Source organism: Tachypleus tridentatus, chromosome 12 (assembly GCF_004210375.1).
Source record: "Tachypleus tridentatus isolate NWPU-2018 chromosome 12, ASM421037v1, whole genome shotgun sequence".
In the NCBI taxonomy this organism is placed as follows: Eukaryota; Metazoa; Arthropoda; class Merostomata; order Xiphosura; family Limulidae; genus Tachypleus; species Tachypleus tridentatus.
Genome location: NC_134836.1, coordinates 130624577 through 130689229, shown reverse-complemented (window position 1 = coordinate 130689229; position 64653 = coordinate 130624577). Strand labels below are relative to the sequence as shown.

Below are 64653 nucleotides of genomic sequence, written 5' to 3'. Positions count from 1 at the left end.
GATTGTGATCAGAGAGCATCCGCTCTACAGATCGGCCCTCCCATCAATAATAGCACTTCCCAGAGGGATGATGTCCATTAAAATCCCTAGGATTAGAAATGGAAACAGCAATTGTTCAATGAGAGCATCAAGATCTGATTGATCATATGTCTCTCCATGGGACAGGTACAGAGAACAAACAGTGATGGTATGACCCAAGGAAACACGGATGGCTACAGCCTCCAAGGGTGTGTTGAGTGACAAAGACAGGGTGGGCACGTGTTGATCAACCAACAGTGCCACCCTCCATGTACTCGACCATCACACAACCTGTCATTTCTGTACAGAGAATACTGCCGAATGGAGACAGTATCAGCAGTTTTGAGAAATGTTTCTTGTAAAGAAAGACAAACATGATGGTAGGAAGCAATCAGCGTTTTGATATCATCCAGATTAGAACGTAAACCTCGACAGTTCCATTGTATCAAGGTGGCCATTTTTAAGAACGGGTAGGTGAAGTGGCTGGAGAACCCTTCGGTTTACGACCACGTCTTTTTTCTTTACTGTATTTAGTTGGAGGAGGTCTATCAAGATCCATGGATCCTGCTCTGGGTCGGGTGGGCAGGTTTTTGTTATTGGAAGGGGAATCCAGTGACTGAGGACGCGAACGAATAATTGTTTTGTCTCTTGTGGTGGGAGAAAAAGATGTATCAGAAGAAATGCCTGTATTTGAAACTGAAGGACGTGGATCTTGAGGTTTGTTGGAAGGTATGGGAGGAACAGAGATAGGTGTGGAAGTCGATTCATCAACCTTTTTAACCACAGAGGTCAAAAGGCTTTTCATTTGTTTTGAAAACGATTCTCTTGGAGGCACAGAGAGATCTGTCTGCACACCCACTGTAGTTGTGGAATGAAGTGCAGCAGCATATGTCCGAGATGGAGTTGTGGACAGCAATTTCCGAGCCTCAGGATAACTAATGTTATTTGTCGTTTTCAAACGCTGCACCTCTTTTTCCTCCAACCATTTTGGGCAAGAATGAAAGTAAGAGGGGTGAGAACCATTGCAGTTTACGCAATGTGGGTTCATGTCACAGTCATAGGCATCGTGGTCCTTGCCTCCACAACGAGCACATGTCAGGGGAACCACGACAGGATGTCTTTGAGTGGCCGAATATCTGACATTGGAAGCATCGAAGAGGGTTTGGTATGTATGGCCGAACCCTGCAATGATGAATAACCTGCCTTGATGGTGGCAGGTGCACGTGGTGAAGTAAATGTTAAAACGAGGGTATTTGTTGGCAGTGTAACTCCATCTTTGCGATTGGAGATGCGCCTCACTGCAGAAACTCTTTGAGTGGAGAGACCAGCGAGAATCTCTGACTCGGGAACGTTCTTCAAATCCCTTTCAACAATATCTCCTCGTGAAGAATTCAAGGTACCATGGCGTGTAACCTCAATAGGTATATCCCCAATTGCCTTTAAATTCAAGAGGAGTTCACTGTGTTGGGATGTGGATGTTTCAACCAATATGTCACCAGATCGAAGTTTCTTTACTGATTTTGGAGAGCCAGCAAGTCCCTCTAGTCCCTTTTGAATAAAAAAAAGGGGACATTTGCCCTAGAGGTTTTCCGAAAGAGAATGTAATATAAGAAAATGAGGTACGTGTGTTACTGATGTTGAAGATTGCTGTTCTGAGTAATCAAGACGTGGTCGCTTACCCATTGACCGTTTTTTTACAATTTTATTTAAATTTTTTAGAGGATCCATAGGAAAAGGAAAAATTTCGGTACCCACTGACCCCACCCACCATGGAGCCCTACAAGGGACGCACTACAAAGTCACGCAAGGACAATGCAGCAACGCCAGGGTTTCGTGAGCACTATACCCAAACACCAGCATCAGGCACAATGTCCACAACACCCGTTGAGAACTTCCAACACTGGTACTTGGTTGACTCTAGCCCAAGTGGACCAGCCGATTGACCCAAGGGAGGCCACCCAAAGGCCGCCCGTCTACAGGAATTCGAGGCCAAAGTGGTGTGTTAGGGTTGGACCCCTCAACCACCAGGATCCTCCTCCTCCCCACGGGTCGCCACGCACGGCAAACACGTGGGTGGATGTTTAGATCCCAGAGAAGGTAACCAGATAGAACAGAACCTTCCCTGGGAGGTCCCCTCACCACGTACAGGAATCCACACCGAGGGGGTGTTAATTGTTAACAGCTCTGTTGAAAGTTAGGGTTAACAAAACAAAACGTTCTCCTAATTATTGTTAACAGTTCTTTTGAAATTTAGGGTTAACAAAACAAAACGTTTTGTAAATTGTTGTTAAAAGTCTTGGTGAAATTTAGGGTTAAAAACAACAAGATTTCGCCTATTGTTAAATCTGGCTTCATGAGAGTTCACTACCCAACAAATGTCTACATTAAAATGTTACAAACAATAACACAACCCCCCTTAGTTCAGCCGTAAGTCTAACGACTTTTGTAAATTTGGTTGCGATACCTGTGACAGGCAGAGCAAAAACAGTCCATTGTGCAACCTTGTGCTTAACAACAAAACATGCTTAATTATATATATATATACTGAAAATTTGTAAAACGTTTCGTGATGATCCAAAGAAAATCGATATGAACAGAAACTTGCTTATAGCTCCGACAGAAACAAGGTACCTTCTAACAGGTCACGAGTTTTTTAACATATTAATTTATCGCTGTCAGACAGAATCTATGTATCTTCTAACAGGTCATGAGTTGTTTAACTTAGTAATTTATCTCTGTCAGACAGAATCTAAGTGTCTTCTAACAGGTCACGAGTTGTTTAACATATTAATTTATCGCTGTCAGACAGAATCTATGTATCTTCTAACAGGTCATGAGTTGTTTAACATAGTAATTTATCGCTGTCAGACAGAATCTAAGTGTCTTCTAACAGGTCACGAGTTGTTTAACATATTAATTTATCGCTGTCAGACAGAATCTATTTATCTTCTAACAGGTCATGAGTTGTTTAACTTAGTAATTTATCGCTGTCAGACAGAATCTAAGTGTCTTCTAACAGGTCACGAGTTGTTTAACATAGTAATTTATCGCTGTCAGACAGAACCTATGTATCTTCTAACAGGTCAAAAGTTGTTTAACATTGTAATTTATCTCTGTCAGACAGAATCTAAGTGTCTTCTAACAGGTCACGAGTTGTTTAACATAGTAATTTATCGCTGTCAGACAGAATCTAAGTGTCTTCTAACAGGTCAAAAGTTGTTTAACATAGTAATTTATCGCTGTCAGACAGAACCTATGTATTTTCTAACAGGTCACGAGTTGTTTAACATAGTAATTTATCGCTGTCAGACAGAATCTAAGTATCTTCTAACAGGTCACGAGTTGTTTAACATAATAATTTATCGCTGTCAGACAGAATCTAAGTGTCTTCTAACAGGTCACGAGTTGTTTAACATAGTAATTTATCTCTGTCAGACAGAATCTAAGTGTCTTCTAACAGGTCACGAGTTGTTTAACATAGTAATTTATCGCTGTCAGACAGAATCTAAGTGTCTTCTAACAGGTCAAAAGTTGTTTAACATAGTAATTTATCGCTGTCAGACAGAACCTATGTATTTTCTAACAGGTCACGAGTTGTTTAACATAGTAATTTATCGCTGTCAGACAGAATCTAAGTGTCTTCTAACAGGTCACGAGTTGTTTAACATAGTAATTTATCGCTGTCAGACAGAACCTATGTATTTTCTAACAGGTCATGAGTTGTTTAACATAGTAACTTATCTCTTTCAGACAGAATCTAAGTGTCTTCTAACAGGTCACGAGTTGTTTAACATAGTAATTTATCTCTGTCAGACAGAATCTAAGTGCCTTCTAACAGGTCACGAGTTGTTTAACATAGTGATTTATCGCTGTTTACCTTCTCCAAGTTTTAAGAAAAACCTTATAAGTTTATTTTATATTCGTGATATTAAGTTTAAATAACTTCAGTTTTGTATTTCTATAGTCCTTCATGAGTAGGAAGATATTTTTAATATTTATTAATACGTTAGTAACTGTTCTAGCTAGGTGTATTACACACACACCTCCCTCTGGTAACAGTCAGTAATTGTTGTAACTCGGTGTATTACACACACACCTCCCTCTGGTAACAGTCAGTAATTGTTCTAACTCGGTGTATTACACACACACCTCCCTCTGGTAACAGTTAGTAATTGTTGTAACTCGGTGCATTACACACACACCTCCCTCTGGTAATAGTCAGTAATTGTTGTAACTCGGTGTATTACACACACACCTCCCTCTGGTAACAGTTAGTAATTGTTCTAACTCGGTGTATTACACACACACACACCTCCCTCTGGTAACAGTTAGTAATTGTTCTAACTCGGTGTATTACACACACACACCTCCCTCTGGTAACAGTTAGTAATTGTTCTAACTCGGTGTATTACACACACACACCTCCCTCTGGTAACAGTTAGTAATTGTTGTAACTCGGTGTATTACACACACACACCTCCCTCTGGTAACAGTTAGTAATTGTTGTAACTCGGTGTATTACACACACACACCTCCCTCTGGTAACAGTTAGTAATTGTTCTAACTCGGTGTATTACACACACACACCTCCCTCTGGTAACAGTTAGTAATTGTTGTAACTCGGTGTATTACACACACACACCTCCCTCTGGTAACAGTTAGTAATTGTTGTAACTCGGTGTATTACACACACACACCTCCATCTGTTAGCAGGTAGTAATTGTTCTAACTCGGTGTATTACACACACACACACCTCCCTCTGGTAACAGTTAGTAATTGTTCTAACTCGGTGTATTACACACACACACCTCCCTCTGGTAACAGTTAGTAATTGTTCTAACTCGGTGTATTACACACACACACCTCCTCTGGTAACAGTTAGTAATTGTTCTAACTCGGTGTATTACACACACACACCTCCATCTGGTAACAGTCAGTAATTGTTGTAACTCGGTGTATTACACACAAACCTCCCTCTGGTAACAGTCAGTAATTGTTGTAACTCGGTGTATTACACACACACCTCCCTCTGGTAACAGTTAGTAATTGTTCTAACTCGGTGTATTACACACACACCTCCCTCTGGTAACAGTTAGTAATTGTTCTAACTCGGTGTATTACACACACACCTCCCTCTGGTAACAGTCAGTAATTGTTGTAACTCGGTGTATTACACACACACCTCCCTCTGGTAACAGTTAGTAATTGTTGTAACTCGGTGTATTACACACACTTACCTCCCTCTGGTAACAGTTAGTAATTGTTCTAACTCGGTGTATTACACACAAACCTCCCTCTGGTAACAGTCAGTAATTGTTGTAACTCGGTGTATTACACACACACACCTCCATCTGGTAACAGACAGTAATTGTTGTAACTCGGTGTATTACACACAAACCTCCCTCTGGTAACAGTTAGTAATTGTTCTAACTCGGTGTATTACACACACACCACCTCCATCTGGTAACAGTCAGTAATTGTTGTAACTCGGTGTATTACACACAAACCTCCCTCTGGTAACAGTTAGTAATTGTTCTAACTCGGTGTATTACACACACACACCTCCCTCTGGTAACAGAGTAATTGTTCTAACTCGGTGTATTACACACACACACCTCCCTCTGGTAACAGTTAGTAATTGTTCTAACTCGGTGTATTACACATACACCTCCCTCTGGTAACAGTTAGTAATTGTTCTAACTCGGTGTACTACACACACACCTCCCTCTGGTAACAGTTAGTAATTGTTCTAACTCGGTGTATTACACACACACACCTCCCTCTGGTAACAGTTAGTAATTGTTCTAACTCGGTGTATTACACACACACCCTCCCTCTGGTAACAGTTAGTAATTGTTCTAACTCGGTGTATTACACACACACCTCCCTCTGGTAACAGTTAGTAATTGTTCTAACTCGGTGTATTACACACACACCTCCCTCTGGTAACAGTCAGTAATTGTTGTAACTCGGTGTATTACACACACACCTCCCTCTGGTAACAGTTAGTAATTGTTGTAACTCGGTGTATTACACACACTCACCTCCCTCTGGTAACAGTTAGTAATTGTTCTAACTCGGTGTATTACACACAAACCTCCCTCTGGTAACAGTCAGTAATTGTTGTAACTCGGTGTATTACACACACACACCTCCATCTGGTAACAGACAGTAATTGTTGTAACTCGGTGTATTACACACAAACCTCCCTCTGGTAACAGTTAGTAATTGTTCTAACTCGGTGTATTACACACACACACCTCCATCTGGTAACAGTCAGTAATTGTTGTAACTCGGTGTATTACACACAAACCTCCCTCTGGTAACAGTTAGTAATTGTTCTAACTCGGTGTATTACACACACACACCTCCCTCTGGTAACAGAGAGTAATTGTTCTAACTCGGTGTATTACACACACACCTCCCTCTGGTAACAGTTAGTAATTGTTCTAACTCGGTGTATTACACACACACCTCCCTCTGGTAACAGTTAGTAATTGTTCTAACTCGGTGTATTACACACACACCTCCCTCTGGTAACAGTTAGTAATTGTTCTAACTCGGTGTATTACACACACACACCTCCCTCTGGTAACAGTTAGTAATTGTTCTAACTCGGTGTATTACACACACACACCTCCCTCTGGTAACAGTTAGTAATTGTTCTAACTCGGTGTATTACACACACACACCTCCCTCTGGTAACAGTTAGTAATTGTTCTAACTCGGTGTATTACACACACACACCTTCCTCTGGTAACAGTTAGTAATTGTTCTAACTCGGTGTATTACACACACACCTCCATCTGGTAACAGTCAGTAATTGTTGTAACTCGGTGTATTACACACAAACCTCCCTCTGGTAACAGTCAGTAATTGTTGTAACTCGGTGTATTACACACACACCTCCCTCTGGTAACAGTTAGTAATTGTTGTAACTCGGTGTATTACACACAAACCTCCCTCTGGTAACAGTCAGTAATTGTTGTAACTCGGTGTATTACACACACACACCTCCATCTGGTAACAGACAGTAATTGTTGTAACTCGGTGTATTACACACAAACCTCCCTCTGGTAACAGTTAGTAATTGTTCTAACTCGGTGTATTACACACACACCTCCATCTGGTAACAGTCAGTAATTGTTGTAACTCGGTGTATTACACACAAACCTCCCTCTGGTAACAGTTAGTAATTGTTCTAACTCGGTGTATTACACACACACACCTCCCTCTGGTAACAGAGAGTAATTGTTCTAACTCGGTGTATTACACACACACACCTCCCTCTGGTAACAGTTAGTAATTGTTCTAACTCGGTGTATTACACACACACCTCCCTCTGGTAACAGTTAGTAATTGTTCTAACTCGGTGTATTACACACACACACCTCCCTCTGGTAACAGTTAGTAATTGTTCTAACTCGGTGTATTACACACACACACCTCCCTCTGGTAACAGTTAGTAATTGTTCTAACTCGGTGTATTACACACACACACCTCCCTCTGGTAACAGTTAGTAATTGTTCTAACTCGGTGTATTACACACACACACCTTCCTCTGGTAACAGTTAGTAATTGTTCTAACTCGGTGTATTACACACACACACCTCCATCTGGTAACAGTCAGTAATTGTTGTAACTCGGTGTATTACACACAAACCTCCCTCTGGTAACAGTCAGTAATTGTTGTAACTCGGTGTATTACACACACACCTCCCTCTGGTAACAGTTAGTAATTGTTGTAACTCGGTGTATTACACACACACCTCCCTCTGGTAACAGTTAGTAATTGTTCTAACTCGGTGTATTACACACACACACACCTCCCTATGGTAACAGTCAGTAATTGTTGTAACTCGGTGTATTACACACAAACCTCCCTCTGGTAACAGTCAGTAATTGTTGTAACTCGGTGTATTACACACACACCTCCCTCTGGTAACAGTCAGTAATTGTTGTAACTCGGTGTATTACACACACACCTCCCTCTGGTAACAGTTAGTAATTGGTCTAACTCGGTGTATTACACACACACACACCTCCCTATGGTAACAGTTAGTAATTGTTGTAACTCGGTGTATTACACACACTCACCTCCCTCTGGTAACAGTTAGTAATTGTTGTAACTCGGTGTATTACACACACACACCTCCCTCTGTTAGCAGGTAGTAATTGTTCTAACTCGGTGTATTATACACACACACCTCCCTCTGGTAACAGAGAGTAATTGTCCTAACTCGGTGTATTACACACACACACCTCCCTCTGGTAACAGTCAGTAATTGTTGTAACTCGGTGTATTACACACACACCTCCCTCTGGTAACAGTCAGTAATTGTTGTAACTCGGTGTATTACACACACACCTCCCTCTGGTAACAGTTAGTAATTGTTCTAACTCGGTGTATTACACACACACACACCTCCCTCTGGTAACAGTTAGTAATTGTTCTAACTCGGTGTATTACACACACACACCTCCCTCTGGTAACAGTTAGTAATTGTTCTAACTCGGTGTATTACACACACACACCTCCCTCTGGTAACAGTCAGTAATTGTTGTAACTCGGTGTATTACACACACACCTCCCTCTGGTAACAGTCAGTAATTGTTGTAACTCGGTGTATTACACACACACCTCCCTCTGGTAACAGTTAGTAATTGTTCTAACTCGGTGTATTACACACACACACCTCCCTCTGTTAGCAGGTAGTAATTGTTCTAACTCGGTGTATTACACACACACACCTCCCTCTGGTAACAGAGAGTAATTGTTGTAACTCGGTGTATTACACACACACACCTCCCTCTGGTAACAGTTAGTAATTGTTGTAACTCGGTGTATTACACACACACATCTCCCTCTGGTAACAGTTAGTAATTGTTCTAGCTAGGTGTATTACACACACACCTCCCTATGGTAACAGTTAGTAATTGTTTTATTTAGGTGTATTACACACACACACACACACACCTCCCTCTGGTAACAGTTATTAATTGTTCTAACTCGGTGTATTACACACACACCTCCCTCTGGTAACAGTTATTAATTGTTCTAACTCGGTGTATTACACACACACCTCCCTATGGTAACAGTTAGTAATTGTTTTATTTAGGTGTATTACACACACACACACACACACACACCTCCCTCTGGTAACAGTTATTAATTGTTCTAACTCGGTGTATTACACACACACCTCCCTCTGGTAGCAGTTAGTAATTGTTGTAACTCGGTGTATTACACACACACATCTCCCTCTGGTAACAGTTAGTAATTGTTCTAGCTAGGTGTATTACACACACACCTCCCTATGGTAACAGTTAGTAATTGTTTTACTTAGGTGTATTACACACACACACCTCCCTCTGGTAACAGTTATTATTTGTTCTAACTCGGTGTATTACACACACACCTCCCTCTGGTGACAGTTAGTAATTGTTCTAACTCGGTGTATTACACACACACCTCCCTCTGGTAACAGTTAGTAATTGTTGTAACTCGGTGTAGTACACACACACCTCCCTCTGGTAACAGCATAAATAACTCTATATCCCATATTTAGTGACTGTATATGTTAGGACGGCCAAGCTATTCAAATAAGTCATATTACAAATATACACACAAAACATTCAACAATAACATATAATTTTACTTTAAAAAATAATTACCACTCATTTTCACTTGTTTCTCTACATAACAAACCCAAAACAATAATGATATCATTGTTAAGATACTAGACTATCAAATTGTTATCTTTCTTATTGTTGTTTTAATTAAAATAACTATCCAATAACTTCATCACTTACGTCAGTTTAAACCTAAATCCACTCTATTTTTTTCTAGGCAGAGCACTAGGTTATCGCTTAGCTGTAAGAGGAAATAATAATAAAAAATGATAATACTTCTAGTATAAACGAAGTTATAATTACTCCTTGAAGTTACCTTTTCACAGAAACATGGTGTTTCTTTAAAAAGTTTAAATACAAGGTGAAACAGGCATTACTAACCAATAACAGATCCACATTGGAGTACTGTAACGTATAGATACACAATGCTTTGTATACTGTACAATCGACGTCTCTAGGGAGCAAACCCCTATGTTCTGTATGAAGTGAAGGAGTATAAAAATCAGTACTCGTGATATTTAATTTTATTACACACATTCATAGAATATATTAACTTTCAGTCAGGGTGAAAAACGTCGCAAAACATCTTATAAAATATTTTATAAATGTAAAGTGATGTCGAGATTGCAGTACCAAAATAACGTAAACAATAATATAGGGATGATACAACTATACATAGATCATCCCTACGACTGTCAATATTATAATTTAATGTTATACTGTAAAATGCATACTTGACTTTAATATTATTGTAGTTGGAAGTTATATATTCTGTCTGTTGGTATGTAGTTTGTTCATTATAACATCCTGGTCACTTCAGGGAAGGCATTAATGTTTTGCAACTAAGATTCTAGGACTAAAGTACAAGAAAAATCAATTTGAGTCAAAACATGTCTTGATTATTATATATCCTCGCTACGAGGTGGGTCGAAGTGACCGACCTTATAGCTATTTTGTATTCGTGAATTTTTCAGTAACCTTAAATTATAATATTGAAGGCCATGTATGGATGATCTAGGTATAACTGTATCATCCCTAGCCTTGTTTACATTCTATTTGACACTGCCATCCTCTATATACCATTGTACACTTACAAAATGTTTTAATACTTGTTAAGATATTGTGTTAAAAGAAACGTGTCAATTAATATTTTAAGAAAGATGATGGTACAGAGACACTCGTGCACGAGGTACCTGAACTACCTTTACGATACATACAGAAATCAATTGGTGAAAATTGGCGCGGCGAAAGTTCTTGGAACATTGCCATATAAAAGACTACTCTAGCCAGAACATTAAAAGTTTCGTTAAGGCACAAAAAATGACAAAGAAAGGAAGTTTTACAGTAAAGACCGTCACATGAAGTCACAAAACCTTTACCTGAACAATGTCACACAAATACCAGTTGCTTGTAATGGACACTTTGGAATTTTTATACCTGATAAAACGAGCCGACAATTAAAATAACCACCTGGCGGTATTCGCTACTCTAGATCAGACAATGATATTCTGACAAAACTAAACACGCTCATGGATGGATAGCGTTTTGTTCAACCACATAATAGACGTTGTACAATTTGATATGAACAGCAAGTTATATTTTAGTTTGATTTTCATATAATATGAAATACAAAATTCAAATATAATTACCATATCTCGCATATTATTCATTTTACCAAATCCAACTCCTCACATGAGACAGTGTGTTTTTCTTATAGCAAAGCCATATCGGGCTATCTCCTCAGCCCACCGAGGGGAATCGAACCCCTGATTTTAGCGTTGTAAATCCGGAGACATACCGCTGTACTAGCGGAGGGCCACATGAGAGAGAACATGGCAGAAAGAATATTTGCGAGTGTTTACTATCTTATGAATCAGGCATGTTTTATAATGAACGAATTTATTCAAAGTTATTTCGGGCAGTAGCTTTGTGAAGTGTTTACTAAATAACATATTTTATTACGATAAACATTTAAATTTACAGAACTTATACAAACGACCTACAATGTTAATGTCTTTTCTCGCTTTTCAATGCGAGAATGCCAAGTTTTATGTACTGTGTTTGTTTGTTGTTAAGCCAAATGCTACACAATGGGCTATTTATTTTCATCGCAGGTACTGAAACCTAGTTTTTAGCGTTAAAAGCCCCCAGATTTACCGCTGAGGCAAAAGGAGAGCGTTACAGTTTGCTGTTAAATCACACAGGCGATCTTTCAGAAAATATATACTTACAGTTTTGGTAATATCTAAGGATTAGCACTGTGCTAATTATTTATCTTCATTAAATACAGAATGTAAGCGGAAACAAAAGACGCACAGCTAGAATTTTCAGCACAGATGATCCATGAGTTACGTTAGAGAGAGGATCCATGAGTTACTTTAGACAGATGATCGATGAGTTACGTTAGACAGATGATCCATGAGTTACTTTAGACAGATGATCCATGAGTTACGTTAGAGAAAGGATCCATGAGTTACCTTAGACAGATGATCCATGAGTTACGTTAGAGAAAGGATCCATGAGTTACTTTAGAGAAAGGATCCATGAGTTACTTTAGACAGATGATCCATGAGTTACCTTAGACAGATGATCCATGAGTTACTTTAGACAGATGATCATCCATGAGTTACCTTAGACAGATGATCATCCATGAGTTACTTTAGACAGATGATCCATGAGTTACCTTAGACAGATGATCGATGAGTTACGTTAGAGAAAGGATCCATGAGTTACTTTAGACAGATGATCCATGAGTTACTTTAGACAGATGATCCATGAGTTACCTTAGACAGATGATCCATGAGTTAGTTTAGACAGATGATCCATGAGTTACTTTAGACAGATGATCCATGAGTTTCCTTAGACAGATCCAAAAATTAAGTCTTGCTCCAGCTTAAAGATTCACACTAGAAACACGATGACATTTGGACACAAGAATGAAAGAGCAGAGAGACAACATGTAACTAATAAAACAAAACTATGACACTGCAGAACAGTTTCTTTACGTGATACACTATCGAGTAAGTCACAGGTTTATATACAGAAAACCAAGAATGATATGTGACACATTATCGAGTCAGACAGACTCATCAACAGAGAAACCAAGGACGATGTGTGACACATTATCGAGTCAGACAGACTCATCAACAGAGAAACCAAGGACGATGTGTGACACATTATCGAGTCTGTTTGTGTTTTGAATTTCGCGCAAAGCTACTCCAGGGCTATCTGCTCTAGCCGTCCCTAATTTAGCAGTGTAAGACTAGAGGAATGGCAGCTAGTCATCACTACCCACCACCAACTTTGGACTACTTTTTTACCAAAGAATAGTGGGATTGACCTTCACATTATAACGCCCCCACGCCTGCAATGGTGAGTATATTTGGTGCGACGGGGATTCGAACCTGCGACCCTCGGATTATGAGTCGAATGCCTTAACCCACTTAGCCATGCCGGGCCCATTATCGAGTCAGACACAGACTTATAAACAAAGAAACCAAGGGCTGGAATTGTTACACTTCAGGCAAGCCTTACTGAAACAGGATGTATACATGAGGCAGTCCTCTGTGGTGCTGATATACTTCAGGCAAGCCTTACTGAAACAGGATGTATACACAAGGCAGTCCTCTGTCGTGCCGATATACTTCAGGCAAGCCTTACTGAAACAGAATGTATACATAAGGCAGTCCTCTGTCGTGCCGATATACTTCAGGCAAGCCTTACTGAAACAGAATGTATACATGAGGCACTCCTCTGTCGTGCTGATATACTTCAGGCAAGCCTTACTGAAACAGCATGTATACATGAGGCAGTCCTCTGTCGTGCTGATATACTTCAGGCAAGCCTTACTGAAACAGGATGTATACATGAGGCAGTCCTCTGTCGTGCTGATATACTTCAGGCAAGCCTTACTGAAACAGGATGTATACATAAGGCAGTCCTCTGTCGTGCCGATATACTTCAGGCAAGCCTTACTGAAACAGGATGTATACATGAGGCAGTCCTCTGTCGTGCCGATATACTTCAGGCAAGCCTTACTGAAACAGAATGTATACATAAGGCAGTCCTCTGTCGTGCTGATATACTTCAGGCAAGCCTTACTGAAACAGAATGTATACATAAGGCAGTCCTCTGTCGTGCTGATATACTTCAGGCAAGCCTTACTGAAACAGAATGAATACATAAGGCACTCCTCTGTCGTGCCGATATACTTCAGGCAAGCCTTACTGAAACAGAATGAATACATAAGGCAGTCCTCTGTCGCGCTGATATACTTCAGACAAGCCTTACTGAAACAGGATGAATACACAAGGCAGTCCTCTGTCGTGCCGATATACTTCAGGCAAGCCTTACTGAAACAGGATGAATACACAAGGCAGTCCTCTGTCGCGCTGATATACTTCAGGCAAGCCTTACTGAAACAGAATGAATACATAAGGCAGTCCTCTGTCGTGCCGATATACTTCAGGCAAGCCTTACTGAAACAGAATGAATACATAAGGCAGTCCTCTGTCGTGCCGATATACTTCAGGCAAGCCTTACTGAAACAGAATGAATACATAAGGCACTCCTCTGTCGTGCCGATATACTTCAGGCAAGCCTTACTGAAACAGAATGTATACATAAGGCAGTCCTCTGTCGTGTTGATATACTTCAGGCAAGCCTTACTGAAACAAAATGTATACATAAGGCAGTCCTCTGTCGCGCTGATATACTTCAGGCAAGCCTTACTGAAACAGAATGTATACATAAGGCAGTCCTCTGTCGTGCTGATATACTTCAGGCAAGCCTTACTGAAACAGAATGTATACATAGGCAGTCCTCTGTCGTGCCGATATACTTCAGGCAAGCCTTACTGAAACAAAATGTATACATAAGGCAGTCCTCTGTCGTGCTGATATACTTCAGGCAAGCCTTACTGAAACAAAATGTATACATAGGCAGTCCTCTGTCGTGCTGATATACTTTAGGCAAGCCTTACTGAAACAGAATGTATACATAGGCAGTCCTCTGTCGTGCTGATATACTTCAGGCAAGCCTTACTGAAACAAAATGTATACATAGGCAGTCCTCTGTCGTGCTGATATACTTTAGGCAAGCCTTACTGAAACAGAATGTATACATAGGCAGTCCTCTGTCGTGCTGATATACTTTAGGCAAGCCTTACTGAAACAGAATGTATACATAAGGCAGTCCTCTGTCGTGCTGATATACTTCAGGCAAGCCTTACTGAAACAGAATGTATACATAGGCAGTCCTCTGTCGTGCTGATATACTTTAGGCAAGCCTTACTGAAACAGAATGTATACATAGGCAGTCCTCTGTCGTGCTGATATACTTTAGGCAAGCCTTACTGAAACAGAATGTATACATAGGCAGTCCTCTGTCGTGCTGATATACTTTAGGCAAGCCTTACTGAAACAGAATGTATACATAAGGCAGTCCTCTGTCGTGCCGATATACTTCAGGCAAGCCTTACTGAAACAGAATGTATACATAAGGCAGTCCTCTGTCGTGCCGATATACTTCAGGCAAGCCTTACTGAAACAGAATGTATACACAAGGCAGTCCTCTGTCGTGCTAATATACTTCAGGCAAGCCTTACTGAAACAGAATGTATACATAGGCAGTCCTCTGTCGTGCTGATATACTTCAGGCAAGCCTTACTGAAACAGAATGTATACATAGGCAGTCCTCTGTCGTGCTGATATACTTCAGGCAGTCCTCTATCATGCCGATATACTTCAGGCAAGCCTTGCTGAAACAAAATGTATACGTTACCACTTCCATAAATTAAATAACCTGTCTTCTGGAAGACATGGCGATATCGGAGTTACCACTTCCATAAGTTAAAGAACCTGTCTTCTGGAAGACGTGGCGATATCGGAGTTACCACTTCCATAAGTTAAAGAACCTGTCTTCTAGAAGACATGGCGATATCGGAGTTACCACTTCCATAAGTTAAAGAACCTGTCTTCTGGAAGACATGGCGATATCGGAGTTACCACTTCCATAAATTAAATAACCTGTCTTCTGGAAGACATGGCGATATCGGAGTTACCACTTCCATAAGTTAAAGAACCTGTCTTCTGGAAGACATGGCGATATCGGAGTTACTACTTCCATAAGTTAAAGAACCTGTCTTCTGGAAGACATGGCGATATCGGAGTTACCACTTCCATAAGTTAAAGAACCTGTGTTCTAGAAGACATGGCGATATCGGAGTTACTACTTCCATAAGTTAAAGAACCTGTCTTCTAGAAGACATGGCGATATCGGAGTTACCACTTCCATAAGTTAAAGAACCTGTCTTCTAGAAGACATGGCGATATCGGAGTTACCACTTCCATAAGTTAAAGAACCTGTCTTCTGGAAGACATGGCGATATCGGAGTTACCCCTTCCATAAGTTAAAGAACCTGTCTTCTAGAAGACATGGCGAATCGGAGTTACCACTTTTATAAAGTAGTCTTTTGGAATGTGCAGGAAGAAGTCTTGGAATGATGGAGGTCATATTTTCAGATTTTTGTACACTACTTTATTAGATGTTAATTTACTAATCAGGATACACTTTAATTCTAAGTTATTGACGGCAACAAAAATTCATCGTGATTTGTTTTTCTACGACATACGTTAATTCTAATAATTTATTTCAATAGGTTTCAAGATTGATACTTTGTCATTTCCTAACAGCCGTCTCCTCTCCAGTTTACTGGATATAGGATAGAACAGCCGTCTTCTCTCCAGTTTACTGGATATAGGATAGAATAGCCGTCTCCTCTCCAGTTTACTGGATATAGAATGGAACAGCCATTTCCTCTCCAGTTTACTGGATGTAGGATAGAACAGCCGTCTTCTCTCCAGTTTACTGGATATAGGATAGAACAGCCGTCTTCTCTCCAGTTTACTGGATCAAGATCAAGGACGACTAACGCACACAAGAGTTGTAATTTTACGGAAATAAGAACGACATTGTATTTATATACATTATTATTACTTGGTTATATTTAGACTGGTGAGAGATCCCGTGACAGGTAAACAGACTTTACCTACTTGTAGGCTCACTCAACAAGTGACAAGTAGTGTGTTTAACGCAACAGTTATTATTTAATGATTATTCAGTTTTTATAACAAAATTGTTAAAATTGCATGTCTTATAAAAGACAGGTATGACAAATTTCGTTACGTTGTTTATGCAGTTTAATTTTTACACTGTGCTTTTGTTATGTTATTTATGCAGTTTAATTTTTACACTGGGCTTTTTTATGTTATTTATGCAGTTTAATTTTTACACTGTGCTTTTGTTATGTTATTTATGCAGTTTAATTTTTACACTGGGCTTTTTTATGTTATTTATGCAGTTTAATTTTTACACTGGGCTTTTCTTATATTATTTATGCAGTTTAATTTTTAAACTTGGCTTTTCTTATGTTATTTATGCAGTTTAATTTTTACACTGGGCTTTTCTTATGTCATTTATGCAGTTTAATTTTTACACTGGGCTTTTCTTATGTTATTTATGCAGTTTAATTTTTACACTGGGCTTTTGTTATGTTATTTATGCAGTTTAATTTTTACACTGGGCTTTTCTTATGTTATTTATACAGTTTAATTTTTACACTGGGCTTTTCTTATGTTATTTATGCAGTTTAATTTTTACACTGGGTTTTTTTATGTTATTTATGCAGTTTAATTTTTACACTGGGCTTTTGTTATATTATTTATACAGTTTAACTTTTACACTGGGCTTTTGTTATGTTATTTATGCAGTTTAATTTTTACACTGGGCTTTTTTATGTTATTTATGCAGTTTAATTTTTACACTGGGCTTTTGTTATGTTATTTATGCAGTTTAATTTTTACACTGGGCTTTTCTTATGTTATTTATGCAGTTTAATTTTTACACTGGGCTTTTGTTATGTTATTTATGCAGTTTAATTTTTACACTGGGCTTTTCTTATGTTATTTATGCAGTTTAATTTTACACTGGGTTTTATGTTATTTATGCAGTTTAATTTTACACTGGGCTTTTGTTATATTATTTATACAGTTTAACTTTTACACTGGCTTTTGTTATGTTATTTATGCAGTTTAATTTTACACTGGGCTTTTTTATGTTATTTATGCAGTTTAATTTTACACTGGGCTTTTGTTATGTTATTTATGCAGTTTAATTTTTACACTCGGCTTTTGTCATATTATTTATGCAGTTTAATTTTTATACTGGGCTTTTGTTATGTTATTTATGCAGTTTAATTTTTACACTGGGCTTTTGTTATATTATTGACGTTACATTATTCATATCTTTAGCATATTTCTCGTTGCTTTAAGTTGGTATTGTTATAGCATAGTATTTAGCAGTGTGAGGAACGTTCTAGGTCTCTGTTTGACAATGTATATATATAAAATTTATGTTATTTAAAATGAGGTTTGACTGCGTGATTGTTAGTTTAGCCAAATGGGTAATATTTAAAATAATAACATGTCTTGTCAAAGGATTTTTTAAAGGTAACTGAACCCATCTGCGTGGACTCCGACAAAAAGGAGACGATAATTTAAAGTTCTAGATACAACTGTGACTCATAGGGTAAAGTAAGTGAACTTATCGCAGATTGTGTAGTAAGAGAGAGTAGACAAAAATAATTCGTTATTGTCAAATGGATTCTAAAGTAATTGCAACACTCTCTGTGGGCTTTTGAGAACAAAATTATTTATAGGTTTAGATACAACATGTGTAACAGATTTACTGTTATATATTTCTTTTAGTACAGTTTTCATTTTTGTCTGTGACATATCTTCTTGATTGTGTATTGCGGAAATTCCGTCTGTTATCGAAATGTGTGGAAGACACTTGACAGTAAGAATGACGAATATTTGTTTTCCGATAAGGAACTATAACATTGTTGAAATTTTTACAAACTCGCGTCATTCTTACAAAAACCGAGAGACAGGAGAAGTAATTATTGGCCAGCTAGAGTAAGTGTGCTATAGGCCTAGGACCGTATAATTGTGAGTAACATATATTAATCGGAAAACTACAGAATTTACCAAGAACAGTCATAGATTTGAACACAAACCCTTTCAACTTCAGTGAATCACTTCGGACGTTAGAATTCCTATGAGAACATCACATATCTTCAACGACAAGAGATGGACATGTAAGCGGTGTGAGCCCAATCAATAAAGGACAGCTCGCTAGGCTTGAGCGAGGCGTGACAGTGTTAACTCACAATTAACTTGCTCGTCGCGGACCTGGTTCTTCGATAAAATAACCAGTTCTAGACCGGATATATTACTCAGTATTGTCTGTAAGACTTGCATATAAATCATTTTTTGTAATAACTATCAATAATTATTATAAATTATATTATTTTATTGATATATTAAAATGTGTGTTATAAACAGAAAATTGTTGGCAAGTATCATAATTATTATCATATAATTAAATATCGAAATTCAAATTTTTGGTTATTTGGAACAGTAATACGTAACGTGTGAACATCGGAGACTCGTTCGAAATAAAGTATAATATGTAACGCCTAAAGAATAAAGCATTTTATATATACATTTTTAAATAATAATTCGAAACAAGTGGACTGAGCGCTGTTCGTTTATTGTTAGAATTTATCGCCAACAAGTTACAAACACCTACTCTAAAAGAATCCAACTCCACATTTATAATACCCTGACAGAGTGTGTATTATACACGCCCAGTTAAATGTTCATTCCCAAAGTGATAAGCAGCGAAAGTGATACACGTCTAATTAATGGATCATTCACCAAGTTACGAGCAGTGCGTGTTGTGAATCGAGTCAAAGTTATGATGAATTTATGAATTATTTAAATCTATGTAAAACAGATGCTTATGATCTTTGTACATTAAATACTACACCGTCTTTACCTTGCTTCTTCGTCTTGTTATCAATGTAAAAACTTCTTATGTAATTCTTGTATCTAAATTTCATTACATCGTGTATTGTACGAGTTTAGCAAATTAATTGTGAAGGTAAACATTCATGATGTGTTAATAGCTCAACAAATAGAACAGATAAGATTCTTTAGTCAATACTAAACAAAACCAAGAGGGCACCACAATCTGGAGTTAATGTTAGGAGTTGCACCGATGTGTAAAGTGTTTTAATTAGCTATATAATGATCTTTGGCTTCTCCGTTTACCATGAGAAAACAAGCCACCGATTATAGCGTTGTTAGTCAATACGCTAATCGCTGACCCGCTAAAGAACATCAGTATTATGGCTAAACTTTTAGTCATACTTATGACACAATTTTCACAGTTCCTGTCTAGAGAAAGGAGTTTTATCTTTGTTATCATAAATATTTGAAGACAGGGGGTGGTCTTGTTTGATTCTCCTCCTGATAAAAAAATTAGCACAAGTCTTGAATCTGTTTGTTATCTTAACTATTTGAGGACAGGGATCGGAGGTGAGATTGTTTCATTCTCATCCCGATAACAAATTAGCACAAGTCTTGAATTTGTTTGTTATCTTAAATATTTGAGGACAGGGATCGGAGGTGAGATTGTTTCATTCTCATCCCGATAACAAATTAGCACAAGTCTTGAATTTGTTTGTTATCTTAAATATTTGAAGGCACTGTTCGGAGGTGGGCTTGTCTGAATCTCATCCCGATAACAAATTAGCACAAGTCTTGAATCTGTTTGTTTTTTCACACTGGTTTTCATGAAGCTAAACTTTGCAAGAACGATTTCGTCTACCTCAGTTAAGTTGAACCGGAAGTTAATGTTATATTTGTTGAAGAGATGGGAGTCAGAACTATAATTTGGTGAGAAGTTTTAAACAAATTAGTTTAATCAAAACAGCTTCACACACTGGACTTGACTAACCCGTCAAACCACCGACAACAACTACTCACACTGGACTTGACTAACCCGTCAAACTACCAACAACAACTACACACACGGGACTTGACTAACCCGTCAAACCACCAACAACAACTACACACACTGGACTTGACTAACCCGTCAAACCACCGACAACAACTACTCACACTGGACTTGACTAACCCGTCAAACTACCAACAACAACTACACACACTGGACTTGACTAACCCGTCAAACCACCGACAACAACTACCCACACGGGACTTGATTAACCCGTCAAACCAACAACAACAACTACACACACTGGACTTGACTAACCCGTCAAACCACCGACAACAACTACCCACACGGGACTTGATTAACCCGTCAAACCAACAACAACAACTACACACGCGGGACTTGACTAACCCGTCAAACCACCAACAACAACTACACACACGGGACTTGACTAACCCGTCAAACCACCGACAACAACTACCCACACGGGACTTGACTAACCTGTCAAACCACCGACAACAACTACCCACACGGGACTTGACTAACCCGTCAAACCACCGACAACAACACATGGAGTTTAACCATTCAAACCACTGACAACTCTGTAGAAAGAATCGCCCTAAAAATGTTAATAAATCACGTACTTTCTCGATATTTTTATAGCCTCCAGCTGTAAGTGTTAAGATTATTTGAAATACACTTTTCTATAAATTTTTTCGTGTGAATTATGTTATTGGGAGCGCTAGAATCAACGAGGTTATAGACTAACGAATAACTGTCGTAAAGTATGTATAAATGCTCGTCTTGAACGATCGAGTTACATCAAGATGGGTCAATTAATGACTGGGTAAAAGTGTTTCAAGTTCAACACTGACAATCAAATTCACTAAGTGATCATATACTTACGGACTAGCTGCCTTATACCAGTCAACACTAGTTTCACCAACTCGAGCAATGAGTAGTGGGAAGTGACTTCGAAACTCGTTCAATAAATCACATTTTTTTCTTTTTTTACTGGTGATAATAACCCTAGTTCCAACACCACCGTTTTAACATTTTTCTCCAACAATTATAAGAATTTTATCTTTAGACTTCACGAATACCTTTGATGATAATTATGTGCACACAAAACAGGCCTTACCTGACGGTGCTCCACCACCGGCACTACTGAATACCTGTGATGATAATTATGTCCACACAAAACAGGCCTTACCTGACGGTGCTCCACAACCGGCACTAGTGAATACCTGTGATGATAATTATGTCCACACAAAACAGGCCTTACCTGACGGTGCTCCACCACCGGCACAACTGAATACCTGTGATGATAATTATGTCCACACAAAACAGGCCTTACCTGACGGTGCTCCACCACCGGCACTAGTGAATACCTGTGATGATAATTATGTCCACACAAAACAGGCCTTACCTGACGGTGCTCCACAACCGGCACTAGTGAATACCTGTGATGATAATTATGTCCACACAAAACAGGCCTTACCTGACGGTGCTCCACCACCGGCACTAGTGAATACCTGTGATGATAATTATGTCCACACAAAACAGGCCTTACCTGACGGTGCTCCACCACCGGCGCTACTGAATACCTGTGATGATAATTATGTCCACACAAAACAGGCCTTACCTGACGGTGCTCCACCACCGGCGCCACTGAATACCTGTGATGATAATTATGTCCACACAAAACAGGCCTTACCTGACGGTGCTCCACCACCGGCACTACTGAATACCTGTGATGATAATTATGTCCACACAAAACAGGCCTTACCTGACGGTGCTCCACCACCGGCACTACTGAATCTCTGAAAGATAAAATTTCAAAGTTACTTATTCGGGTAATTTAATCGATATATAGACAAACTGAAGTTGTTTCAACAAAAAAATTAAACTAGACCTATCTAACAACTCGAAATAACGGAGTTTCCAGACGCAGTCTAGCGGCTCATAAAATGGCTCTATCTAACAACTAGAAATAACGGAGTTTTCAGACGCAGTCTAGCGGCTCATAAAATGGCTACGAGTTTTTAATCTTTTATTTTTCCAAATACAAATATTCAGTTCTTAGCTGCACCTCTTGACTGATATGACATCAAATTATGGACGCAGCTGTTGAGAATTCCCTCTCGTTTTTACTTGTCACCTACTTTCTGAGTTACCAGGCAACGACGTTAGCATAAGATTAATAAATAAATAATTTATTTGATAATACTGGACGTTTATGTAAAGTTAGAACAGAGCATGGACGAGTTAATGCATTATTTTATATGAAAGAAATATTAAGTCATATTAGCTGAGAACACGTGGAACATGGAATGCTTCTAATTAAGTCATATTAGCTGAGAACACATGGAACATGGAATGCTTCTAGTTAAGTCATATTAGCTGAGAACACGTGGAACATGGAATGCTTCTAATTAAGTCATATTAGCTGAGAACACATGGAACATGGAATGCTTCTAGTTAAGTCATATTAGCTGAGAACACATGGAACATGGAATGCTTCTAATTAAGTCATATTAGCTGAGAACACATGGAACATGGAATGCTTCTAGTTAAGTCATATTAGCTGAGAACACGTGGAACATGGAATGCTTCTAATTAAGTCATATTAGCTGAGAACACATGGAACATGGAATGCTTCTAGTTAAGTCATATTAGCTGAGAACACATGGAACATGGAATGCTTCTAATTAAGTCATATTAGCTGAGAACACATGGAACATGGAATGCTTCTAGTTAAGTCATATTAGCTGAGAACACATGGAACATGGAATGCTTCTAATTAAGTCATATTAGCTGAGAACACATGGAACATGGAATGCTTCTAGTTAAGTCATATTAGCTGAGAACACGTGGAACATGGAATGCTTCTAATTAAGTCATATTAGCTGAGAACACATGGAACATGGAATGCTTCTAGTTAAGTCATATTAGCTGAGAACACGTGGAACATGGAATGCTTCTAATTAAGTCATATTAGCTGAGAACACATGGAACATGGAATGCTTCTAGTTAAGTCATATTAGCTGAGAACACATGGAACATGGAATGCTTCTAATTAAGTCATATTAGCTGAGAACACATGGAACATGGAATGCTTCTAGTTAAGTCATATTAGCTGAGAACACATGGAACATGGAATGCTTCTAATTAAGTCATATTAGCTGAGAACACATGGAACATGGAATGCTTCTAGTTAAGTCATATTAGCTGAGAACACGTGGAACATGGAATGCTTCTAATTAAGTCATATTAGCTGAGAACACATGGAACATGGAATGCTTCTAGTTAAGTCATATTAGCTGAGAACACATGGAACATGGAATGCTTCTAATTAAGTCATATTAGCTGAGAACACATGGAACATGGAATGCTTCTAATTAAATCATATTAGCTGAGAACACATGGAACATGGAATGCTTCTAGTTAAGTCATATTAGCTGAGAACACATGGAACATGGAATGCTTCTAATTAAGTCATATTAGCTGAGAACACATGGAACATGGAATGCTTCTAGTTAAGTCATATTAGCTGAGAACACATGGAACATGGAATGCTTCTAATTAAGTCATATTAGCTGAGAACACATGGAACATGGAATGCTTCTAATTAAATCATATTAGCTGAGAACACATGGAACATGGAATGCTTCTAATTAAGTCATATTAGCTGAGAACACATGGAACATGGAATGCTTCTAGTCTTCTTTAAACACCAAATACTTCAACAGTTCCTTCCAAACATTACATAAACGCTATAGTAGTTGAGTGTCGCTTCTAAAACCCGTGAAGAACAAATGTCTGCAGAAATTCATTCCTTGCACCTGGTATCGTGTTTTAGTCACCTAGCGGCAAAATCAGCATGAGGCAGCGACAAAGAATTGATTTAAAAAAAAAATAATCTGAGTAATTTTGTTCGTTCTGATACAATTGAATATCCACTAACATAGCTATTCACGTGAAGAAACATGTTATTTATTACAACGTAAATTCCATCCCAATGTTTCGATATTCTGGATGGCATAAAAACCAGTTTAATTTAAATTTATAAACATTTAAATATTTTAAGGTTCTTACTGATTCATAACCAACATTTTAAACCTCACGATTAATTATAATACATTTATGTTTCATAAACATCTTTATTTTTCAAAATGGCTGAGAAAGAATTAAAAAATTTTGTATTTATATCTCGTTTAACCACTTATAGTTTCATTTTTGGCCACGAGATGACACTACTAAATACAGCCAAATTTTAAACCCCGAAATTCGATTATAATACACGTAATATGAAAATTAGAAATATGAAATAAACAAAGTTTATTATACGTGTAAGAACACACTTGTTGAACCGAGAAGAAAGTGAAACCATTAACTGGATTTTTGGCTAAAAGAATTCTTTAAATTTAAAACATTCTAGAGAATGATTACATAGAATTTAAACTTCGTTTTAATTTTTTCATAAATTCAACTCTGAAAACAATATTCTTTTTTTTACAAAACTTATTATTTCGTTTCCCACGATTAATATTTTGTCATTATGTTTGTTAAAAATACAAACAAACCGAATAAAAATGAAGAATGGTGACGTCACACAAAGATGTATCTTCATTCATTCTACTTTTAATAGTGAAATCTATTTAGTCTCAAACTACATGTTGTGGTCTTTAGGTATTGTGTCTGGAGCATCACGTTTGAATGACCAACCATCATGTTGATGTTCCACTTTCCCTGGTACCTCCTCTCCATTAGCAGTAACCTGCCATCATGTTGATGTTCCACTTTCCCTGGTACCACCTCTCCATTAGCAGTAACCTGCCATCATGTTGATGTTCCACTTTCCCTGGTACCACCTCTCTATTAGCAGTAACCTGCCATCATGTTGATGTTCCACTTTCCCTGGTACCTCCTCTACATTAGCAGTAACCTGCCATCATGTTGATGTTTCACTTTCCCTGGTACCTCCTCTCCATTAGCAGTAACCAACCATCATGTTGATGTTCTACTTTCCCTGGTACCTCCTCTCCATTAGCAGTAACCAGCCATCATGCTGATGTTCTACTTTCCTTGGTACCTCCTCTCCATTAGCAGTTACCACCTATCATGTTGATGTTCTACTTTCCCTGGTACCCCCTCTCCATTAGCAGTAACCTGCCATCATGTTGATGTTTCACTTTCCTTGGTACCTCCTCTCCATTAGCACTAACCAACCATCATGCTGATGTTCTACTTTCCCTGGTACCTCCTCTCCATTAGCAGTAACCAACCATCATGTTGATGTTCTACTTTCCCTGGTACCTCCTCTCCATTAGCAGTAACCAGCCATCATGCTGATGTTCTACTTTCCTTGGTACCTCCTCTAAATTAGCAGTTACCACCTATCATGTTGATGTTCTACTTTCCCTGGTACCCCCTCTCCATTAGCAGTAACCTGCCATCATGCTGATGTTCCACTTTCCCTGGTTCCTCCTCTCCACTTCTTGATGAAACCTTTCAGGTAAAGAACAATTCTATCATCATGTCAACTGACATCAGATGAAATTGAGACTACAGTGAAGTAGGTACATCAAGTCCGTGAACAACAACAGGTGTTATAGCAGATTGAAGATTCAGATAACAAAACTACCCTTTTTATCTCCAGTGTTGCAGTCATGATGAAAAATCATTTCCATGCTTTATTGGCTCACACGAAACCACTGGAACTCCAAAAGGCAAAGACTTTTTCTTACCTTTAGTCCACTGTCCAAACTCTTCTGTGCAAACCTTTTGCGGAATCCCTGATGTGCATTGTTCCCCAAGTTTTATTTTAAAATACGTGGAATACACTTTTTTGACACATTCTGTAAAGTTTCACCTTAATGTCTTTACAACAAATTTACCACTTGTTGCTCTTAACGATTTGTTTTGTTTGTTTGTTTTTGAATTTCGCACAAAGCTACTAGAGGGCTATCTGTGCTAGCCGTCCCTAATTTAGCAGTGTAAGACTAGAGAGAAGGCAGCTAGTCATCACCACCCACCGCCAACTCTTGGGCTACTCTTTTACCAACGAATAGTGGGATTGACCTTCACATTATAACGCCCCCACGGCTGAAAGGGCGAGCATGTTTGGCGCGACCGGGATGCGAACCCGCGACCCTCAGATTACGAGACGCACGCCTTAACACGCTTGGCCATACTGGGCCTGCTCTTAACGAATAAATAATGTTAAAATGCACTCACAAACAAATACTATCCAGAAATAACACGTCATGTGGACTGTTAATCGTTTGTATACTAGTGGTGCGTTTCACGTGAGTTCTAGATCCATAAAACTCTTATGTCATGGTAGGTCTACAGAAATCTACATGTGGTTATAAACATTTTAAATATAACCAAATGTGACCATATCTCAATGCAAATTATTCACTTAAGTAAAAGTACATGTGATGTTTAGTGAAAAAACTGTGCATAGAGAAAAACTTGTATCGTTTTCTGATTAAGCGTACAGGAATTACTATAGAACATAAAAAACTTCATTATAATAAAGCCATCACAGATTAATGAATCATCAAATATTATGTTTAGTGTTCACATGTTATACTTATTCTGACAGTCTGCATCAAAAATACTTTGAACAAATTAAGAAGTCAATTCGGACAGTGAAAGTTACACATTAAAAGCATAATGAGAGCCGTTTAAATTTCAACACTAATATTAAAGATAACGGTTTGGCTTATTTTGAATTTCGTGCAAAGATACTTGAGAGCTATCTGCGTTAGCCGTCCCTAATTTAGTAGTGTGAGACTAGAGGGAACGCAGCTAGTCATCACCACCCACCGCCAGTTCTTGGGTTACTCTTTTACCAATGAATATTGGGATTGACCGTCATATTATAACGCCCCCGCAGCTCAAAGGGCGAGCATGTTTGATGTGACGGGAATTCGAGCCTGCGACCCTAGAATTACAAGTCGAGAGCCCTAACTAACTAGCCATGCTAAGCCAGAAAAATAACAGAGAACAGTTAAAAACAGAAGATATAATTCTAATCTGCAAAAAAAAGAGCCCAATCTGACGTCATCTGGTCCACTTCTGAATAACGGTCGTATTCAGATATAGGAATATTTTTAAACACTTTTGTCGGCTACTGAAAATGATGCTTACCAGTCTGCTATTACTGTACCCAAAGCCCCCGCAGGAAGACAAAAAAAACAACAAAACAAACACAGTATATGCGTTAGTTATGTAACGTACAGTTCTAAACTGGTCAATTCTCATCTATATCAAAAACAAGCCCTCATCCTATTGACATGAGAGCTGTTCTCTCTCTGTCTGTGTATCCCCTATTAATACAACCTGTTAGATATCTTGCAATATATTTGTTGCGGAAAAAGTGACGTTTATAAGTACTGCAAACTGGAGTGAATCTAATCTCGAGACATACCATGTAATCTAATCTGAAGATCGAACGTCTAAGTTCCTAGATTTTGAAATGAAATCAGGCAGTCGGAAGACAACCACTTAGTACATCCGACGGTTGTTTACTTGAACAAATGATACGAATTTAAGTAGTGATATATAGTTATCTTTTCTACCGGAAGGTGGACATGTTTGCTAATGGCATGTGACAGTTTGAAGATTTTGTTTTAAATCATAGTTGTTAAGTCATCAAAATGTCCGAATTTCCTATCTGGACAATGTCTTACGCGCAAGTGGGCTAAATGACCTGGGTCAGAGATCCCCCTGGTTTCTGTGATGGTTGGTGATCATTTTGAACTACTGAGCACAACAGTCAGATAACTAGAACCACCTATTGCAACAATATTTTTTTTATATATAAACCAAATAACGACACCGACTGTCACTTTTATAATGCGCCAACAGCTGAAACAGCGTAGAAGTATTCAACAACACTATAGTTCGACACAATAACCACTGTCCGAGAAATTGTATTTTGTGTAAGTTTAACAACAAAGGACATATTTGCCAATTAGCTAAAAATCACCTCAGAACAAAGTGTCGTTTATCTTTAACCTCCAAGCAAGTGAATTTCGTTACAGGTTCATAATCGACCAAAAACGTCCTAAAAACTTTAGAACAAATAAATACATTAAACGTTTCTTCCCAGTCAAGTGAGTTTCGTTAGAACATCTAGTATGAATAAAAACATTTAAAGAATTTATTTACCGTAATCTACAAGCAATTACTGGACATAACAAGAATACTAATATATAAAGTGGAAATATTAATAAAACAATTTAAACAGAAGAGAAAGACTAAAATGTTTATGCACAAAACAACAATAAAACAGACATTTAACTAAATTCTTATCCAAAACTTCACTGATTACTCTCACTTGTACTGATGTGCAATGCGCATATATCAGTGAAAATTACAAGATATTTGATGTCATCGTGAACTAAACAGATATTCAAGAACAATGCGCCCTCTATCCAACATATAGATTTAAAACTACGAAGATTTAGCTTAGAACAAAATTAAGGCAAACTTAAGTTTTTCAAGAGCATCTGGTTATCCCTAAACAAATGGGAGATTATATATATATTTTACGCGTTTGTGTTTTTCTTATAGCAAAGCCACGTTGAGTTATCTGCTGTGTCCACCAAGGGAAATCGAACCCCTGACTTTAGCGTTGCAAATCCGTAAACTTCCTGCTGCCACAGCGAGGGAGGGGCTTTATACCTTTATAAAAATCGGATGTCTAAGAAACAGAAAAGTTCTTCAATTAACGTCGTATAACTTTCTCTGAAATTAAAAGTTTGACATACACAGACATGTTTTAAGAATCAACACATTCTCTGCAAGAGAACCAGTCACCAATGTTTTAACCCCGCTGTAGTGACAGGACGAGGTTTCCAGTAAACGTTGTGAAATACTGTTATTACGTGTGTATGAAATAGTCTGACAACACCACAAAGTTTTATCTAAATAGCACGTTGGATAACAAAGTGTCGTCACAACAAATAGAAGAAGTAGACAAAGATAACACACACATACTTTATCACAAACTAGCGGGAATTCGCAGATCGCAAACTTCCGCCACGCGGCGTGGATTATATTCGGTTTTCCAAAAAATACGAAAAGGTGTCCGTCTTAACGGTGAACACAAACCACTTTTAGCATGACAAGAAGTAATAATATTCCACACAAGTAAACCAAGTTTCATCAAACTGTGAATAATATTCCACACAAGTCCACCAAGTTTCACCAAACTGTGAATGATATTCCAAACAAGTCCACCAAGTTTCATCAAACTGTGAATAATATTCCACACAAGTAAACCAAGTTTCATCAAACTGTAAATAATATTCCACACAAGTCCACCAAGTTTCATCAAACTGTGAAAAATATTCCACACAAGTAAACCAAGTTTCATCAAACTGTAAATAATATTCCACACAAGTCCGCCAAGTTTCATCAAACTGTGAATAATATTCCACACAAGTCCACCATGTTTCACCAAACTGTGAATGATATTCCAAACAAGTCCACCAAGTTTCATCAAACTGTGAATAATATTCCACACAAGTAAACCAAGTTTCATCAAACTGTAAATAATATTCCACACAAGTCCACCAAGTTTCATCAAACTGTGAATAATATTCCACACAAGTAAACCAAGTTTCATCAAACTGTAAATAATATTCCACACAAGTCCACCAAGTTTCATCAAACTGTGAAAAATATTCCACACAAGTAAACCAAGTTTCACCAAACTGTGAATGATATTCCAAACAAGTCCACCAAGTTTCATCAAACTGTGAATAATATTCCACACAAGTCCACCAAGTTTCATCAAACTGTGAATAATATTCCACACAAGTCCACCAAGTTTCATCAAAATGTGAATAATATTCCACACAAGTCCACCAAGTTTCATCAAACTGTGAATAATATTCCACATAAGTCCACCAAGTTTCATCAAAATGTGAATAATATTCGACACAAGTCCACCAAGTTTCATCAAACTGTGAATAATATTCCACACAAGTCCACCAAGTTTCATCAAACTGTGAATAATATTCCACACAAGTCCACCTAGTTTCATCAAACTGTGAATAATATTCCACACAAGTCCACCAAGTTTCATCAAAATGTGAATAATATTCCACACAAGTCCACCTAGTTTCATCAAACTGTGAATAATATTCCACACAAGGCCACCAAATTTCATCAAACTGTTAATAATATTCCACACAAGTCCACCAAGTATCATCAAACTGTTAATAATATTCCACACAAGTCCACCAAGTTTCATCAAACTGTGAATAATATTCCACACAAGTCCACCAAGTTTCATCAAACTGTTAATAATATTCCACACAAGTCCACCAAGTTTCATCAAACTGTGAATAACATTCCACACAAGTCCACCAAGTTTCATCAAACTGTGAATAACATTCCACACAAGGCCACCAAGTTTCATCAAACTGTGAATAATATTCCACACAAGTCCACCAAGTTTCATCAAACTGTGAATAATATTCCACACAAGTCCACCAAGTTTCATCAAACTGTGAATAATATTCCACACAAGTCTACCAAGTTTCATCAAACTGTGAATAATATTCCACACAAGTCCACCAAGTTTCATCAAACTGATAATAATATTCCACACAAGTCCACCAAGTTTCATCAAACTGCGGTCATTATGGACGGAGTTATAGAGCAAAATAACGTGAAAACGGGATTCCGCGTTAGGTGCGGATTTTCTTTTTTATTTCGCGACCTTACGGTGACCTTGACCCTCCAAAAACTAAGTACTTATAAGTTGGGTCATATTTCAAATGTATGCGAACTTCTTTCCAAATCCCTTAAATCGGTTTCGAGATATCTTGCTGACAAACATGGAGAATGGTGAAAACCTAACCTCCGTAATTATTATACCAAATATCGACTACCTGTCATCCACCAACATCCTAAACTAACTCGTGCACTAGTCCTTTTTAAAGACAATTTGTGAAACGTAATTCATGCATGTGATCAAACCCACGTTAATTGAGGCTGTGTGCTTGTTTGCGAAAGGAAGTGTTAGCTCTATGGCTACCAAACCAAGATGGAGTAAAACGCACCTGGAAAGCCTTCCAGGAATGTTGGGGTCTAGGGTTAGATTTTCAAGTTGAATTTGAATATTAGTTCCTGGACTCTTGAAATTCCCACGTTTGAAATTATTTATATCCTCTGTTAACAGGATCAAACATGTGAGGGTTAAAACAGGGAGACACAGACCTTCCTCCTTTAAAGCAGCTATAGAAGTATGTCTGTAAAGGGTGGGGGACAAAGGCTGTCCTGAAAACGGTCCAGGTATGACGAGTCTAGATGTAGAGTTTTCAGAGTCACTGAAACCGAATCAGATTTAGGGTTACATTGTCGATATTATATTCATACCCAAGTCACGAGCTAATGGCTCGTGATGTTGTTGGTTACACGTCCTCTGGGAATAACAAAGGAGTTTGGTCTTACATTGAAACCTCTGCGAATCATGAAGAGGAAGATGTGAACTTTGAACCCTCTCATAAGAAAGGAGCCGGTGTTTTATTAAAGTTGGCCCACAATGTAGTGAACTTTGAACCTTCTCATAAGAAAGGAGCGGGTATATTTTATTTTGATCATTAAAGTTGGCCCACAATGTAGTGAACTTTGAACCTTCTCATAAGAAAGGTGCGGGTATTTTATTTTGATCATTAAAGTTGGCCCACAATATAGTGAACTTTGAACCTTCTCATAAGAAAGGAGCGGGTATTTTATTTTGATCATTAAAGTTGGCCCACAATGTAGTGAACTTTAAACCTTCTCATAAGAAAGGAGCGGGTATTTTATTTTGATCATTAAAGTTGGCCCACAATGTAGTGAACTTTGAACCCTCTCATAAGAAAGGAGCGGGTATATTTTATTTTGATCATTAAAGTTGGCCCACAATGTAGTGAACTTTGAACCTTCTCATAAGAAAGGAGCGGGTATTTTATTTTGATCATTAAAGTTGGCCCACAATGTAGTGAACTTTGAACCCTCTCATAAGAAAGGAGCGGGTATTTTATTTTGATCATTAAAGTTGGCCCACAATGTAGTGAACTTTGAACCTTCTCATAAGAAAGGAGCGGGTATTTTATTTTGATCATTAAAGTTGGCCCACAATGTAGTGAACTTTGAACCCTCTCATAAGAAAGGAGCGGGTATTTTATTTTGATCATTAAAGTTGGCCCACAATGTAGTGAACTTTGAACCTTCTCATAAAAAAGGGGCGGGTGTTTTATTAAAGTTGGCCCACAATGTAGAATAATAAATTCGTTCTTTCCAAGATTTAACTTACAACATTAACTAAGCCATAGTTACACGGAAATACCACACTAATCTGTTTTAACCAACTGATAAAAGTTCCTATAAGTTTCTCAAACACGTTTAGTGTGATAATTCTTATTTTTAAATATTGATATTCAGGTGTGATCTGTTGATGCTTTAAAGTTCATACATCTTGTAGTGTACATTAATGTAGTGTTGATAAGTGTAACTAGTCACAATCTACTTAGTTAGGGCTGACATCCAAGTCTGGACTCATTCTCAGGTACGTTCAGTCATTTTTGTACAAATTATTTTGTATATTTATATAATGTGTAAATTAGCCACAGTGGTAATGTTTTACATGTGTCAGAACAGTTTGTAAACAAAAACCATGGTATTGACATTTTCCGATGAAAAGTCCAAACCTACATAACACTACGTAAATGTCATGTTACTTTAACTTAAAACAATGAAAATAAATTAGTTGTTAATCTGCACGACTCTTAAAGACATTCATAGTTATTTAAACAAACATTAAAAGTTCTAATCTACTTTTAACTCGCGACACAGAGACGAACACAAGTGGTACTTGAGTAGCTTTGTACGAAATTCAAACAAAACACTGAGACAATTTCTGACGATATATGTTTCAAGTTTTATCTAATATATTTTGAACAAAGCCTATATAAATGATCACAATCCTAAGAAAATGATTAAAATAATATTTTAACGAGTAAACAATTTGCACCGACGTACAATATAAATAAAACGTTTGGCTGAGCAAGCGAGACATATGGCCGCATGACTACAGGAAACAGTTAATATGGCGTTAACATGGGTGGAACTCCATTAGACTGTAATGGTTATTGTTAACCTAATACATTCTAGTCTTCACAGTGCTGATGGATATCTTTAAGACAGGTACGACGTTTCAACCAATCCCAGTACATAAATTTGAGCCCATCCCTTAGGAGTCGGGGGTGGGGTCACGTTTATCTATACAACTAGGACAAAATGTTTTTAAAAATGTCTCACCTTACGGAACCACATCAAGTGATCCCGAAGTCGTTGCAGGTCCAGTGATTTACTTCGTCTTTTGAAAAAAGACATTCTATACGATGTCTTGATGGCTAAGTATCAGTTGTTTGTTTTTATTGAACAAGCAACTAAAAACCCACGAAGTGCTTTAAAGAGATTTAGCCGTATAATCCAATACCCGACTTTCACCAAGACAACAACAAATACCACGTAAGTTTCTATAAAACATCTAGATTTTCACATGTAGGGAAGAGACACTTTCGGAGATTTTACATTTTCTTCTCAACAAGTCTCGGGCAATAGAGCTAAACACAAGCTATCTTCCTTTGTTTTATAATACAAATAAGTGTAAATTTATCACGTAGTTCAAGTGATAAAACGTAAAGTTCAAAAAGCACGAGTGTGCGCAACTATTTCTGGACTTTTATCTATTGTATTTCATCATATAATTCCAGAATTGTTAAAAATGATGTTTTAAAACATCTAACAAAGAAATGTATTACTACCAAGCCGAGTATGTGACACATTCTATCCACTGACACTTCTAAATAAGTCACAACTCTACAACATAAAACATCTAGCACGCCTCAAGAAAAACACGGTCTCCCTCGTGTTGACAGATGGCGCTACGCACTGTAAGGTACAGCCAAGCAGCGCTTGATATATAATTATTCACAAATTTTAGTGTATTAACAACTAGTCGAGGAAAATGGTAATACTATAACTTTATGATATATTATTCTATGACAAAGTAAACCAGTAAACGACTCTTCACTTACGGAGGAGTAGAAGGTAAATTATAGTCACGGTTTATTTGACTGAGGGCAGTACAGGAACGTACGCCCCATGCGCACCTATTACTGCGGGCGTCCAGGCCTCGCCTCGACACTTTAAGTTCTACATTAAATATTATGCTTTCTCCTACTTGTCCCGGAAGCAGTTCTACTAATTGGTACCGTTTCCTATGCAAATGGCTTGGAGTGTGGCATACATGTTTTACAAACTTCTTTCATTATTTTGTCAGGGTTGTATGTATAAATACAATGAAATAGACATTTATTTAAGGTTCATCATAAATAACAAACAATTGATCGCTTCAACCAAAACTTTTTAAGAAAACAAAAATCACATACAGTTATGTACTTATTTTCAGATGTAGATATTTTCCGTTCTCTTTATAATAAGTTCAATTCATTTCCCAAAAAAAGGATTTATTTTGAAATATTAAAGTAATAAAAAAATAATAGAAATATATACAACCCGTCGAGACCATTTTGTAGTCCATAAATTCTAAGTCAATGAAGAGAATTTGAACTGTGTTCTTGGTGAATAGTTAAATCATTGGGAGGGGCAAATGCTTCTTGCAAAATTTTGAAAATGGAACACAAAATTGTGGTTTGAAGACTTTTTTCTGATTAACATAAAGTATTACTTTACATAGAAAGGCAGTGTATTTAAGTACCACATGAAATTACAAAAGAAATCCCACTAAAGGTGGGGCAGATATTGTACGGGCTTGTTTTTACGGTGTGAACGTGTTTTAGAAGTTGACAAAACATGATACAATTAATTATACATGTATACATTATGTTAGGCCTACTATAATTTACGTACAACACAATACACATAAGCTATTGTATTATTAACATATGACAATATCTTAGACCTAGTATATTTTTAACACACACATTTGACCTATCGTATTTTTTAACATAACACATTATGTTAGACCTACTGTGTTTTTACTGTTACAATACCTTAAACATATTTTTAACATATGTTAATATATTGGGCCTACTGCATTTTTGACAAACGACATTTTCCACACATGACATAATGTTAGACCCATTGTATTCTTAACATAAGAACTCACATTATAAAAGTTACCTTTATCTACATCATACCTTGGTTATGAGTTACCTTTATCTACAACATACCTTGGTTATGAACGTTACCTTTATCTACAACATACCTTGGTTATGAACGTTACCTTTATCTACATCATACCTTGGTTATGAGTTACCTTTATCTACAACATGCCTTGGTTATGAGTTACCTTTATCTACAACATATCTTGGTTATGAGTTACCTTTATCTACAACATACCTTGGTTATGAGTTACCTTTATCTACAACATATCTTGGTTATGAGTTACCTTTATCTACAACATATTTTCGATATGAGTTACCTTTATCTACAACATACCTTGGTTATGAGTTACTTTTATCTACAACATACCTTGGTTATGAACGTTATCTTTATCTACAACATACCTTGGTTATGAACGTTACCTTTATCTCCAACATACCTTGGTTATGAGTTACCTTTATCTACAACATGCCTTGGTTATGAGTTACCTTTATCTACAACATATCTTGGTTATGAGTTACCTTTATCTACAACATACCTTGGTTATGAGTTACCTTTATCTACAACATATCTTGGTTATGAGTTACCTTTATCTACAACATATTTTCGATATGAGTTACCTTTATCTACAACATACCTTGGTTATGAGTTACTTTTATCTACAACATACCTTGGATATGAACGTTACCTTTGTATAAAACATACCTTGGTTATGAATGTTACCTGGTTTTCTAACCACAGTATGTTATATATCTCGTGACCTCACATCATGAACCCGTTGTTTAAATTTGGTTTTCGACCATTACACATAAAGAATAAATTAAATAATATCCAGTAATTCAAGACATTATAAAGCATTATATACAGATAACTAGAATATGATCCTCCGACAGGTAGTATTGAAACTTTGTTTTAAGACAGTTGTTTATTCTTAATCAGTACTTGCAACATCTTTGAGTTTACGATACCTTTTTAACTAAGATTCTGTTCTCTACCGAACATCCTGATGTGAAAGATGTTTGTTAAACCTTATCTAACAACAGCCACTTCCTCAGGTTTTCAGTACGACGTGAGTGTGTCTACTGACAGTAAATCAGTACGACGTGAGTGCGTCTCCTGTCAGTAACTCAGTACGACGTGAGTGCGTCTCCTGTCAGTAACTCAGTACGACGTGAGTGTGTATGTTGTCTTATTTTTCATCCTGTATTTGGTTCGTGTGATGTACGATTCTGGTTAGACGGAGTTTTCAAATATTTATGAATAAAAACAGTTAAATTATATGTTTAAACAGTAATCATGGTGGTAAATAAGGTTTGTGCTGGTATAAAAATATCAAACACTACGTAAAACAAACTTAAACGTTTTTATCTGGATATTCTGGAATCCTGCACAAGAAGTTGAAAAACGAATCTGTGACGTAAGGTCGAATGTTTCCTGTGATTCGCTGAGTCTTCTGCTGAGAACTGTAGTATCGCCCACTGAAGGCTCGTCAGCAATACAGGAAAGCCTCTTATAATGACGTGTATTCAATCAGTTTTTAATAATTACGTTGTTAATTCACTTTCCAAACACTAGATGTCAGGAATTGTTTTGTGTATATAAACGATCATCACTGCAACACCACACTTTTATATACAAGGCTTACATCCGTCCACTAATAGAGTACGGATGTCAAGTAACATACAATATGTCAAACAACACACTCCAAAAAATCCAAGTGCAACAAAACAAAATATTAAAATCCGCATTCAGTTTACCATCTTTTACGCCAACAAATTATCTTCACCAAATTAGTAATTTACCAACTATAAGAGACAGAATAACAGAACTTTCTCTCAAATATTATCTAAAAGCAGAAAATAGAAACAAATTAACGGCATCACTACACAAATTATCAAGTGCACCAACGAAATACATATCACCTTACAACATATTTCAAGAATCAAAATCCACTCAACAAAGAATCTAAATAAATATAATCTATGTTATTAACATGAATTCCTATTTTTCAGGTACAGGGCACACGACAGGCAAAACTTTCGGCGCCTGTCGTGTGAAAGTGGGTTTTCTCGGGGCACTCCCGTTTCCCCCCACATCAAATTCTTCAGGCATTGGATTTCTAGATCCCAGCCTAGGCAACCTTTTTGCCAGACCCAGAACCGGGCCGTTTGATTTGATCTGAATTTGAATGAATTACATTCACGTTCACATCTGCCCAACTTTTTTCTTTTCGGGACAGGTCCCGGCCTTTCTTTCCTCTGCTGCCTTTGCCTCCACCCAAAAAGTCAAGAATAATAACGATAATTAATTTATTAAAATAATAATTAAAAAAAAACACCACTTAATCTTAATAACAATCCACGAAAGGGGACGAAGAGGAACTACAAAGTTCCTGAACACCCCAGTTGGAGAGAGAACTCTTCTGATTTCTCTCTCTCTAAACTGAACCCCTGCCACGTTAGTTTAGTTTTAGTTACACCACACTAACTTTTGCAGTTGATGTACACAATATCCACTAACCTTACAGAATACGCATCACATGTTATTATACATCGATCTTGCAGTATATACATATGTAAAATCTCCATTCTAAAAGCATATACGTATGTAAATTACTGTATTCTTCAGAAATTTCTGATAAATACAAGTCGCAGCTGTCGTGAGAGGGATGTAACATCAATATAATACCTAATGAACATCAGAAACAGTTTCTGTACACTTCTGACTTCTGGAAGCAATTGAGCTTTTTGGTAGCACAACGAATGTTTTTTTTATCTTCTGTTTAAAAATTCTATATATTAATCGTATCAGTAAGCTATCTAAATGACTCGAATCAACATTCACTGATTACTGATACCTTACACGATCATCTTAAGACATCCCGGTGTGGGTCCGATCCTCTCTCATAATTACTGCTCTAGGGCACCCGAGGTTCGCTTCTTCTTTGTGGGTATTTGGGTATGTTGGATTTTAGATACCTAGGAGGGTCAGGTGCACAAGACCTCTTCCACCATCCTTAACTTTCATGTCGGCTACTATTATGTTGTTGTAGTGCTGTAGGGCCAGTGTAACCCACAGTTCTCGGACCTTTTCAGGACAATGTCCATTTATTTTCATGAGTTGCCGGTTTTTATTTTCCTCTTTTATATTTCTTCGTTATTATTAATTTTTATTTTATTTTTAGATATATTTATATATATTTAACGAAAAATATATATATAAAAAGCTATGATTGTTATACCAGTTCTAAACGTCCAGTGCGTGGTGGCCAGCTTGATTTATATTTCTTAAATATATATTTATAGAAGAGAGGTACTTAGGACTATGCTCATCATGTATGTAGATCACACAATAAATCATTTTTATGTCTGTTTCTATTAAAATAATTCAGTGCATTATACAAGAGTCTAACAGATATTGTTTCTGTGTTTACATACTTGTACATGAATGTGGGTGTAGTACTACGTGGTACAAGCTGAAGTTAAGATTGAATTTTGTATTTTTTGTAGTTTGTACGAGGTCTGTTCAAACAATACGCGGACTGACGTCATAAAACAAAATGTACTTTATTTAGAAGTTACAGGTCTGGGACCCCTTCAAGGTACTCTCCTCCCCAACGCACACACTTATCCCAACGGTGTTTCCACTTGTTGAAACAGTCCTGGTACGCTTCTTTTGTAATGTCCTCCAGCTCCTTCGTCGCAGTTGCCTTAATCTCGGGAATCGTCTCAAATCTTCTTCCTTTCAAGGGTCTTTTGAGTTTGGGGAACAAGAAAAAATCGCAAGGAGCAAGGTCAGGTGAGTAGGGGGGTGGGGAAGAACAGTGATCGAGTGTTTGTCCAAAAACTCACAAGTTCTGAGGCACAAACTTCGCAGCAACGCGGTGCATCTTCAATGTTTCGGTCAAAATCTCGTAACAAGATCCAACTGATATCCCACACTTTTCAGGAAGCTCCCTGACAGTCAGACGTCGATTTGCCCGCACCAGGGTGTTGATTTTGTCGACGTGTGGGTCGTCAGTTGACGTGGAAGGACGTCCAGGACGCTCATCATCTTCAATGGACTGTCGACCATCCTTAAAACGTTCATGCCACTTGAAACATGCCGTACGCTTCATAGCAACATCACCGTAAGCCGTGTTAAGCATAGCAAAAGTTTCAGTCGCAGATTTTCCAAGTTTAACACAAATTTCACAGCAAGTCGTTGCTCGTTCAGGTCATTCATTCTGAAATCCGCCAAACGAAAAAATCGCACTTCACTTAAAACCGCGTAGCTAATACACAAATGAAGATATCTGCAATCGGGAAATGGCGTCGTAATCAGCTGATCTGTGCGAACCTAGCGACACCAAGCGGATTCCCTGGAACCAACTGGACCCGCGCAATTCAAACAGTCCGCGTATTTTTTGAACAGCCCTCGTATAATTGTTTTTGTGTTATGTTTATCCAGGCAGGACATCCGTATTCTATTATAGGTCTAATGTATGTTTTGTAGATTTTTATTATATTATCAGGTGATGTACCTTGATTTTTACCCGATAGGCGTATTGCATAATTTGCTCTTTTCCATATTCTAATCAGGATATTGTTAGTATGCTGTATCCACGTTAATTTGGTATCATAAAACAATCCTGAACATTTAACAGAAGTAGCAGTCAGTAAAAGTGATCCGTTCATGTATAACTTTGATGGATCTTTTTTTCAGTTTATTTAATCTACTGAATAATATAACTTGGGTTTTCGGAATATTTATTTTAATTCTATATTTCTGGTAGTATTCCTCTATATTATTCATGACTGGTTGGAGGTTTGTTGCTGTTATTGAAGGAGTGGGGGCACTTTTCCAGACCGCTACATCGTGATGCAAATTCTGATGCAAAACCTAAGTTTGACCTAAGGTTATTGTTTGTTTGCTTGCTTTTTGAATTTCACGCAAAGCTTCTCGAGGGCTATCTGCGCTAGCCGTCCATAATCTAGCAATGTAAGAGTACAGGAGAGGCAATTCTTGGGCTACTCTTTTACCAACGAATAGTGGAATTGACCATAAAATTATAACTCCCCCACGGTGCGACGGGGATCAGAACCTGCGACCCTCAGATTACGAGTCGAGTGCCTTAACCACCTGGCCATGCCGGCCCTTTATTGATGAAACAATTAACATCAGAACATGTTTTACATATTTATACAGTTAACCACCTGGCCAGGCCGGGCCTTTATTGATGAAACTATTAACATCAGAACATGTTTTACATATTTATACAGTTAACCACCTGGCCATGCCGGGCCTTTATTGATGAAATAAGTTCAACGTGTTAACTTCCATTTTTCGTCAGGTCTGATCAAAATAGACAACTGGTTAGTATATTAGGTAGAAAAGGTGGAATCACGAAACAGGATTATTGGCAGAATTATAACACCAGGGGAATGTTCATAAATAAAGAGTCAACTGTTCCAGCTGAGCCTAGACCTCTTACTCTACCCGTTCCTTTGATAAGACAATAACGTATTTTAACTGTAATTTTTACTTACCTTGGAAAAGACGTCAGTGGCGATTGAATTAGACCGGTTACGAAACCTTTCAATAACCTTCGAAACGGGTCCACTTTTACTCTCGGACCCCGACGCTTGTTTACGGTATTCTCCTCGTGAAAATGGGTCTGAAGAGTTTGAAGCAATAGAAGACCCGAGAGACACCTGTAACTGGGAAAGAGCTTGTGTCGGTGAATTACCGCCTCCTGGTGAAGAGGAAAATGTATTCTGCATAGAGTTTTTTATTGTTGTTAAAATGGCGGGTGTTTGCCATTTACTGTCAGATTTTGAACGAGGCCGAAAGGCTTCAAATATGGCTAACTTCCTTGAAGGACTAACTCCCGAAAGTACATCGTCCCCAGAGGGCCGTCTTGAACGACTGGGGATCAGGCCCTCACGATGTGTGGACATCTTTGAAGTTCCACCAGAGAGTGACCGAATTCGATCCTGAGCAACCACAGTTTTAGATTTAAGATACGTGTCATCGGAAGATGTCATTTCATCAAAATCTTCTGTGATTATTGTGGGTAAGACAATGGACGGAATACCCTAGAAATACAAGTTAACAGTAATCACTGCAATATTCTGTTATCATTATAATATAAGACAATTAAATTATAAATACAAATTATAGTCAACCTTAAAGGTTTTAGCCCATCCAGGTTAACATAAATTATTTGTTTTATTTACAAATAACAATAGTTCATTTTATCATCTTAAAAAATATCATAGTTTGTTCTAGTTAACCAAAAATAATCTTTTAGTATTAAAATACAATAAATGCAGTTATAGTAATTTGATCTCTAAAGTATGACACATGTTTGTTGCTAAATAAAATAAATGTTTATGTGCCTTCTTTTTAAATATTGGAATTTTTAAAATTTTCACCAATGTATTCTATTAAGATAAACATATTTATTGTTCGTAAGACATCTTTTGCTCTTTAAAGACAATGATATTCCACATATTAATTAATTTCTCACGGGAAAGACTTTTTGTAAAATGTCTTTTTATGAACCGTTTTATTTTTATTATTTTATATTTGTTTCAACATTGTTCTCTAGTGAAACAATTGGTTTCGGTATGCTCGAGCCACACTCCATCTCATATCAATATTTTATACAACTAAAGAATATTTAACATCTAGATGACTGACAAGTTATTCGAATAAAAGGTTTTAATGAACACAAACCTTAAGTGTTTTGCCAAATTCTCAACACGTTTTTTTCAGTTAAAGTTATCAATATCTAAGGTACACAACTTATCACGTGGAATGGAACCTTGGATTTTAACTTCTAATCTGTAAGCCTAAGTATTTCACAAAACCACTCTATTTATATTTGCGAATTTTTTTAGATTACTGGTTATAAACTCATTGTTATTAATATAAGTTAAAATTATTTTCAATTATATTCTTTTATATATTTAAACCAAAATTATATATTTTTGTATTAGTTATATTAATATTCAATTTGTTCTCCAAAACCCAATTTTCTACTGTTTGAAAATCGTTTATATTTCTTCAACATTAGTATAGCTAAATGTTAATACCATAACACCAAAAACAGTTATTTTACGAGTTATATTTATGTATATTTTTTATATTCCCATCAGAACAATTATTTATTTATATTTAATATATATTAATCCTTCATATTCTAACAATGCCCATCTTATATAATCACAATGTTAACAAATGCCTTTTCTAAACCTAAAAATACAATGATATTCAATATTTCACTTGATATTCAATATTTCACTTGATATTCAATAGTTCACTTGATATTTAATAGTTCACTTGATATTCAATAGTTCACTTGATATTTAATAGTTCACTGGATATTCAATAGTTCACTTGATATTTAATATTTCACTTGATATTTAATATTTCACTTGATATTCAATAGTTCACTTGATATTTAATAGTTCACTTGATATTTAATACTTCACTTGATATTCAATAGTTCACTTGATATTTAATACTTCACTTGATATTTAATAGTTCACTTGATATTCAATAGTTCACTTGATATTCAATAGTTCACTTGATATTCAATAGTTCACTGGATATTTAATATTTCACTTGATATTCAATAGTTCACTTGATATTCAATAGTTCACTTGATATTCAATAGTTCACTTGATATTCAATAGTTCACTTGATATTCAATAGTTCACTTGATATTTAATAGTTCACTTGATATTCAATAATTCACTTGATATTCAATAGTTCACTTGATATTCAATAGTTCACTTGATATTTAATATTTCACTTGATATTCAATAGTTCACTTGATATTTAATAGTTCACTTGATATTTAATAGTTCACTTGATATTCAATAGTTCACTTGATATTCAATAGTTCTTCTATCGTATTTAGGTTTCTTTTATATTCATACTGATACTTAAGTAATTGTTTAAAATTTGATCAACCTGCTTTTCAAAATGTTCATGATAAAGATGTTAAATATCTTTCTCACATTAAAAATGTTTTACTCATTTTCTCACGATTCTTGGCTTTTCATTTCTATACTATATAAATATTAGTTATGAAAGTGATATATTCTATCTCTAACTTAAGTTTGCACACATAGCGGTATGCTTATGAACTTCCAGAGAAAGGTGGTAATAAAACTAAATGGATTGCTTAAAGATTACAGAGTAATGTAATGATGAAACTTAATGGACTTTTCAATCATTACACAGTAAGGTGACAATAAAACTTAATGGGCTGTTTATTGATTACAGAGTAAAGTGACAATAAAACTTAATGGACTGTTTAATTATTACAGAGTAAAGTGACAATAACACTTAATGGACTGTTTAATTATTACAGAGTAAAGTGACAATAACACTTAATAGACTGTTTAATTATTACAAAGAAAAGTGACAATAAAACTTAATGGACTGTTTGATAATCACAGAGTAAAGTGACAATAAAACTTAATGGACTGTTTAATGATCACAAACTAAAGTGACAATAAAACTTAATGGACTGTTTAATGATCACAGAGTAAAGTGACAATAAAGCTTAATGGACTGTTTAATTATTATAGAGTAAAGTGACAATAAAACGTAATGGGCTGTTTAATGATCACAAAGTAAAGTGACAATAAAACTTAATGGACTGTTTGATAATCACAGAGTAAAGTGACAATAAAACTTAATGGACTGTTTAATGATTACAGACTAAAGTGACAATAAAACTTAATGGACTGTTTAATGATTACAGAGCAAAGTGACAATAAAACTTAATGGACTGTTTAATTATTACAGAGTAAAGTGACAATGAAACGTAATGGGCTGTTTATTGATTACAGAGTAAAGTGACAATAAAACTTAATGGACTGTTTAATGATTACTGAGTTACCATGTTAAAATGTTTCGGTTACCATATTAAAATTACATAAGTGGCGATTATTGAAATTTAACTTTTTTGTAGCTAAGCCTAACTTGTGGGCATTTATTTGAATGGATCACGAAAAGGTCTATATATATATATATATATATTTCTTGCTATATATCAGTGGTTCATAGATTCTTTTAGTCTGTCTTCTTTGATTCGATTAAAAACGTTTGAGGCCCCAACCAATAATTGACAATAACAGCCATCACAATTAAAAACTAGGACTTTACTGACATTATTACAAACACCTCAAAATGCAAGGTCCACCTACACACATGGCACACGATAACTACCAAGACAACTATATACAGCATACGAAACTCGTTACACAAACGAAACTGTATTCGCATTATATTTTAATACAATGCTTTTCAAACCATCTGCATTTGGTAGATAATTAGACATCATTAGTGAAAGGCACTCCAATCTTAAACCCGATATAGATTTAATTTGGCAAAGAGCAATGGACAACACTAAATGAACAAACATGCTGTAATATACTGGTTTGCTCTCTATCTTTCGTAGGAAACGTAGCTCACAGAGTTGCTACATAGTTAAATAGACATTAGGTTTGTTACTCTTGGAAAATATTATAAATTCATTACAATGTACAGAATAAATAACGAAACCACGAGACGATAGGATAATAGATTGTTATATAACATATTCATTTAAACCGTTATTGTTTCGATGCTCTAAAATAAGAATAACATTTTTAAATACTCAAAAAAACAATGTTAGAAAACATCCAAACAAAACATTGTTATATAACTATTTCACACAAGGAAGAAATAAACGAAGACGAGTTTCTCTTAAATAACAGTTGTCGTAGGGAAAATCAGGTATCATGACCAACCTAGCTGGTTGTTGTTACGTATTATAATTAATCTCGGACGAGTCTCCGATTTCAAATAGCCTGAAATTTTAATTTAGAAGTTACTTGAATGTTATTATATATCAGGTGTATGAGATAACCAATAAGGTTGATACAGAATGTTATTATATATCAGGTGTATGAGATAACCAATAAGGTCGATACAGAATGTTATTATATATCAGGTGTATGAGATAACCAATAAGGTTGATACAGAATGTTATTATATATCAGGTGTATGAGATAACCAATAAGGTTGATACAGAATGTTATTATATATCAGGTGTATGAGATAACCAATAAGGTTGATACAGAATGTTATTATATATCAGGTGTATGAGATAACCAATAAGGTTCATACAGAATGTTATTATATATCAGGTGTATGAGATAACCAATAAGGTTCATACAGAATGTTATTATATATCAGGTGTATGAGATAACCAATAAGGTTGATACAGAATGTTATTATATATCAGGTGTATGAGATAACCAATAAGGTTGATACAGAATGTTATTATATATCAGGTGTATAAGATAACCAATAAGGTTGATACAGAATGTTATTATATATCAGGTGTATGAGATAACCAATAAGGTTCATACAGAATGTTATTATATATCAGGTGTATGAGATAACCAATAAGGTTCATACAGAATGTTATTATATATCAGGTGTATGAGATAACCAATAAGGTTCATACAGAATGTTATTATATATCAGGTGTATGAGATAACCAATAAGGTTCATACAGAATGTTATTATATATCAGGTGTATGAGATAACCAATAAGGTTCATACAGAATGTTATTATATATCAGGTGTATGAGATAACCAATAAGGTTGATACAGAATGTTATTATATATCAGGTGTATGAGATAACCAACAAGGTTGATACAGAATGTTATTATATATCAGGTGTATGAGATAACCAATAAGGTTCATACAGAATGTTATTATATATCAGGTGTATGAGATAACCAATAAGGTTCATACAGAATGTTATTATATATCAGGTGTATGATATAACCAGTAAGGTTGATACAGAATGTTATTATATATCAGGTGTATGATATAACCAATAAGGTTGGTACACACGATTTTCTTTCTTACTACAATTAATATACAAACATCACTACAAATTATAAAACGGTTATTACAAACAGTTATTACAAACAGTGGTTTATATACAATAATTTTTACAAAGTTACAAACAATACTGAGTCTTCTGTCTGGTTTGGAACTAAATATTTTATCAACGGTTCATGGCAAGTGAATCAATTCTGTGTTGATTCAAGGTACAATTCACTTGAGGGGGGAACTAGATTGCAGCTACAATGAACACGCAAGTTTTTCGTCGTCTAAAATATCTAACATACACGTAGTAATACTAGCGTCCGAAGTTAATTCACTGGATTTAAATGGTTTGTAATATTCGATATCAAAAAAAAAAAAAATTCCTGGTCAAATATCTGTAGTTTACCAATCCACAGACATTTATCACAGTTATAGCTTCTGAGGTTTATAGTATACTGACCGTGGTAAACTAAAAACAATGTTACTCTGTCTCCTAGTGTGCTGCATTGGCTAACTTTTATGAGCTTTTCTAGAAAGTTCAAATACAGATAGTCCATTTTGTATCTTTGCACTAAAAAAACACCATCACAATATTTCTTCTCCGTCGTGAAAGTCAAAGTTAACAAGGAATATGTGAAACAGTGTTAACTACTCCGATAGTACGAATTGTTTGTCTTCTAGTTTTTCTATCACGATAGTTTGGGACTTCTTTATGAGCGTGCGAATCACCTTTTATTTTAACAAACAAACACGTTATACAGAATAATTTTGTTTAAAATACTGTTACAGTTTCACATGGTTTTTAACAATATAACTAATACTTAAAACCAGATCGGTAATTTCGTTAAATTATTCAAGGGCTTTAGTGAAGGAGTAAACACAATAGCTTTTAATAAAATAGTTTATGTGGGTGATATGTTTGTTCGTTTTTTATTTTCAATATACACAAAGCTACTCAAAGGCTATCTTTACTAACTATTCCTAATTTAAAAGTGAAAAACTGGAGGGAAGGCAACTAATCGACACCACCCATCGTTAACTCTTGGGCTACTCTTTACCAAGTGGGATTGACTGTCACATTATAACACCCCATGACTGAAAGAACAAGCACGTGTTCAGTGACGCGACACGAATCCACAAATTGGGAGTCGAGTGATCTTCACCAACAAGCCATACTAGACACATTCAGATTTTTAGAACACATGAAAAAGTATTTTACTAGAATATTTTTGTGATCCCCACGAGGATGTCCAAACAGTCTATTTTTTTCACTGATATTTATGGAATTTATTATTATTATTATCAGAGGTTTCAACTACGAGAAACTGACTTTCATTAACCATTGAGTTTCACAATAGGTTATCTGTGATTTACAAACGACGGAGTTCTACCTCTGAGTTTCGGAGTGTACATGGTTAGAAACATTACACTTGTTTATACCCATGATGCACGGGGTATATCTGTTTCGTCTTCATAACATTACTAGCAATGTTGTAAAATGATGTACATATCTCTATATTTCGTATTCCTACTATCACAAGTGATGCTGTAGATTGATGTATACTCTATGTATTTCATCCTTACAACATCACTAATGATGTTATAAAGTGATGTATGGTCCCTGTTTAATCTGTACAATATTAATAGTGTTCTACTAGTGGGTTTCACCACATTTTATTTCATATTCTGTAAACAATAATTTACTTCCACATTAAAGTGTTTGTAAAACAAGCTGCTATTGAAGATAAGTTTACCTCAGAGATCTTGTACGTTATTGGTTTGTTCAAGCTGTTACGAAGAAAGGAAAGTAATACTTACTTCTGAATGAAACACACCACTTACTTAGATCAAAACTAAAAAGAAACTTGATAAAACCACTTACTTAGATCAAAACTAAAAAGAAACTTGATAAAACCACTTACTTAGATCAAAACTAAAAAGAAACTTGATAAAACCACTTACTTAGATCAAAACTAAAAAGAAACTTGATAAAACCACTTACTTAGATCAAAACTAAAAAGAAACATGATAAAATCACTTACTTAGATCAAAACTAAAAAGAAACTTGATAAAATCACTTACTTAGATCAAAACTAAAAAGAAACTTGATAAAACCACTTACTTAGATCAAAACTAAAAAGAAACTTGATAAAACCACTTACTTAGATCAAAACTAAAAAGAAACTTGATAAAATCACTTACTTAGATCAAAACTAAAAAGAAACTTGATAAAATCACTTACTTAGATCAAAACTAAAAAGAAAATCGATAATGGATATAGCTAATTAGATATACATTTCTTATATTATTAGTTATAAATATTAAAAGACACTGTTTTCTCTCACTATTATGATATTTTCTGCCTTCAACTTCATAATAACTTAAGAGTTTTTTCCCAGTTTAGGAGATGGGGTTTAGTCTTAAATCCATACACTAATAAAACCATTTAAAACAATTTCTGCGATAAAGGTATATAGTGTTACAAATAAAAGACAGTAAATCTAGATACACTAATTATTCTAACCAATAATTTTACTCATTGAATATGTTTCGGTTCTTTTAGCGCAAATCTGCAGCTAGGCTTAAATGTGGTTGCTGAGATTATGTTGAAAAGTTTATTTATGAAATTAAACCTACTAGTGAATGTGGCTGTAACAAACATTACTAAAGAAAGAAATCAATTCTTGAATTTTACGTGGACTAGCTCTAATATTAGATTACCATCTTCATCGTACATATAATATGGTTCAATTTAGATCACCATCTTCATCACACAGATAATATGGTTCTATTTAGATCACCATCTTCATCATACAGATATATGGTTCTATTTAAAACACGATCTTCATCACACAGATAATATGGTTCAATTTAAATAACTATATCACACAGACAATATGGTTCTATTTTAATCACTATCTTTATCATGCAGATAATATGGTTCTATTTCGATCACGATCTTTATCATACAGATAATTTGGTTCAATTTAAATCACTATCTTTATCATACAGATAATATAGATCTATTTAGATCAATATCTTTATCATTCAGATAATATGGTTCTATTTAGATCACTATCTTTAGCATACAGATCATATGGTTCTATTTAGATCACTATATTATCATACAGATAGCATTGTTCAACTTAGATCACAATCATACAGATAATATTGTTCTATTTAGATCACTATATTTATCATACAGATAGCATTGTTCAATTTAGATCACAATCATACAGATAATATTGTTCTATTTAGATCACAATCATACAGATAATATGATTCAATTTAGATCATCATCATCATACAGATAATATGGTTCAATTTAGATCACTATCTTCATCATACAGATAATATGGTTCAACTTAGATCACCATCTTCATCACACAGATAATATGGTTCTATTTAGATCACTATCTTCATCATACATATAATATGGTTCTATTTAAATCACTATCTTCATCATACAGATAATATGGTTCTATTTAAATCACTATCTGCATCATACAGATAATATGGTTCTATTTAAATCACTATCTTCATCATACAGATATGGTTGAATTTAAATCATTGTCTTCATCATACAGATATGGTTCAATTTAAATCACTATCTTTATCAGACAAATAATATGGTTCTATTTAAATCACTATCTTTATCATACAGAAAATATGTTTCTATTTAGATCACTATATTTATCATACAGATAATATGGTTCTATTTAAATCACTATCTTTATCATACAGAAAATATGGTTCTATTTAAATCACTATCTTTATCATACAGATAATATGGTTCTATTTCGATCACTATCCTTATCATACAGATAATATGGTTCTATCACTATCCTTATCATAGAGATAATATGGTTCAATTTAGATCACTATCTTTATCATACAGATAACATGGTTCTATTTAGATAACCATCATAGAGATAAAAGGGTTCTACTGAGATAACCTTTATACAGATAACAGGGTTATATTTAGACAACCGTCATACAGGTAACAGGGTTCTATTTTGATAACCATCATACAGATAACAGGGTTATATTTAGATAACCGTCATACAGATAACAGGGTTCTATTTAGATAACCGTCATACGGATAACAGGGTTCTATTCAGATAACCATCATACAGATAACAGGGTTCTATTTAGAGAACCATCATACAGATAACAGGGTTATATTTAGATAACCGTCATACAGATAACAGGGTTCTATTTAGATAACCGTCATACAGATAACTGGGTTCTATTCAGATAACCATCATACAGATAACAGGGTTCTATTAAGATCATTCTAGATTCACTTGTTGTCACATAAATAAGTAGGTTTAGAAACTGTCTTATTTGTTCTCATTCACCAATATTTTGTTACACTGAATGGTTTTTACTTTGATGATCTCTGAGGAACGACTGAAATGGTCGAGATTTTATACCCATGTTACAGAACAACGAACGATCACTTTACTTTTAATAAAACCAGGAGAAAATAGTAGATCAGATTCCCTAACATTCCAAACAGACCCACAGTCTTTATAAATTATTCTTATTAGTTCTTGGATATTTTAAATAATTCCAATTACGAACACTATTGTCAATTATCCTGGGTCACTTTTAGAAAACAAAAGCACATGCAGAAAAAAAGACAAATAATAACGAAAGCACGTGACTTGATACCCATTAACTTTAATAATTAAATAAATACTGCAAGACGTGATTAGTAAATAAAACAATAAGAGATATAAAAACCAAAGTCTGTTCCATTAATAAATCCTGAAACGTAATTTATTATTTTCCGATATTGATTTCTTCGAAGAGTATTACAAACACAGACCAATTTGTACGTACATAAATATCAGTCAGTAACTGATAAGTTGATTTGATGTGTTCTAACGTAAAGTGGACACGCCTGTAAACTACAATCAAGTTCTTTCTAACAGACAACAACACTTGTCAAGTTGTTTGATATACGCCAGGAAGGATGGAATATTCCAAGCTGTAGAATGTCTCTTTACTTCAAAGATCCCCAGAAGTACAGATCTTAGAATGGTCTGACGTAGATTCCCGAGAACGAGAGAACTCACCATAACTACTCATCCCATATTGGTCTGACGTGGTTCCCAGAAGTACATATCCCATATTGGTTTGACGTGGTTCCCAAAAGTACATATCCCATATTGGTTTGACGTGGTTCCCAGAAGTACATATCCCATATTGGTTTGACGTAGTTCCCAAAAGTACTCATCCCATATTGGTTTGACGTGGTTCCCAAAAGTACATATCCCATAGTGGTCTGACGTAGTTCCCAAAAGTACATATCCCATAGTGGTCTGACGTGGTTCCCAGAAGTACATATCCCATAGTGGTCTGACGTGGTTCCCAGAAGTACATATCCCATAGTGGTCTGACGTGGTTCCCAGAAGTACATATCCCATAGTGGTCTGACGTGGTTCCCAGAAGTACATATCCCATAGTGGTCTGACGTGGTTCCCAGAAATACATATCCCATAGTGGTCTGACGTGGTTCCCAGAAGAACATATCCCATAGTGGTCTGACGTGGTTCCCAGAAGAACATATCCCATAGTGGTCTGACGTGGTTCCCAGAAGTACATATCCCATAGTGGTCTGACGAATAATTAACTGATCACACTCCCCACTAAACTCAGGGCAGTCCTTGTATTAATAACCCTAACACTATTTTCCAATAAAGTCAGGGCAGTCCTTGTATTATTAACCCTAACACTATTTTCCAATAAAGTCAGGGCAGTCCTTGTATTATTAACCCTAACACTATTTTCCAATAAAGTCAGGGCAGTCCTTGTATTATTAACCCTAAAACTATTTTCCACTAAACTAAGGGCAGTTCTTGTATTATTAACCCTAACAGTATTCCCCACTAAAACAAACAAACTGGAGTATTACTTACTAAAACATTACGTTTCTCTGTCAAGATCCCACTAAAACAAACCAACTGGAGTATTACTTACTAAAACATTACGTTTCTCTGTCAAGATCCCACTAAAACAAACCAACTGGAGTATTACTTACTAAAACATTACGTTTCTCTGTCAAGATCCCACTAAAACAAACCAACTGGAGTATTACTTACTAAAACATTACGTTTCTCTGTCAAGATCCCACTAAAACAAACCAACTGGAGTATTACTTACTAAAACATTACGTTTCTCTGTCAAGATCCCACTAAAACAAACCAACTGGAGTATTACTTACTAAAATATTACGTTTCTCTGTCTAGATCCCACTAAAACAAACCAACTGGAGTATTACTTACTAAAACATTACGTTTCTCTGTCTAGATCCCACTAAAACAAACCAACTGGAGTATTACTTACTAAAACATTACGTTTCTCTGTCTAGATCCCACTAAAACAAACCAACTGGAGTATTACTTACTAAAACATTACGTTTCTCTGTCAAAATCCCACTAAAACAAACCAACTGGAGTATTACTTACTAAAACATTACGTTTCTCTGTCTAGATCCCACTAAAACAAACCAACTGGAGTATTACTTACTAAAACATTACGTTTCTCTGTCTAGATCCCACTAAATAAACCAACTGGAGTATTACTTACTAAAACATTACGTTTCTCTGTCTAGATCCCACTAAAACAAACCAACTGGAGTATTACTTACTAAAACATTACATTTCTCTGTCTAGAAGAACCGAAAGAATCAGACAACTAGTTACATACCTTGCATGAAATAAACTGCAAGACAATCGACACGTTATCAAGTGTAGATGGAACATCAACTCTTCCCAAACACAACCAGGAACCGTAGACAAAGACCTGTATGAAACAACTCTTCCTAAATGGTGTTTAAAAAGAGATATATTAAACATAATACGGTAAAGAATAAAGAGTGTTGTTAAACCAAGGAACCTATACTCCAAGTTCATAGGGTTCATCCAGATCAAAGGAACAACGAAGAGCTATCACACAGAAAAGCAAACAGTGGAATTTTCAACCTACCCCAAACGATATAAGATGTTCGTTACTTAAGGAAAGTAAAACAGGTATCTGTGGATTTATTGATGGAAAACCTCGCAACATATTCATTTATCTCACATAACTCAGAAGTAGAAGCCAAATATCGTCCACTGTGATGACTTCTGGAAATACCTCAGTGAAACAGTGTCCAACTTGGATATTTATAGAGTAAAGTAAACCTGATGAAAAGTTTAGGGTTTTTACCGAAACCACTTTCAAAGGATCATAAAGGAAGAGATGGGAGTCAATTATCCCAACCACTTGGAGAAAACTTTCCAGTGAGTGGATAACAAGTAACAATAAGGAAAAGATATCCTCTCATCTGTATACCACAGACCTTTTTAGAAGATAACCTCCAAATACCGTGTTTAGTAAATCGTTTTATTTGTATCAGGTCATCCCATAAGTGACGTCCGAAAATTTAATACAAAAAGTGTATCATAATTTCTGTCTTTGTAGAAAGCTTTAATGACTAAAATATTTAGTAGGACGTGTATAAAAATGTTTAGACAAATAAAAAAAACTAACTCAACTCAACTCAACTTTATTAGTTTCAAAAAGGCAATAGTGCAGCAGAAACTACACGAAACATTCAAGGTGTCTATGGTGCGGAGTCTCTCAATGAAAGAAAATGTTGTAGGTGGTTCCAGAAGTTTATAACAGGTGACCACAACTTAAGTGATGCACCATGTCCAGATCATCCTGTTGAGTTTAATGATGACTTGCACTTGATGAAGATTGTGCTGTAACAGTTGAAGAACTAGAAACTTAATTCAACCCATTCAACAGTTCACTATCATCTGAAACAGCTGGGAAAGGGGTCAAAACTTGGAAAATGAGTCCTCATGATTTGACAGAAGCCAAACTCAGAATAAGAGTGGACATTTGCACTTCTCTGCACTCTCGTGATTGTAACTCACAATTTTTGGACAAATTAGTGACTGGAGATGAAAAATGAATATTTTATAAAAAATGTTAAGTGCTGCAGACAATGAGACAGACGTGAGATTCAAAGAACCTATTCAGTGTCACAAAAACTTGTTCTGAGTTAAATGCGAGATTTAAAGAACCTGTTCAGTGTCACAAAAAGTGGCTCTGAGAGAGACGTCGGATTTTAAGAACCTGTTTAGTGTCATAAAAAGTTGTTCTAAGTCAAATGTGAGATTTAAAGAACCTTTTTAGTTTCACAAAAAGCTGTTATGAGACAGAGCTTAAAGACCCTGCTTAATGCAACAAAAAGTTGTTCTAAGTCAGATGTGAGATTTAAAGAACCTTTTTAGTTTCACAAAAAGCTGTTATGAGACAGAGCTTAAACACCCTGCTTAATGCAACAAAAAGTCGTTCTGAGTTAGATGTGAGACTTAAAAAACCTGTTTAGTGCCACAAAAAGTCGTTCTGAGTTAGACGTCAGGTTTAAAAAACCCGTTTAGTTACTCGAACAATTAGTGAATCAATACTATAATCTTTTTATAACTTTCGTCACTTCCCATTTACCTTGGACTATCTATCGAAAGCTGTTTTCCACTTCGACCTACAGGCGTAAGTGAATGTTACATTAATGGAAAAAATAAACTAATTAATTATCAGATGGGATGAATTTCACATTGTTTTTACTAGATAACCCAAAGGAACCCGCCCAATGATAAGGTAGTTACAACAGTGTTGATTAGGAAACTCAGTGTAATACTGATAATAGAATACAGACAGTCTCACCAGACAAATTCTTACCAGAGAAGGTCTCGCCAAACAAATTCTTACCAGAGAAGGTATCACCAGACAAATTCTTACCAGAGAAGGTCTCACCAGACAAATTCTTACCAGAGAAGGTATCACCAAACAAATTCTTACCAGAGAAGGTCTCACCAGACAAATTCTTACCAGAGAAGGTATCACCAAACAAATTCTTACCAGAGAAGGTCTCACCAGACAAATTCTTACCAGAGAAGGTATCACCAGACAAATTCTTACCAGAGAAGGTCTCACCAGACAAATTCTTACCAGAGAAGGTATCACCAAACAAATTCTTACCAGAGAAGGTCTCACCAGACAAATTCTTACCAGAGAAGGTATCACCAAACAAATTCTTACCAGAGAAGGTCTCACCAGACAAATTCTTACCAGAGAAGGTCTCACCAAACAAATTCTTACCAGAGAAGGTATCACCAGACAAATTCTTACCAGAGAAGGTATCACCAAACAAATTCTTACCAGAGAAGGTATCACCAGACAAATTCTTACCAGAGAAGGTATCACCAGACAAATTCTTACCAGAGAAGGTCTCACCAGACAAATTCTTACCAGAGAAGGTCTCACCAGACAAATTCTTACCAGAGAAGGTCTCACCAAACAAATTCTTACCAGAGAAGGTCTCACCAGACAAATTCTTACCAGAGAAGGTATCACCAGACAAATTCTTACCAGAGAAGGTCTCACCAAACAAATTCTTACCAGAGAAGGTCTCACCAGACAAATTCTTACCAGAGAAGGTATCACCAGACAAATTCTTACCAGAGAAGGTCTCACCAGACAAATTCTTACCAGAGAAGGTCTCACCAGACAAATTCTTACCAGAGAAGGTATCACCAGACAAATTCTTACCAGAGAAGGTATCACCAGACAAATTCTTACCAGAGAAGGTATCACCAGACAAATTCTTACCAGAGAAGGTCTCACCAGACAAATTCTTACCAGAGAAGGTCTCACCAAACAAATTCTTACCAGAGAAGGTATCACCAGACAAATTCTTACCAGAGAAGGTATCACCAGACAAATTCTTACCAGAGAAGGTATCATCAGACAAATTGATACCAGAGAAGGTCTCACCAGACAAATTCTTACCAGAGAAGGTATCACCAAACAAATTCTTACCAGAGAAGGTCTCACCAGACAAATTCTTACCAGAGAAGGTATCACCAGACAAATTCTTACCAGAGAAGGTATCACCAGACAAATTCTTACCAGAGAAGGTATCACCAGACAAATTCTTACCAGAGAAGGTCTCGCCAAACAAATTCTTACCAGAGAAGGTCTCACCAGAGAAGGTCTCATCAGACAAATTCTTACCAGAGAAGGTATCACCAGACAAATTCTTACCAGAGAAGGTCTCACCAGAGAAGGTCTCATCAGACAAATTCTCACCAGACAAATTCTTACCCAAATATTTTTATATTGTCTCCCTTTCTGTTTATATTTTTTATAATTTTCCAGAAGACATATTGAAAGTTTATTTGTTTCCAAGTGAAAACCTAATTATGTATGTAATTATAGCTCGTATTTTTAAAGATGAGAAATTTCACATTGTTACATAAAATTGACATCTCATTAAAAATAAATGTTTCTATTTCAATAAAATAATTATCAAACACATTTTTCATTTGAATATAAAGACTAAAAAGCTTTCAAAAATTGATTCTAAAACACAAAATACATACTTATGTGAAAAAAATTTGTCTGAACACAAAACAAAAAATATGACAATTCATGTAAAGAAAAACTTAAGCAACTGTCCACAATTGAAACATTGTTCAGAAACACTTCTTGAATATTGATAAAAATAGAGAAATGTTGGTGTTTGACTTCATTTAATTAACACATTCAAGTCTTATAGTTTATCACAAAGTATGCAGCTTATCAAAGTAACTTGTAATGTTTGAAAAACTCTATATTTATGAATAGGAATACAACATCAAAAGTTAGTTTGTTTTAAAGTGAGAGTCAGTAATCACATAGGTGAGACTTTCTCTGGTGATGCATGTCCAAGATCCTGCGAGTAAACGTATGATGTTAAATATTAAAGTACACCAGTGTTCAACCGATCTATAATTTTGTTTTCATTATACAAGCGATAAAAGCTCGGTTTACTATCAGACAGAATCGGTATACGACAAACTGTACCTCATTTGTTAGAGGCAATTCTAAAAGGCAAGAAAGATACTTTGAAACAGTACGATTGTAGACATTTTTCTTTTTAAAGTTCCAGAACATCCTACAATATCAATCATCTCCAACAAGATTAAAGCTACAACTACAACCACGGAACCCTAGTGCCGACACCTTCGTACGTTAATGAGGTCTACACAGTTTGGATATTCTATTTCCAGAAGTTCGAATACTTTACAAACTGGAGAACTGGACTTTCTTTCTTACTTCTGAAACAAGAATTAGGTTTTCAATAAAGTTTACAGTAGAAGCACAAGAAGAAACCTAGTTTGTTTAGAGAATCGTGGTACTCTATTAGTGAGTATCTAACGTAGTTTGTTTAGAGAATCGTGGTACTCTCTTAGTGAAGTATTTAACCTAGTTTGTTTAGAGAATCGTGGTACTCTCTTAGTGAAGTATTTAACCTAGTTTGTTTAGAGAATCGTGGTACTCTCTTAGTGAAGTATTTAACCTAGTTTGTTTAGAGAATCGTGGTACTCTCTTAGTGAAGTATTTAACCTAGTTTGTTTAGAGAATCGTGGTACTCTCTTAGTGAAGTATTTAACCTAGTTTGTTTAGAGAATCGTGGTACTCTTTTAGTGAAGTATTTAATCTAGTTTGTTTAGAAAATCGTGGTACTCTATTAGTGAAGTATTTAACCTAGTTTGTTTAGAGAATCGTGGTACTCTCTATTAGTGAAGTATTTAACCTAGTTTGTTTAGAGATTCGTGGTACTCTCTATTAGTGAAATATTTAACCTAGTTTGTTTAGAGAATCGTGGTACTCTCTTAGTGAAGTATTTAACCTAGTTTGTTTAGAGATTCGTGGTACTCTCTGTTAGTGAAGTATTTAACCTAGTTTGTTTAGAGATTCGTGGTACTCTCTTAGTGAAGTATTTAACCTAGTTTGTTTAGAGATTCGTGGTACTCTCTGTTAGTGAAGTATTTAACCTAGTTTATTTAGAGATTCGTGGTACTCTCTGTTAGTGAAGTATTTAACCTAGTTTGTTTAGAGAATCGTGGTACTCTCTTAGTGAAGTATTTAACCTAGTTTGTTTAGAGATTCGTGGGACTCTCTGTTAGTGAAGTATTTAACCTAGTTTGTTTAGAGATTCGTGGTACTCTCTATTAGTGAAGTATTTAACCTAGTTTGTTTAGAGAATGGTGGTACTCTCTTAGTGAAGTATTTAACCTAGTTTGTTTAGAGAGTGGTGGTACTCTCTTAGTGAAGTATTTAACCTAGTTTGTTTAGAGAATCGTGGTACTCTCTTAGTGAAGTATTTAACCTAGTTTGTTTAGAGAATCATGGTACTCTCTTAGTGAAGTATTTAACCTAGTTTGTTTAGAGAATCGTGGTACTCTCTTAGTGAAGTATTTAACCTAGTTTGTTTAGAGAATCGTGGTACTCTCTTAGTGAAGTATTTAACCTAGTTTGTTTAGAGAATCGTGGTACTCTTTTAGTGAAGTATTTAACCTAGTTTGTTTAGAGAATCGTGGTACTCTATTAGTGAAGTATTTAACCTAGTTTGTTTAGAGAATCGTGGTACTCTCTTAGTGAAGTATTTAACCTAGTTTGTTTAGAGATTCGTGGTACTCTCTGTTAGTGAAGTATTTAACCTAGTTTGTTTAGAGAATCGTGATACTCTCTTAGTGAAGTATTTAACCTAGTTTGTTTAGAGATTCGTGGGACTCTCTGTTAGTGAAGTATTTAACCTAGTTTTTTTAGAGATTCGTGGTACTCTCTATTAGTGAAGTATTTAACCTAGTTTGTTTAGAGAATGGTGGTACTCTCTTAGTGAAGTATTTAACCTAGTTTGTTTAGAGATTCGTGGTACTCTCTATTAGTGAAGTATTTAACCTAGTTTGTTTAGAGAATCGTGGTACTCTATTAGTGAAGTATTTAACCTAGTTTGTTTAGAGATTGGTGGTACTCTCTGTTAGTGAAGTATTTAACCTAGTTTGTTTAGAGAATCGTGGTACTCTCTTAGTGAAGTATTTAACCTAGTTTGTTTAGAGATTCGTGGTACTCTCTATTAGTGAAGTATTTAACCTAGTTTATTTAGAGAATCGTGGTACTCTCTTGGTGAAGTATTTAACCTAGTTTGTTTAGAGCATCGTGGTACTCTTTAGTGAAGTATTTAACCTAGTTTGTTTAGAGAATCGTGGTTCTCTATTAGTGAAGTATTTAACCTAGTTTGTTTAGAGAATCGTGGTTCTCTCTTAGTGAAGTATTTAACCTAGTTTGTTTAGAGAATCGTGGTACTCTCTATTAGTGAAGTATTTAACCTAGTTTGTTTAGAGAATCGTGGTACTCTATTAGTAAGTATCTAACCTAGTTTGTTTAGAGAATCGTGGTACTCTATAAGTGAAATATTTAACCTAGTTTGTTTGGAGAATCGTGGTACTCTTTTAGTGAAGTATTTAACCTAGTTTGTTTAGAGAATCGTGGTTCTCTATTAGTGAAGTATTTAACCTAGTTTGTTTAGAGAATCGTGGTACTCTCTATTAGTGAAGTATTTAACCTAGTTTGTTTAGAGAATCGTGGTACTCTATAAGTGAAGTATTTAACCTAGTTTGTTTAGAGAATCGTAGTTCTTTATTAGTGAAGTATTTAACCTAGTTTGTTTAGAGAATCGTGGTACTCTATTAGTGAGTATCTAACGTAGTTTGTTTAGAGAATCGTGGTTCTCTATTAGTGAAGTATTTAACCTAGTTTGTTTAGAGAATCGTGGTACTCTTTTAGTGAAGTATTTAACCTAGTTTGTTTAGAGAATCGTGGTACTCTCTATTAGTGAAGTATTTAACCTAGTTTGTTTAGAGAATCGTGGTACTCTCTATTAGTGAAGTATTTAACCTAGTTTGTTTAGAGAATCGTGGTACTCTCTATTAGTGAAGTATTTAACCTAGTTTGTTTAGAGATTCGTGGTACTCTCTATTAGTGAAATATTTAACCTAGTTTGTTTAGAGAATCGTGGTACTCTCTTAGTGAAGTATTTAACCTAGTTTGTTTAGAGATTCGTGGTACTCTCTGTTAGTGAAGTATTTAACCTAGTTTGTTTAGAGATTCGTGGTACTCTCTTAGTGAAGTATTTAACCTAGTTTGTTTAGAGATTCGTGGTACTCTCTGTTAGTGAAGTATTTAACCTAGTTTGTTTAGAGATTCGTGGTACTCTCTGTTAGTGAAGTATTTAACCTAGTTTGTTTAGAGAATCGTGGTACTCTCTTAGTGAAGTATTTAACCTAGTTTGTTTAGAGATTCGTGGGACTCTCTGTTAGTGAAGTATTTAACCTAGTTTATTTAGAGATTCGTGGTACTCTCTATTAGTGAAGTATTTAACCTAGTTTGTTTAGAGAATGGTGGTACTCTCTTAGTGAAGTATTTAACCTAGTTTGTTTAGAGAATGGTGGTACTCTCTTAGTGAAGTATTTAACCTAGTTTGTTTAGAGAATCGTGGTACTCTCTTAGTGAAGTATTTAACCTAGTTTGTTTAGAGAATCATGGTACTCTCTTAGTGAAGTATTTAACCTAGTTTGTTTAGAGAATCGTGGTACTCTCTTAGTGAGGTATTTAACCTAGTTTGTTTAGAGAATCGTGGTACTCTATTAGTGAAGTATTTAACCTAGTTTGTTTAGAGAATCGTGGTACTCTTTTAGTGAAGTATTTAACCTAGTTTGTTTAGAGAATCGTGGTACTCTATTAGTGAAGTATTTAACCTAGTTTGTTTAGAGAATCGTGGTACTCTCTTAGTGAAGTATTTAACCTAGTTTGTTTAGAGATTCGTGGTACTCTCTGTTAGTGAAGTATTTAACCTAGTTTGTTTAGAGAATCGTGATACTCTCTTAGTGAAGTATTTAACCTAGTTTGTTTAGAGATTCGTGGGACTCTCTGTTAGTGAAGTATTTAACCTAGTTTATTTAGAGATTCGTGGTACTCTCTATTAGTGAAGTATTTAACCTAGTTTGTTTAGAGAATGGTGGTACTCTCTTAGTGAAGTATTTAACCTAGTTTGTTTAGAGATTCGTGGTACTCTCTATTAGTGAAGTATTTAACCTAGTTTGTTTAGAGAATCGTGGTTCTCTATTAGTGAAGTATTTAACCTAGTTTGTTTAGAGATTGGTGGTACTCTCTATTAGTGAAATATTTAACCTAGTTTGTTTAGAGAATGGTGGTACTCTCTTAGTGAAGTATTTAACCTCGTTTGTTTAGAGATTCGTGGTACTCTCTATTAGTGAAGTATTTAACCTAGTTTATTTAGAGAATCGTGGTACTCTCTTGGTGAAGTATTTAACCTAGTTTGTTTAGAGCATCGTGGTACTCTTTTAGTGAAGTATTTAACCTAGTTTGTTTAGAGAATCGTGGTTCTCTATTAGTGAAGTATTTAACCTAGTTTGTTTAGAGAATCGTGGTTCTCTATTAGTGAAGTATTTAACCTAGTTTGTTTAGAGAATCGTGGTACTCTCTATTAGTGAAGTATTTAACCTAGTTTGTTTAGAGAATCGTGGTACTCTATTAGTAAGTATCTAACGTAGTTTGTTTAGAGAATCGTGGTACTCTATAAGTGAAATATTTAACCTAGTTTGTTTGGAGAATCGTGGTACTCTTTTAGTGAAGTATTTAACCTAGTTTGTTTAGAGAATCGTGGTTCTCTATTAGTGAAGTATTTAACCTAGTTTGTTTAGAGAATCGTGGTACTCTTTTAGTGAAGTATTTAACCTAGTTTGTTTAGAGAATCGTGGTACTCTCTATTAGTGAAGTATTTAACCTAGTTTGTTTAGAGAATCGTGGTACTCTATAAGTGAAGTATTTAACCTAGTTTGTTTAGAGAATCGTAGTTCTTTATTAGTGAAGTATTTAACCTAGTTTGTTTAGAGAATCGTGGTACTCTATTAGTGAGTATCTAACGTAGTTTGTTTAGAGAATCGTGGTTCTCTATTAGTGAAGTATTTAACCTAGTTTGTTTAGAGAATCGTGGTACTCTTTTAGTGAAGTATTTAACCTAGTTTGTTTAGAAAATCGTGGTACTCTCTATTAGTGAAGTATTTAACCTAGTTTGTTTAGAGAATCGTGGTACTCTCTATTAGTGAAGTATTTAACCTAGTTTGTTTAGAGAATCGTGGTACTCTATTAGTGAGTATCTAACGTGGTTTGTTCAGAGAATCGTGGTACTCTATAAGTGAAGTATTTAACCTTGTTTGTTTAGAGAATCGTGGTACTCTTTTAGTGAAGTATTTAACCTAGTTTGTTTAGAGAATCGTGGTACTCTATTAGTGAAGTATTTAACCTAATTTGTTTAGAACACTAATATAAATTATTCATGATTAAAAAAAAAAAAAAAGATAATTATTGCTTCTTACGTGGATATTTGAGATAAGCAGTACCCTTACAGGATAATATAGATTTAAATGGTGTACCCTTACGGGTTATTACAGTTTTGAATGGCGTACCCTTACAGGTTATTACAGTTTTGAATAAGCAGTACTGTTACAGGTTATTACAGTTTTGAATAAGCAGTACTGTTACAGGTTATTACAGTTTTGAATAAGCAGTACTGTTACAGGTTATTACAGTTTTGAATAAGCAGTACTGTTACAGGTTATTACAGTTTTGAATAAGCAGTACTGTTACAGGTTATTACAGTTTTGAATAAGCAGTACTGTTACAGGTTATTACAGTTTTGAATAAGCAGTACCCTTACGGATTATTACAGTTTTGAATAAGCAGTACCCTTACGGATTATTACAGTTTTGTATAAGCAGTACCCTTACGTATTATTACAGTTTTGAATAAGCAGTACCCTTACGGATTATTACAGTTTTGAATAAGCAGTACCCTTACGGATTATTACAGTTTTGAATAAGCAATACCCTTACGGATTATTACAGTTTTGAATAAGCAGTACCCTTACGGATTATTACAGTTTTGAATAAGCAATACCCTTACGGATTATTACAGTTTTGAATAAGCAGTACCCTTACGGATTATTACAGTTTTGAATAAGCAGTACCCTTACGGATTATTACAGTTTTGAATAAGCAATACCCTTACGGATTATTACAGTTTTGAATAAGCAGTACCCTTACGGATTATTACAGTTTTGAATAAGCAGTACCCTTACGGATTATTACAGTTTTGAATAAGCAGTACCCTTACGGATTATTACAGTTTTGAATAAGCAGTACCCTTACGGATTATTACAGTTTTGAATAAGCAATACCCTTACAGGTTAATACAGTTTTGAATAAACAGTACTCTTACAGGTTATTACAGTTTTTGAATGGCGTACTCTTACGGGTTATTACAGTTTTGAATAGCTGTCAATAAAAGTGTATAATCTCGTTACGTCAGAATTAAATACTTCACTAGTAGAGTACCACGATTCTCAAACCATAACGTGTCACAATTTAATACTTCACTAGTAAAGTACCACGATTCTCAAATCATAACTTCTCACAGTTAAATACTTCACTAGTAAAGCACCACGATTCTCAAATCATAACTTCTCACAGTTAAATACTTCACTAGTAGACTACCACAATTCTCAAACCATAACATGTCACAGTTAAATACTTCACTAGTAGAGTACCACGATTCTCAAACCATAACATGTCACAGTTAAATACTTCACCAATAGAGTACCACGATTCTCAAACCATAACGGGTCACAATTAAATACTTCACTAGTAAAGTACCACGATTCTCAAATCATAACTTCTCACAGTTAAATACTTCACTAGTAGACTACCACAATTCTCAAACAATAACGTGTCACAGTTAAATACTTCTCAAATAGAGTACCACAATTCTCAAACCATAACGTGTCACAGTTAAATACTTCACTAATAGAGTACCACGATTCTCAAACCATAACATGTCACAGTTAAATACTTCACTAATAGAGTACCACGATTCTCAAACCATAACATGTCACAGTTAAATACTTCACTAATAGAGTACCACGATTCTCAAACCATAACGGGTCACAATTAAATACTTCACTAGTAGAGTACCACTATTTTCAAACCATAATGTGTCACAGTTAAATACTTGACTAATAAAGTACCATGATTCTCAAACCATAACGTCTTGAAAGTTTATTTTATATGAAAGTAGATATAATTC

General features: G+C 35.7%; 2 protein-coding genes across 2 annotated transcripts in view; one reads left to right on the top strand and one right to left on the bottom strand.

The window, feature by feature from the left end:
• Positions 1 to 22214: 22214 nt before the first annotated feature.
• LOC143234706 (uncharacterized) lies at positions 22215 to 41790 on the bottom strand. The gene is made up of 2 exons (XM_076472265.1): positions 41243 to 41790; positions 22215 to 22333 (listed from the first exon to the last, which is right to left on the bottom strand). The coding sequence occupies exons 1-2, from the start codon at positions 41738 to 41740 to the stop codon at positions 22274 to 22276; spliced, it is 558 nt and encodes a 185-aa protein (XP_076328380.1). The 5' UTR covers positions 41741 to 41790; the 3' UTR covers positions 22215 to 22273.
• A 12008-nt stretch (positions 41791 to 53798) lies between these two features.
• LOC143235791 (uncharacterized) overlaps positions 53799 to 64653 on the top strand; it is a 66384-nt gene continuing 55529 nt past the window's right edge. Inside the window, exon 1 of the mRNA XM_076473992.1 lies at positions 53799 to 53894. Coding sequence (XP_076330107.1) covers positions 53799 to 53894 — 96 coding nt within the window. The remainder of the gene's footprint in view (positions 53895 to 64653) is intronic.

Coding starts and splice junctions, on each gene's coding strand:
- LOC143234706 (XM_076472265.1), bottom strand. CDS start 41,740: ATGACATCTTCCGATGACACGTATCTTAAATCTAAAACTGTGGTTGCT. Junction 22,334..41,242: donor CCACTGACGTCTTTTCCAAG/GTAAGTAAAAAT, acceptor TTTATCTTTCAG/AGATTCAGTAGTGCCGGTGG.